This window comes from Chelonia mydas, chromosome 6 (assembly GCF_015237465.2).
Source record: "Chelonia mydas isolate rCheMyd1 chromosome 6, rCheMyd1.pri.v2, whole genome shotgun sequence".
NCBI lineage: Eukaryota > Metazoa > Chordata > Testudines > Cheloniidae > Chelonia > Chelonia mydas.
This window is the reverse complement of record NC_051246.2, coordinates 27592117-27662440: the sequence shown is the minus strand read 5'-3', so window position 1 is coordinate 27662440 and position 70324 is coordinate 27592117. Positions and strand designations below refer to the sequence as shown.

Sequence of the window (70324 nt, the reverse complement as noted above, 5' to 3'; positions counted from 1 at the left end):
TTACGAGGAGAGGCTGAGGGAACTGGGGTTATTTAGTCTGCAGAAGAGAAGAGTGAGGGGGGATTTGATAACAGCCTTCAACTACCTGAAGGGGGGTTCCAAAGAGGATGGAGCTCGGCTGTTCTCAGTGGTGGCTGCAGATGACAGAACAAGAAGCAGTGGTCTCAAGTTGCAGTGGGGGAGGTCTAGGTTGGATATTAGGAAACACTATTTCACTAGGTGGGTGGTGAAGCACTGGAATGGGTTACTGAGGGAGGTGGTAGAATCTCCATCCTTATGGGTTTTTAAGGCGTGGCTTGACAAAGCCCTGGCTGGGATGATTTAGTCAGTGTTGGTCCTGCTTTGAGCAAGGGGTTGGACTAGATGACCTCCTGAGGTCTCTTCCAACCCTGATATTCTATGATACTGAAGTTCCTTGGAAATCTAAAAAAAAATGCCCACAAGCCAGCTCTGAAGCACTGCACTCCTGGATCTTGGGAAAGCCTCCATTTGCTCCTGGGATCAGACAATAGGCATCAGACATATTAGTTTTTCTTTTTTGACATAGGCTCTGTCTACACTAGCACTTTTGTCAGTGAAACTTATGTCGATCTAGGGTGGGACAGCGGCCGGAGACACTCTCCTGCCAACATAGATACTGCCGCATGTTGGGGATGCATCGAGCGGCTACCTGGGAGGCCTTGCAGCAGTACAGCTGTGCCACTGTAAGGTCTGTAGTGTAGGCAGAGCCTAAAGCCACGATTTTTTATTGTGCATAAGAGTGACAGCTTTGAGTTCCACAACTAGCTCGCAGCAGTTGATCCAGGTCCTCCTATGCCATCACATTCTCCACCTTGATTACCATCTTTTTCTTTTCCGCTTTCTCCTCCCTTCTTCTTGCTGTGCGTGGTTTGGGGTTTTTGGGGGTGATTATTATTTTTGTTTTTCAGAGATTACTCATTCATCCTGGTTCCTTTGTTTTGTATACGAGGGATTCAGCATCCCTCCCTTGTCCAAATGTCTCCTGTACTGTGTTTGATTTGTCATGTTGTTTGCATCTTTATATTTGGTTTGCTTTTCAATACTTTATTTAACAATGCAAAGACCCTCTATCAAACAGAGTTCTAGGCCACATTTGGGAAGCCAGCTCCATAATTTCTAGGCACTGTGATAGGTTTGCAATGAGCCTGAAATGCAGCGCTCTGTTGGCACAGGAACTGCCATACCAAATCAGACCCATGGTCCCTCTAGTCTAGTATCCTGACTAACGGTGGCCAGTCCCAGATGCTTCAGTGGAAGGTGGGGAAAAAAAATAAAACCCCTGTGTGATATTTTGAGAATCACGCAGACCAGTGAGGGGTTCTATCACTGCCTGACCTGTCACCTTGGGGGTCTTCGTGCTGTGCAGCTATGATTCAGATCCCTAATGCCAGTAGCCAGCCCATAAGCATAAGGTCTCACCCTGGCTCCCACCAGCCCCGTTACTCTTTGCATTGTGATACCAACAGCCCTTCAAGTCCTGAGTCTCCCCAAAAAATCCTCCTGAGTTCTTAACCCCAGACACTCGCACCATTCCTCTGTGGTTCATCACCCCCAAAGGTGACCTCAGTCCCCCAGTTATCAGCTCCCTCTGGCATACACACTCCACACGGCTTGCACACCAGAGACCTGCCTGGGATAAAAAGAAGTATTTAATAGAAAAATCAAAGTAAGGGAAAGCAAATATATGCCAGTTACATAGAAAATACAAATGACGACACAACCTCAGGCTTTACACTTTCATATTAGATAAAATCCCTTTTCCAATAAAAGTTACTGATTTCCCTATGTCCATTTCCCAGCACACCCCTAGCTAGAGGAGGGATCTAGGATTTACAGACAGCCTTGAGACTCTCCCCCATTTAAAAAAAACACCTCACTTCCAAGCCTGCTTTTAAAAGACTTTTTCCTTTTAGACTCACGGTTAGTCAGAGCAGGATGTTCGAGAGCTGGGATGTTCTTCACAACTTGGAGTTGTCTCAGTGTCTTTCAGTTAACTCTAAAGGTCTATCATGGTCTTTTCCTAGGCTGGCCAATGGATAGTTACTTGATGCCAGTTTCATGTTCGGGACGTGCCTTTCCCTGCTTGACTGCTCACCGCTCTGCTGTGAGGTGCAGCTGAAGTTGCACCCCAGATTGTGAGCACTGTTTTCTATGTACACAAATACATAATTCATAACCAGTGTGTATACATATTTCATAATGACCATCAAATTCAGAACATTACAAGTGTTCATAAAAGGCCTTACTCAATATATTTTTATAGTACAATAATACAGTATGCAATCAGTTGGTTTCCCTGCTTATTTTTGGCAGTTCTCCCCATGGGGTCTCCCCTTGGGGTGTCTGGACCCTGATTGTCACATCCTGTTATGGACTGGTCTGCTGTCACAGTGGGTTGATCCCTTTAAGGGGAGTCAGGGCCCGGTCTACCTGTGACAGACTTCTTTAAAGAGAAGAGGCCCATCTTCACCCACCTGTAAGTAATTAACTGCCTAGGTGGCTGGTTGGCAGCTAAATGGCTAATGAGTATTTGAACCTGATAAAGGACTACCACAGCACAGTTAGAGAGAGGTGCTTCTAGACAGAGATGTTCCCAAGGGCTAGAGCAGGATAACTTTCAAGGAAATGGACCTCCCAGATCTCTGCTGCAGGACCTCTTCTTCAAGGAGCTCCATGCTGCCTGGAGAAGAGCTGCAGTCTGTGGGAAGGCCCTGGCTCCAGGAAAGAAGTGCCTTGGGGGCCATTTTGGGCAATGTGTTGTGGGTCAAGGGCCTGGTTGTGAGACTGATAACTTCAGGTGGAGTCTGCCTAAGTGAAGGTCTGCCTTGTATTTCTGTTGAGCTTTCTATTAATAAGTGAAGAGGGGTGCTGTCTAATACATGAACGTCTGGCTGATCTTACTGATGACCCAATTGGGGAGACTAAGACAGGGAGGATGGGGTGGGGATAACATGTGCCTTTTACACTTGCCCACAGAGACTGTTTTCTCTTAAACCCTTAGATGTTGAAGAGTGATAGTTGATATCCGTTCCAGTGCCCACCCCCCAATGATCCTGCTGGGTTTTGCTGAGTCAGTAGTGCCTGTGGCCTGTTCCACTGCCTGGATAGAAGGGTACGAGGCTGTAGCCTTTGGGCACAGAGTTAAGGTGTGAGCTAGATGGTAAGAGGTAAAATAAGGTACAGTTTACTACCCTCGTGGGGGTGATGGCTTTGGATGGGGCCTTGCATAGGTTTACTTTGGAAGTCCCTTTTTGTTTATAAAGCAGATTTCTAACTGTTCTTGGAGCAGTCTCTCTAGAGATCCTAACTGGTCTCCCTCTATTCATCTCAAATTAGACCAATCCATTAATTTAATCTAAAATGAGTCAATCAGCACTTAAACTCCAGGGGTTGCAGTCTTCCTCTGTCTCTGTCTGTTTCCTAGGGACAGCCTGGCATGGGGCTATTGCCCATCCACTATCCCAGGCCTTCCTGCCTCCCCATCGCATTCTGTTACCCTTCCTTTATACCTGGGCTTGTTTCCTTAGTGGCCCAGCTATGAGTGCATGCCTCCATGATTGGCAGTTGTGCTAGGCTGGGGTGAGCCCGGTTGCCTTAAATGGGGAAGACTCTCTGCCCATTACAGAGGTTGACTTTATTTAGACTCAGAGTGTAGTTTTGTTTGGGCGGGGGTAAGGATGCTGCCCGCCTCCCTCTATGCAGCGGACCCATGCGGCTCTGCTGGGACTGAGAGGATGAGTGAGCAGGATTTGCCCTGACTTAGACTTTTTCAGACTGTCTCTGCAAAAGAGACACAAGGGGGAAATTAAGGTGCTAATGGACCAGCAGGGAGGAGAGCAGCAGCAAGCTCAAACGGCAGCTCTTTGGTACCATCAGGAGACCCTTCTCCAGTCCAGGAAGGGAAACTGGAGGCAACAATGTGTGAACCTGGGGCCGTGCCCAGGCTGCCTGGAAGTCCCAGCCCATCTGTAGCCACAAGTGGGCAGGAAGATAATCCCAGGGGCATATCTGGTTATGTCTGTATGGGTGGCTACTGCAGCTCAATGGGAGGAGGAGTCCTGGCCAATCCAGTTATCTCTGTGCCTAATGAAGGAGAGACAAGCAACGTATCACCTCCTGGGTGAGGAGGCAGCCCAAATGAGCTATGAAAGCTGCCATCCCCCCTGGGCTGGGACTCTCAGAAAAGGAGCACTGATGACTGTTCAGGGGGACATTACTGTGCACACTGGTTTGACATCAGACTGGGTGGCTCAAGCTGCAGAGAGTGTTGAGGGGAGCGAACAGAGCTGCTGCCTGCAGAGCAGTATTGAGACCATCTACTTGGGAAGGTCCAGGCTTTGGTGCACTAACTCCTACAGTCTGTGCTGGCTGAGGCAGCACTGGTAATGGAGAAGGATCTGCAGGCAGAGCAACTGGCGAGAGACACTAGTGCCTGATGCAGAAGAGCTATCCAGGAAACAGAAGGGCTTGGTGAGCTCAAAGTTGCAGCAAAATCAGATGAGGCTGCTTACCTATCCCAGTGGTTCTCAACCCGGGGTATGCATGCCCCTGGGGGTACACAGAGGTCTTCCAGAGGGTACATCAACTCATCCAGATGTTTACCTGGTTTTACAACAGGCTACATAAAAAGCACTAGAGAAGTCAGTACAAACTAAAATTTCATACAGACAATGACTTGTTTATGCTGCTCTATATACTATACACTGAAATGTAAGTACAATATTTATATTCCAGTTGATTTATCTGATAATTATATGGTATAAATGAGAGTCAGCAATTTGTCACGAATAATGTGCTGTGACACTTCTGTAATTTTTAGTCTGATTTTGTAAGTAGCTTTTAAGTGAGATGAAACTTGGGGTACACAAGACAAATCAGACCGAAGGGGTACAGTCATCTGGAAAGGTTGATAACCACAGGCGGGAGCCCCAAGCACCTCTGATTGTATGTTCCTGCTGTAGCACTCTCAGTTCTGCCCCTAGACTGAGGTTAACTTTGAGGCAACTGACCAATATGAGAGTCTGGGGTCTTTGGTGATGTCACTGTGCCCATGCAGGTGGATGGAGAAAGAGTAAATAGCCTGCTGGACTTGGGGTGCAACTACACACTGAGGTGGGAGGAAGTGGTTGCCATGAGCTCCTTCAGCTTGAGGAGCCTGTTGCATCCTGGGAGTCCGCCTCTCATACCCTTTGGCTGTAATTCCCGATGGCTGTACGGACAAGGGACCTGAGTCTGATTCAGAAGGGGTGGCCCCCTTGTTACCCTTTGCTGTTATTGTGGGATGTCATCTGAAAACCTTTTTCATACATCCTGAGGGTCAGGGGATGAACTGACGGCCTTGAACTGAGTAGTGTCCGTGGTGGAAGGGTGGCCAGGTCCTTTGGCAATTCCAGGGGTCACTGAGGGGTGCTTGCATCTGATCACTGCAGAGAGGAAACTAAGGAGGATGGCCTGGGCTTTGCTCAAGCAGGGAGGAATGTAACAGGCTGGCACTGTTTGCCTGAGACGCCCCAAGCTGTTAGCAGGTCTTCAGCCTTCTGGGGAAGTTTTAAGTGGGTTTTGCTGAATTGCTACAGCAGACAAGGGACGTGGGGAATAGAGAGAGCACCAAGGTGTAGGGCAGTTACATGCTGAGGGTTTTGCTGAGTCACTGGTAGAGCAGGCACATGACACATTCAGGCATACAAGGGAGGTAGGCGTTGCTCTCTCAGGCAGTGGGTGAACTGGGGTTTGGCAGACTTCCACCCTGAGGAAAGGAATGCTAAGGGCATTGAGGTGGGGGAGAAGCCTGAGGCTGAAGGACCTCGCCAGCCAGCCAAGATGGGAGTTTCATGTAGAACTAGTTTGGCAGCCACTCTTTGTTAATCGGTCAGACCTCAGAGGGGTGACTCCTGACTATACACCGGTGCAGTTCTGTGCTGGCTGGGGTTGGGAAGCCACTTACTTCCGGGCATGTAAACCAGCAGCAAGACCTTCAGAGGGGCTGAGCCCTTCTGCTCCTGTTAATGTCCGAGAGCAGCTGGGGCTGAATATCTGTTAAAATCAGCAAAGTTCTAGTCTGGGGGCTCAGTGTGGGTTGAGAACCAAGATTCCTCCCCCCCGCCCCCTAAAAGTGACTAATGATTTTTTGGGTGTCCAGCCTGAAACACTTGCCAAGGGCCTACATTTGCAGGCAGTGCTGAGCACTCGCCCGGCACTGGGCAAAAGGTTTTAGGCAAATAGTTTATTCACTGACAAATGCAGTTTTAGTTGATCTGAAACTATTTGCAAACTGGCTGAATAGGTTTGGCCAGAAAGAACTTTGGGGGCTAGATTCACAAAACATTTAGGGGAAGAGGTGTCTCCCTGATAACTTTTAGCCTAATGGTTCAGGTACCCACCTGGGATGGGGAAGACTGAGGCTGGAATCCCCACACAAATATTTGAAACCATGTCTCCCCTAGTCCAGTGTGATGCCCAAAGCACTGGGCTGTATATTCTGGGTTAGGTAGCTTGCAATCTCTCCTGTGCAATCTGTTACACTTTCTATAAAATACTTGAGCAGTTGTTGGGGCAGAGGGCGAGAATGACTCCACACCTAGTGGCAAAGGCACACACCTGCTCCAGGGTGGGGATTCAAACCTGGGTCTCCAGATTCAGGTTGACTTAAACTGTGAATTCAGCTTGATTTTTTGGCCAATACTTCTGGTCGTCCCCCCCAAAAAAATGCTGAAATGGTTCATTTCAGCATTTCTGAAATTAAATGCTTCTGAAAGTTGTTGGTTTTTTTGTTTGTTTTGGAATGTGCTTAAATTTTATTTTTTAAGTAAACTTTGAAAAACATCATAAAATATTTTCTTTAACCCTAATTGCATTTTTCATTAATTTTGCTTAGAAATTCAAAAAAATATATCTTAAATAGCCAATTTCTAATGGGAAAAAAATTAATTTGCCCAGTGTCACAGTTCTGGGCACCTGCACTTTTCTATTTCCTCTCAGTGGCCCAGCAAAGGCTCCCTAACTATTCCTTTTCTTAGATGGAGACCAACTTCTCTCCTCCCCCTCCTGACTGGGTTATTTCCAGGCTCAAGAGTTCCCTGCCTTCCCTCTGTTACTCCCAGCAAAAGACAGACTCTCTAAGCAGTCCTGCTTCTCTTTCCTCAGAGGCAGTACACCATGTAATTGCTACAGTTGTAAGCTAGAACACAGCTCTTTCTAAGCAAGCCTATTTTATTCTTAAGGCAAAAGCACTATAGAGGAAACATTAAAAACAATAAACAAACCTACATGCATGCTAATAAGCTTACCCAAGATCATCCCCTGCTTCCAACAGGGGCTCTGGCAAGAGCAGTCCTTCAAAACTCACTTAGGGATTCTCCTGTGGTTTCAAGTTCATCATACCCTTTGCTCAGCACAAGAGCAGTCTTATGGGAACTCAGTAGGCTAGAGTCCTTCCAACTCTTCCCTAAGGACTGGGACCTTCAGTCGACCAGAGGTCCTGTCCATTTGCTGGATCAGAAAACAGGCCCTGAGTCTGTTTATCACCAGGTGATTTATCCCAACATCCTTTCTTTGTGGGCTGGAATCTAGAGAATCCAGTTTGAACTTTTGAAGAGTGTGACTAGGTAATGAGCCAGACAATAGGTCCCCTTCCCAGGACAAAGTTTCAAAGGGCTGATAACTCGAGGGATGACATTAGCATGCCCCTGCCTCCCAGTGAAGTTACACACAATCTCCAGGCAGGTCTACCCTTAAACTGCTGCATCAGCGCATAGATGCAGCTGCACCGTGTAGTGCTTTAATGAAGACCCTCTACGCCAATGGAAGAGAGCTCTCCCGGTAGCGTAATTAATCCACCTCTGTGAGAGGCAGTAGCTATGTCAACAGGAGAAGCTCTTCCACGGCCTTAGTGCTGTCTACAGCAGAGGTTAGGTGGGTATAATTACATTGCACAGGGGTGTGGATTTTTCACACCTGAGAGAGACAGTTATATCCATGTAAGTGTGTAGAGTAGACCAGATCTCACAATAACACACAAACAATTGCATTTTTAATACAGTGGCCCCCAATAGTATTAAACCTAATTCAAGAGGGTTTATCCAGAATATTACATATCTGTCATGCTTGGCTCTAATCCCAAGGTGAGCACCCATCATTAGTCACTTCTGAAAATCTTGGCTTATCTGCTTTATTAATCTTTATAGAACTGTTCTTTCCCCCAGCATTTTACAAACACGCAGGAGCCATGTTTTCTCCCCTGAAAAGATTACAATGGACAAGGGGACCCCAGGCAAAAGATGGTATAAAAGTTCATACAGGGGAGGGTGTGCAGAGATTGTACAGAGAGCGAGGCAGGACAAATTCTTTGAAGCAGCAGGGCTGAAGGTGGAGGAAGGACACTTGGCTGACTCTCTGAAACTTGGTGGGGGAGTACAAAGAAGGATGTGACGCTGAGAGTGGGAGAAAGGGCAAAGGAAGGAGAGCGAACTGGGAGGAACACAGGAGAGTAGGAAGAAATGACAGCGGAGGTGGGGGTGAGATTCTGTAGGGCCTTCCGGGATGAGGTGTTTGAATCTGATGGAGGCTGATAAAGGGATTCAGGGAATGGAGTATCTATAACACCAAGCACACCACCCCAATTGCTATTAATGGAGATCCCTGTTGGCAGCCTCAGTGGAGGCCAGAAACTGAACGGGCTTGGAAACTCCGCTCCCTTTTCTCCCATAAGTTTGGAGAAGCCCCTGTTCTACCTGTGCTGTAGATTTTTTTTTAAAAGGGCCATGGCTGTCTGTCTGGCACCACTAGCCATCCTTTAAATTCACAGACAATCTCCTTAGCAGAAGTATCCTCCCAGCTGTTAGACCTCTGCCCCTTCCTCCCTGAAAGCCCCCTTGTGAAGTTGGTGCTGCTCAAAGCCGCATCTCCTGCCAAGCCTTTATTCCTGCTGGGAGTCCTGCTTTTCTCACTGACCGCAAAGTAACTCTCCAAATGCAACTGTGCAGGGAAAAAAGAATCCTTACAATGGCTTCTCCTCTACTACTCTAAGAAAAATATAATAATAGCAAGGTGGGGGTGTGGGAAAGGAGCCATGCTTCCAGGGGGTGCTTCAGGCTGTGAAAATCCCAGTCCCTAATTATATTTGATGTTTTTCTTACTCCTCTATGCTAGCTGCTAAGCAATCAAGAGGATGAAAACGGACCCCAGGATCAATGTAATGTAGGGGAGCATCCTGCCTACACTCCTTTTCCTCCAGCCCCCCCACTGGCCAAGGTAGGTAAGGGGAGTGGCATAGGAGTCTCTATGTGGACAGGGCTGGAGGTTCTCCCCTCCCTGCACTCAGATGATTCTCTAGTAGGGCTTCGCAGATGGGCTTAGAGCCCAATTCTCTCAGCAGCAGGAGGCCTGCAGCTAGCCATTATAAAGCACATCCCATCCTGATGGATCCCTTTACAGTCTATGCAGCCAAGGTTTGTTTTACTATCTTTAGATTGGAGGGCAGCAGCCACAACCCCTTCTTCCCCCCATGCCCCCTAACTACAGAGTGGTTAAAATTTTGGTCAAAGGCCCCTTTCTTCCTAAAAAGTGCTCTAAGACCTTTAACATCCAGGCAAACCAGACTACACCTGGCTTTTCAGGGTCTTCTCTAAAAGAGCCAGGGAATCTGGTTTATCTGCCTTGAAATGGGGCAGCTGCCCAACAAAACTCAAACCTACAGGACCAGGGAGTCTAGGTACTGCAATTTTGCTAAGGTCCTAAGCAGGGATCCCAAATTGTGGTCCATACACTATGGGTGTCCCACAAAGCCCTTGCTAGTGGTCTGCAGGGAGCTAGCAGCTCTCGTGCTGCTGTCCCCTCCTCCTCGTTTCTAGCTCCTAATTTGCACTAACAATCTTTAGTTCGAAGTGCAGGGATGCTTAGAACGTCAGTCCTTACCCTCTGCTATTCAGCTGCAGAGTGCATGCTCCTGTCTGGTGTCGCTTGTCTCACACGAGGCTGCTCGATGTAGAGCTTAACAAAGCTATGCATATTCTGGGGACTTTTTGTGCAACTCCATTGCCATGGCTGCCAATACTTAGCAACATTGCACCACCCCATATTCGCCGTGAAGGGGCCTACATCATGCTCCTGGCCAAGAGCTGTGAGAACAGCAACTTGCCTCAGTACTCTGACCTCTTCAACCACCTGCCAATTTGCCAATCTTCTAGGCACCCTTTGTGGTCATTTGGGCCACCACAAGACATGGTGGAATCTGCTTGGCGTAACGAGAGGTCTGTGACGACGACCGTCATTAATAATCACTCTCTTGCCATCTGCCCACCATGTTTTGACCTGCCAAGACACTTGGGGTCATCCCTGAACCGATTTCGAACAGGACAGGGCCATTGGGCAGCCAGTCTCTTCCAAGGGGGTTCCTCTAACGACCCACCACCAGGTAGATGCAGTTAACTTCGAGCTATGTGGCATATCCTCGATGAGTACCCCCTGACTTATTTCCACGGTAAGCTACGGGCTCCTCACCTGCCTGATAACGAGGCTATGAAATGGCTGGGCACACTGCATACGCTGGGAGAGACTAACAGGCAGGTACAAATACATTAAATACTTCCCTGATCTCATTTTTCCATGCCAGCAGCTGCCCTGATTGCCACAGGAAGGTTATATGATTGTGAGTGGGAGGTAGACATGGCACAATCTCTCCACCAGTGTTGCAAATTCTTGCAATCGCAGTGCAAGTCTTGTCACGTTTGGTGTTTTTCGTAAACAGTGTGAGTCCACCAGCATCTCACTCTTCACTTCTTTTTCTTAAGTTCTGAGCTTTCCTGACTGCAGAGAAAAGCCTGAAACCTGTGACCAAGGTCCAAATTACAAGCCAGACAGCAAAGCAATCCAAGGCAGCCTCGTGATATTTTGTGGCGGGGGGAAGGAGGAGCTGACTCATGGTGTTTGCAGGCTTGGGTTAGCGACACTGCTGCCGGAAAGTCTGGCCGCAGGCAGCCCTCAGCTACCTCCCTCCGCCTGACTGTGGCGTTTGCAGGGTTAAATCCCTTCCCCAGCTGCCGCCTCCCCCGTGATCACGTGACACGGAGTGGCACTTTTAGCCCGTCAGCTGATCCCAAAGTCACAGGGTTCCATGCTCAGTCATCCCCTGCCCTGGATAACGCACGGATCGGCTTGCCGCACAGGTCACGCCGGGAGCCCGCTCCGCAGCAGCCATGGGGCTCCGCGCCTTTCTCCTACTCCTGGCCCTTGTGCTCCCGTGCTCGGCGCTGATCAGGTGAGGGAAGGGCTGCCGCTGGGCACGGCTGGACAGCAGGCGCTAGGGGCTCCCAGGGTGGGGTCCTTGTAAACAAAGGTGCTGGCTGGGAGCCCGATGGCTACAGCAGCCGCTCACCCCTTCCGCCAAAGAGCTGCTGGGGGTGTATGTGTTAGCAGCCCTCCTGCTTGGGCTTGCCCATTGCCCGGCTGCCTGCGGTAACTGGGGAGGGTTGCAGGAAAGCAGGGTCTTTGTTACTTAGGAATGTGCGTGTGTCTCTCGCTCCTGGGAGGTTGCGATTTCTCTCTGCCATCATGAGCTCATGGGGGATTAGGACTTGACGTGAGGAATGAGCTGCAGACTCGGGTAAACTCCTACCAAACCAAAGAGCCGGCCTCCCTGAATCCTGGCAGCGGTTGGAAATGGGAGAATTAAGCAAAGAAGTAAAAATATATATATATATATATATATATATATGACCTAGCGTGAGCTCAAATTTGGTCCTGGGCTAGACCCGGACTTTTTCTATGGGCTTCCCCCCTGGGAGATGCACCTGCCTCTCCAAGGGCACACTTCGCCTCATGAAGAGGCATGAGGCGCGTTTTATAGTGTCTTCCTACTGCTAAGCAGAAGTTAGGTGCATGTAGTGTGCCATCCTGGATGTGTTGCAGCTGTTTCCCCAGTCACCTTTCCCCAGGGCCAAATCCAGCAAACGGGCTGAGCACTCTCAACTCCCCATTGAAACTGGTTAGAGTTGAGGGTGCACAGCGTCGAGCAGGATGTGGTCCTCAGGAAACAAACCTGTCGGGCTCAGGTCGCTCACCCAAATTCATTCTTGCATAGTTCCAAGGTAAATGTATATTGGGGGGGGGGGGCTTGTTTTGAGTTAACTTTCACTTGTTTTTGAAACTGACAGTCAATAGATAAGAGGAGAAAATTCCTGACCACTAAGTAAAACCTCAAGTCTTGATGATTTCTCAGAAGTTCTGTTGACCTTTACAGGAGCAAAACTTTCCAAGCCCTGATTGTTCAGAAGGTCTGGGCACCTGCAGCTGCTATTGATTTCAGCTGGAATTGTGGGTGTTCAGCCCTTCTGAAAATCAGGGCTTGGAAGGTTTGGCTCCTGTGAGGGCCAATGGAACGTCTGAGAGATCATCAAGATTTGAGGAGTTATTTAGTGGTCAGGAATATTCTTCTCTTGTTGCTGAAACTGGCAATCAATGTTAACTTCAAACAAAATGTTCCACAAAATATACATTTACTCTGGAACTAGGTAGCAGTGAATTTGCGGGATTTGTTGGCAGCAAGCAGCTCTTGACCAGGGGATTTGTGTTGTGGAAACAATGTGCCCTCTTGTTGAAGTCTGTTGCTTTGATCTGTGATACAGAAGTGGGAGTTTCCGGACACATTAGGAGCCTGATCATTGTGGGCCTGCACTTTGCACAGTCAGTTTCACCAGCGCAAAGTGTGTGTAAAATGCTTTGCAATCAGAATAGTAGTGTGTACACACACACACACACACACAACCCCCAACTGGTAAAAATAACTATTCTAGGTGCTGGACAGCAGTGAATGAGGCCCTGTGAGTCAGGAGTCTGATCTAGGGAGTGCCAAGCTGGGATAGTTGTCTAATCAAGTTGAACCTCAGTGGAGTCTTTACAAAGTTCTAAATCATAAGCAAAATAGCTGTAAATTGTCTTCCTTTATTTAATTTTCTGTGAGCTGTGGTCCGCTTTCTGTCAATATACTAACTTTCTTTATCTGCACTGGATCATAACCAACAAAGGAAGTGCCTTTACATAAGTATTGACTTTACCACTCTTCGATCCAAGGGAAACAGCCTGATACTGGAGCTATCGTTTGGTGCATAGAGCCCCTCCTGTGCTTCCCTTGTTTCTGGACTCTGAGCAGTTTTCAACAACTGTTTCAACAAAATTATACTCTTGTTGCTGGCCATCAGCAACCAGTACAGCCATGGTACCTGACCGCTGGCAAGAACACGGTCAGTTTCCCAGCGTGGACAGGGCCTGAAATACAGAAACTCCAGAAAAGTTGGCAGAGTCCTTACACGCAGCAGCATCCAGATGCATGGCCTCCCTGGGAGAGGAGAATGGATGGTTTTGAGCAGGCTGACTGCCACACTTTAAGGGGCAACTTTCTTGAGCAAAGCCACTGGCTCCAGAAGATCATTAGTAGCACAGGGGCCTTGAGCATTAAAGTGCTTTCCCTGTTTGAGTGAAATCGCTGAGGCGTCGCCTATGGTGGGATCCAGAGGCTGGATCAGTAACTATCGTTAGCATGGTTCCCTTATTCAAGTGAACAGGGAATCCTTTTCCCAAACTAAACAGCGCTGTACACCACTTCTGCCGCCTCCCCAAACATGGGGAGAATGGTCTGTTTTCTATATTCATCCAGCACCCTGCTAATGGGAGGCCTGGTGTAAAGCCCACTGAAGTCAATGGAAAGACTCTCATTGACATCAGTGGGCTTTGGATCAGGCCTTTGTCATGAAAACGATGTCCTGTTCTATGTGTTGGAACATAGCTAGAGCTAGCGTGATTCTGCTTCTGGGCCTTAAAGAACAAGGGGAGTTCCCCAAAGAGGCAAGGAAGGAGGAGAAGGGAATAACGGTGATACCCAAACGTCCTGATACTTTATTTTTCTTCCGGTGCTGGTAGCCCACCTCCCCTCCACGCACAGACAAACTCACGTGGGTCACTGAAGTTGAGGTGAGGCTTCCAACTCTTAGAAGCAGCGCATGCTAGAAATGCTGGATTGTGACACACCTTAAGTTTGGCTCATTCAGGAATGTCTACACTAGGAGCTGGAGCTGCCGTTCCAAGCTCGAGGACGCACACTTCCCCAGCTGGAAGTGTAGTAGACATGCCCTGGATGGAAAGCAGTGAGTGCTTCTCTTCATGTACAGGCCTTGGGAATTGAGAGAGACAGACAGCATGGCTCTCTGGATAGGGCACTGGGCTTCAATGGGAGACCTGGGTGCTCTTCCTGGCTCTGCCACGTACATGCTGTGTGACCTTGGGCAAGTCAGTCTCTGTACCTCAGTTACCTCAATTTCCCCATCTGTGGGGATAATTGCCGTTTCCTCCTTTGTAAAGCACTTTGAGATCTACACATGAAAAGCACCAAGAGCTAGGTATTCTTATTAAGGCTCCAGAAAGAAGACCCGACAGTGGGCTTCAGAAAAATATAAACTTTGTCGAAGCTTGCCCAGGCTGGGAGTTGCACTGTAAACATTGCTGACATTAGGAGCCAGATTCTCTGCTGATGTAAACTGGCAGATCCGTTAATTCCCATGGAACTGTGCCATTTTGCACCGGCAGAAGATGTGTTCCTGGAACCCTATAGGCCTTGGTGTACATTTATTTGTATGCACAGATCAACAAAAACAGGTGCTGTCACCCTGGGGAGAGGGGAGGAGGAGGGAAAATTCTGTCCCTCAGAACATTAAACAGCAGCATGTTCTGGATTTTTGTAAGACTGCTACTGAACCTCTGAGCGCTCCTTGCATACCAGACGATCACTTGCTTTGCATGGGGCCCAGCCCTGCCTGTAGGGGAGGTGGATGCTGTTGTGTGGCATTGGCAGGGTTACTTGCTTTAACTGGCAATGTGCTTTTCTTTCGTTCCCAAACAGAATCCCGCTGACTAAGTTCCCCTCGGTGCGCCGCATCCTAAATGAAGCCGGAAGCGAAATCCCTGATCTGAATGCCATGGGCGAATTCCTGAAATACAAGTTGGGTGTGCCAGGCACAGGGGATCCCACCCCAGAGACCCTCAAGAACTACATGGATGTAAGTACAGCAGCTGATTCTGCAGAGTCACTGCTCTATTTGGCAGCATGGTATTGCAGGGAGTTCCCTGTCTCAATGCATAGGGTCTACCATTAACCTGGAAACTTGTTGTCATCTGCACCTCTTTGCAGCCTGCAAGGACAGGAAAAAGAGGCTGTTGCTTGCCCACAGTGATAGCTGACTCATCCTGCTGCAAATGCTTCTCAAGTGCCTGACTCTTTGCTGTGAATATTGAATCGCACTCAGGCCTTATCCCTTTGACAGCCCCTGCACATGGGCAGTATTTGTTTGCAGACACATTCTCTCATCCAGTGCTGTGGAAATCCACTCCCAAGGAAACTCACCCTGCCAAAGTCAGGGCCTCAGTTCTGCAGCAAGCTCCTTACTCTACCTCAGTTTACCCACATGTAAAACAGTGATAATACCTCCTTTACAGAGCTGTTGCAGGGATTGCCTAACTCTCTTTGAAGATTTGATCCTTTAGACTCCAGTCCTGCTTCCACAGACATCAATGGCAATGCCTCATTTGGCTTCAGGGGGAGGAGAAGGCCTTTAAGCATAGCACTACATAAGTACACAGATGCGGTGCAGACTCCCAGGGAATGGAGGAGCCAACAGTTTGAAGGGCGAGCTCCTCTTATTTACAGCTATTTGCAGTTTTAATAAACCTGCTGCCACACCCAAGAGAGCTTTAAAACAGTCTTCACAGCTTCAGTAACCTATTTCTTTTCCCCTCATTGCTAAATACCCAAACTTTATGACTGTCAGTAGAAGCTTTCTCCTTTATAATCAGACCTTTCAACTTCTTGCCTGATTGGTGGTGCCACAATCCACTGTCTGTGATGCAAGGGCATAACAAATTGTAGTTTTCACTGAATGCATCAAGCAGGAGGGAGAGGTAGCTGTTAGTATTACTAGTCCTTGTGGCCAGGGCACTAGGCTGGACTCTGTAAGAGCCAAGAATAGAGCCCAGCTCTATCACTGAGCTGCTGGGGAAATGAAGGTGGGAAGTGATTTGCCCATCCGTAGAACGGAGATAACGACATTGATCTCCTTTGTAAAGTGCTGTGCTATCTATGGATGAAAAGAACAATTACTGCTGTTTGTTTGAGGCCCAGATCCAGCAAAACATTACTGCTTTACTTTAAGCTGTTGAGTAGTCCCATTAGAGTTAAGCATGTGCTTTAAATCGTTTGCTGGATCAGAGCCTAAGCCCATAGGAATCACAATGGGAGCTGCTGGGCGCTGAGTTGTTTTGAAAGTCTGGCCCCAGGTGGGGGTGCTGAGCATCTGTCAAAATGGCCATGAGCTCTTTGGAAAGTCTGGCTTGTCGAGTGCACTTGAGATTGGGCACTCAAGAAAACAACAAGGCAGATGTTACACACCCATACACTGGCAGCAGCACTGATGAGGGTCAAGTGAAAAGGGAATCCAGAAACAGAATGTATGTGCCATTTTGCTTTAGTAGAACACTGCATATATTTTGAGAGTGCAGGGTTCCTTTCATCAAAGCTCACTACCTGGGTTTGCATTGGACACACACAGACACTTTTTGTAGTTCATTAATGGAGCAAATTACATGTTGGATATTCAGGAAGCTGCCTATCCTCAGCCTCACTAGGGACTTTATGTAACTTGAATGCTGGAGGGAGGTTCAGAACCCACTTCAAAAGGAAATGTCCCCTTGTGGATTAAGGGGAACCTGCATTAGCTTTTAGCAGTATAGGATCCATGAAACATGGTTATAGCCCTCTTCCATCCAGTAGGGGGCATTGGCACACATGCTCATTATAATATTAACCCCTTGATACCAGTGGTGCTGACACTAGCGTGAGGGAAAAACCCCAAGCATTCAAGGCAGCAATTGTTTACTGAAGTCTCCTCTTGGCACATGACCGGAAACAGATTACAAAAGGGAGATGTGAGCTTGGGTCATCTGATGGGGAATCAGCAACGTGATTAGGGCTGTTGTGTGACACTGTCAGCCAGGATCTAGGCAAGTGTTTTCCCTGCAGATGGAAAAGAAAATGCCTTGCAAACGTCGGGGGGGGCAATGGGTGCCTGAATGATAGGGGAGGATAGGAGAGGCAACCCTCCGCCGGGATAGAGGTCATTTCCCACCTCCGCAGCTTGGATCCTGCTGAATCACCCTTGCCAGCATTATCCCTGGTTCTTAAAAATGTAGGCCTCCCATTGACTTCAATGGGCTTTGGATCAGGTGTTTTCAAACAGGGCCTCATTGTGAGAGACCCTCATTCGAGGGTTTTATCCACCCTCAGTAAATGACTCAGCTCTCATACTGCAGGCAGAACCTTCCAGAAGGGCCCACCTTTGAAGCAGGTTCTTTCTCCTACGTAGTAGCCATGCTGCTGTCCTCTAGAAAGTTACCTATTAGCTGCTTCACGTAACCAGAACAGGGCTCAGCGCAGCTGCGGTGATCTGCCCAGCTCTGGCCCTGCCCATGTTTCTGCCCTTGATTCGTATCGCATCGCACCTCTTCCACCACAGCTGTGCTAGCCTCACCCCTGCCTAGTTCCTTCTCTCACTCACTTCGTCAGACCTTCCGGACACGCTGCTCCCCAGACAGGAGGTTTAGACTGTTTAGTTATGCCAAACTTTTCTAACTAGGGTGCTGAAAATTAAACACCCAACCTGAATGTGAATAAGTGGCCTCATCTTTTTTCCTTCTGAGTTGCTAAGCATCTGCAGCTCCTGTTGACTTCAATTGAATATGTGGGTGCTCAGCACTTCTGAAAATTCACCTCCGGTTGGGCACCCAAAACATGAGACCTCTAAATTTTAGTGGCCATTCAGCCTTGGTTCCTACAGGACAGGTGGAATTTTAAAGCTCCCAGACCTGAAGGCATCAGACTTATGAACAACCATACATGCCACATCCTGCATATGTGGAGTGCTCTCCTGGGAACGGGAATATCTTGGCAGCTTTTCACTTGCACTCCCCAGCCCCCTGGGCTCTTGTCAGATTTCCAATTTCTGCCTCCCTCAACTTCCTTGGGATCAGCAAGGAGGGACCGCAATTGGTTAATCAGCAATGTCGAAACAGAGGGAGGTGGGGATTACACAACAGTGGGGCTGCGATTCTGAAACATTTCTGGCTTCTTCTTCTAAAGACCTTTTTCCTCATTTTCAGCTCTTGCCTGTTGGGAGCTGACACTTAAGTCACTTCTCAGGTGCTGTTTTTTTCCATCTTCAAATCTTGTTGCTAGAAATGATTTCAACACCCGTTTGGTTTATTTTCAAGTCACAAGAAAGTCAGAGGGATTTGGTTGTGCTGCTCTTGTGACATCAGGCTAGAACACTGGACCCCAGGAGCTGTGGCAGGGCAGATTTATTATTTGTCTTACTGTAGCGCCTTGCGGCCCAAGTCATGGACCAGGACCCCAGTGTGCTAGGCACTGTACAAACACAGCAAAACCAGTCCCTGCCCCCAAAGAGCTTACAATCTAACAAAAAGGCCAGAGACAACAGGTGGAAACAGATGAACGTGGGGTGGTTAAAGGAAATAATGAGACCATACTAGTCAGTGTGATGGGCAGTGATGTAGCTCAGACCACACTCTCCTTCCATCTGAAAGAGCATGTAGCATGGGCCCAACCACTGGGTGGGAGAGGATTCACAGAAGGGATCACTGTAGTTCTTGTGCATGATATCAGCTGTGTCTTTCTTAGCCCACCCCCACCCTTTTTTTTTTTTTTTTTTTTTTTCCTTTCAGGCAATGCCCCCTCTCCTTCCCACCAAGCTCTGCATGCCCTATGACTGAAGAGCTTAAAAATAACAAGGTTTCACCCCTTCCCCTGAAATATACCCTCCTTCTACCACTCATCGCTGCTTGTCACCCCAATCTGGACCAGTGTCCCCTGGTTAGATGGGCAGAAGATCCTGCCCAAGTCTCCCCAAGAGGCCCCTCTCAGAGTTTTGGTCACCGCTGACCAGGATGCCGGTGACACATTGCGTTCCCCTCCCCCCAGAGCTTGTGGCCCACAGATGGCACAGAATGGTACCCAGTATTGACTCATAAGGGGATACCCTGCGTCTGTTCCTGTTAATGGACAACTCATGCCTTAAAGTCAGCTTTGTATTGTTTCCAATGGCTTGTTTTGGTTTTTCCCTTTCTGGTGCAAGAAAGTGGGGAATGGGGGGGGCAGTTGTACCTTTGCCTTCAGGTAGGGAGACCCTGACAGTGTGCCAGAACCCCACCCAAAGTGCTAGGAGACTGGGGGAGCCTCTAAACCTCCTCAGCAGAAGTAGCCATTTGGGCATGATGCACAATGGAGACTGCACACCCTGCATTGCAATACCATTGAGATGTGGGTCATGTCATGAGAGTGACATGACAGGTGGTATCTCCATGGCTTTCTTAACTATATTGACCTAGTTCTCCTGCATCCCTACACCTAGGATGCCCTCCCTGGCCGAGGGAAGCAGTATCTCTCTGCATTCAGGTCTTCAAGCACCTCTTCCGTGAAGCTCATCAGTATTAAAGCACATAACACTTCCTCTGGGTTTCCCAGAATCTATTTGGTTCTAGTGTATACATTTAGCTGTCTGGTTCCTTGAGCAGCGACTATTGGCCAGATCATGGCTTACATGGAGAATGCTTTGCTTTGCGCTGTTAGACTGGTGCAATCTTATAGCCGGCTTAACCGGCTACCTTACGAATTTCCCCTTAGGAATCTCCAGATGGCATAGAACTGGCCTGGCAGCTGTGGGCCGCCCATCCCACTTCCAACATAGGGGTGTGACGTACAGAAGGGGTGTGTGGCTAATGTACAGCTGCATTCCTGTCTCAGGTCCCAGAACAGCCCAGTGGGGCTCCATGGCAGCCGGCAGAACTTAAAGAAACCCTGAGTCTAAGTTCTGTGGCCCTGTCATAGGGTGAGCTGGGCCTGTCAAAGATTCAAGCCCCCAATTCTAGCCTACACTTTGATCAGGTGACAGTCGTGTGACTGAAGGCATAGGTCCATATAGGCTCAGCTAATCCTGTGATGGAGACTGACCCAGCGAAGCACTTAAGTATCTGTCAATTTTTAAGTACTTTGTACTGGCTTTGCTGCAAATTCAGTACAAAGTCAGCCTTGTAGGATTGGCATGTGGTTTTTTTTTTTTGTTTGTTTTGTTTTAAGATCAGCTCCGTTCCCAAAGTTCAAGCTCCCTTTGGAGGTCAGGGAGTCTGCAAAGCTTTTCTTGTCTGTCCTCTTACTATTTGCGACGGTGTTGTAGCCATGTTGGTCCCAGGATATTAGCGAGACAAGGAGTGTGAGGGGATATCTTCTGTTGGTGGAAGAGCTCTGTGTAGCTCAAAAGCTTCTCTCTCTCACCAACAGAAGCTGGTCCAATAAAAAATACGACCTCCTCCACCTTGTTGCCTTGCTAACAGATTAGGCTTTTACAGTGCTTTGGCTGGCAATGTGCAAGAATTTAAATAGCCCATTACATGGAGGGGATTTGACCATGACTGTCAGTGACAAGGTGGAAATCTGTCACTCTTAGTGGAGGGGTATTTGCAGGGTTACAGAAGGATGCTTCAAAAGATCAAATAAAGGAGAAAGGACCGGGAGATTTTTCTCTTCAGATTGTGACCACTTCTATTTTTTAACCCAGTCAAGTACCTGTTACAACACTTTGGTCACCTGACTCAATTACTACATGGTTACGTGTTGGTTACATCAACGAGTATCTGTGTTTGTAATCTGGTCACGGGGCAAGATTGTAATTGGGTCCCCTCACTTGGTTCTAGTTAAGGTGTAGATGAGGTCTTTGCATCGACCCAGGGTCATTCTCTTCTAGTATTAAGGAAGTGCTTTAACGTAAGCTGGTCTTTGGGTCACTGTCTAGTGGCTCCTTTTCCCTACTGGAAGAATGCAGAGAAGTGAAAATCCTCAGCACTGCTGTTGGGTGACCTTTGAGGCGTGCTGGGTTTGGACAAACTTTGGTGACCATGCAAAATAAAAAACGTAGAAAACACCACAGGAAAAGTGCTGAATCATTGGCCCATCTACGCTGCCTTCCCTTGTGACTGCAAGTCAGCGTATTGCTGGCAACCCGGTGGAAAGCTGGTCCAGGGCTATTCTGATCAGATGAGTTCTTGTGTGTGAAACCCCTTCAGTTAAGGCAATTTAAAAAACAAAAAGCCAACATCGCTCCATCTGCATTTCATTTTATTCATCCTGCCCTGCTGCACTCTGGCTACGCTTCCATTCAGCCCACTGCCGTGCTGCTAGTAATGGGCTTTCCTGGTCCGTCTCCCAGAACTGCTGGTCAGGGGAAGACTGATCCTGTGCTACCTTGCTCCTTATGTGGCTATGCCTTACAAACCCTACTCCACTGTAAGCTAGTGGGATGTTTATTGGCTAGCACTTGGGGACAGTATAAATGAGCACAGCAGGGGCAAGGCAGTAGAGAAGCATGCTCAGGATTCCATAAACTGATGTAGTCAGGCATGTGTCCCGTGCTAATCCCTCCTTGCCTGCAATAAGGGGTTAATTTTTCCGAGTTCTAGCAATAATCGGAAAGCATCACTGCCTCCCCATTACAGTTTATTATAATGGATCGCTAACTCCTTAGTGATCCGAGCTGCCTTACAAAACTGCTAAATACTTAGGACCCTGCCTCACTGCAGCTGGCTATACAATGCAGTGTCCTTTTTAATCAGGACCCTGAGGGTTTGGGGTGTTTTAGCGCAAAAATTGACCTCCCTTCCTCATAGCTTTCCCTCTAAGGTCCTGATTGTCCGTGGATCAAGGCCTGAGATTTTTATTTTAGTTGCCCAGCCTTCCCTTATTACTAAGCACCCATCAAGCCTGGGGCTCCCACTGTGCAAGGCACTGTACAAACACAGAGTAGCAGATGGTCCCTGCCCCAACAAGTTTACAGTCCAAATTGACCAGACCGGTGCAGCGTGGGAGAAGGGTAAATTCAGAGGAAAGAAAAGTGAGGGGGCAGGACAGAGAACAAAAGGCTAAGAGGGGCAGGTGTAGAGTGAACTGGGGTGAAGAGATTGATCCGACCCTATCGCACTGCCCAATCAGCAGAGGAAGTTCTTGGTATGTCTGGTCCCTACTTTGGCTGCCTCAGTGCCTGCTCCTACCAGCTAGACTTGAGCCTCCGGCTGATTTTCTCACTGCAGTTTTTCCCCAAGACCATATGGGGGAGGAAGGGCCAGGGGAAGTCACCATCTGCGTCCTAGTGCCCCCGGAGTGTGTGTTTTGGGGTCAGGCGCTTCCTTGCATAGTTCTGGGTCCAGGAAGGTGCTAGAGGGAAGAGCAGCTCCAGCTGGACCCCATTTTACCCTCTCCACACAGTGCAACAGTCCATGGTGTGTGGCTTTCCTTTGCCCCCAATCCTGATAGTTCCCAACACCAGAAATAAACTTTAGGAAGGCGGGGAGATGTCCTCCATCATGTGAGAGTCCCAGTAAGCAAACCCAGAGCATCTGTGTGCCTCACACCCAAGGGTTGCCCCAGCTCTCAACTTCCTTCTGCCATAAACTGGAGGGGGACTGCCCTTCCCTCCCTGCAATCGCTCCTATAACAATAAGCAAAATTTTGCTGCTGCTAGGGTATGCCATCTATGCTGCATGAACAGGAGCGCCAGCCCTGCCTAACTGGTGTACTTTGTACCGCCATCTCTGTGTTCAGCATGCTGCAGTCCAGGGCATCCAGCCACCCGCACATGTAGCTGGCTGATAAACTAGACTCCAAGGTTGCTTCTAAACTGCTGGTCCAGCTCTTTCCCCACAACACTGACAACACCTCTCCCACCCCCCTTCCTTAAACAACTCCAGGCACAACTAGTGCGATCTCTTGCTACCCCCTGGCTCAGGGGAGCTGTGTTCTCCTACGCTTGCCGCTTGAAAAGTTTCTGATCCCTACTAGCCTGCCAGCCAGGGTGGGAAATACTTGTGCTGCCACTCCTACCTCTTGCAATTTGCGGGAATAAGACTCTTGTGCACTGTAATTGTCACAATGCTAGTTGGCTTTCTAATTTTTTTTTCACCTTACTCCCTTTTTACATTTTGTAATAGTTGTTTCCTTCCTGGCTTCACTGCACCTTTTTGTTTCTTTCCTGTAGTAGATCGAGGTGTGTCTTCAGCATTTGCCTAGGATCTTCCTTTTCTCTCCAGCCACCATTTCTCTGCCTTCTCCCCTCTATTTTTTATCTTTGCTTTCTTTCTCCCTCCCCCTCACCTCCCTGCAATAAACAAATTATCCTGTCTCTGTGAGTTTCCTAACTTATCTTTTCCCGTCCACTCACTCACAAATAGGGGTTGAAAATCTTTCCAGACTTCTGTGTACCATTGGACTAAAACTACTAGCCACCAGAAGTTGGTCCAATAAAAGAGATTACCTCTCCCATCTTGTCTAGCCAAAGCCTGATAAGAACCAAGCGAAGGCATTACCCATGTGAGAAGCCAGCCCCATGTCTAGCTCCTTGGAGTCCTACTTGGAATCTCTGACTTTGATCCCCGCTCAAGGGCTTCTTTCATACCAATCCCTGGCTTGCAGGTCTAGTAGGTGATCATTGTGTACTCCCTATTATACCTATCCCCTCCCTGCTGGAAGGGAAACTGAGCATTTCTCTCACTCTCACACCTACCTTTTTTTTTTTTTTTTTTTTTTTAAAGCTGCAAGGGTGCTTGGAAAGTTCCCTGCTACTCTACCTCTATCTCAGCCTGTTTACGAGTCCTGACTCCTCTCCACTGCCCAGTGACTAGCTCCATGTACGCTGCTGCTACTTACAACTTTCCCCAGTGTCAGCAGGGCTGAAACTAACCTGATTCTTGGAATGGCAACAATGCAAATTGGCAAACCTGTGGTCCAGTTTCACTCTGCTGCAGCTTGGCAGAGTGAAGATCAGCTGCAGAGGCACATGGCTGTCTACAGACTCAGACTGCACTGCATCAGTACACACTTGGTTCACAGCTGCAGGGTTCTCTTCACTGTCCTAAGGATTAGAAACTTCTTATTTTAATGAAAACTTCAAATGAGCAGAAGCTAATGGCCCTAACCTGGGAAATCTACCTACCCAGCACACAGGAGCAAGCAAGTGTAATCTAGCCCTACTTACAGTTGCATATTGGAGTTGGAACAAAAGCTCAGGGAGGTGGATGCCCAAGGTACTGTCTGCAGGCAGCCAACTTTTTGTGGCTGATGCTTTGTTTTACATTTTAAAAAATAATTTTTTTTTTTTTTTAAATGAGTGGGAGTGAGCTGGTAAGAAACTAGAGGGATGTCAAGCTTGTTTAGGCAGGATAAAACCACCACAGAGGTGCACATCCATCTGCCAAAGGAACTGATCTATGTACAGTTTTGTTATGCTTGGGAGGAGCTGGGAGGCGACGGCCCCATATCCATGCTGAGGCACCTGGAAGAGCATAGAACACAGGGGTTTCACGTACTGATTTAGAAGGACCTGTTCTGTTTCGCACTGGATTTTCCTGGCTGACGTTAGTTACTACCTGCTAAGAACTGGCAGCAGGTGGGGTACTTGGGAGATGACAGAGTCACTTTACTTCCAGTTGTAATATTTCTTTATTAGTCTCATTCCGTGTCTAAGTGTAGTAACTTCCAGGTATTCTCTGAGGAATTTCCCGCTGTTGTCTCTGTTATGGTAGCACCTAGAGGCCTTGACCCTATTGTGCTAGGTGCTGTACAAATACCTGGTGAGAAACAAACTCTTTTACATTCTAAATGAACAAGACAGGTGAAGGGAATATTATTACCGCCATTTTTTTTCAGAAGGAGAACGGCGGCACCAGGAGATCAAGTGATTTGGCCAAGGTCACCCAGGAAGTCTGTAGCAGAGCTGGGAACAGAACCCAGATCTTATGACTTGTACTGTAGGGCTTTCATCACAAGTCCATCTCTCCATTCAGCACTTTGTAACTGTGTGGCTTGGGTGGAGGAGAGAGAGGGAGACTCCTACCCAACCTGCAAACGCTGTAACCTATACCGATGCTCCTGTATCTCTTGGATTCCCTGCTATTCCTTTCAGTGATTCTTGCTGTGTGAGGCTCAGACTGCTGTAGGACTGAAATCAATGGGAGTTAGGCTCCTAGTTACCTTTGAGGATCTGGGTTTGTGAGCTTACCGCAGCCCATGTTCCTACACTAATTCATCCTGAGAGAGGCTGGGATTGGAGCAGCTGGGAGCTCACCACTACTATGCCCTTTGCTATAAGTGATTCGTGCCGGAAGAGGCTGGTACTGGAGTGATTATGAGCTCGCTACCGCCAGCACTTGTCTACACCATTCCCTACTCCTGCTGGGGGAAGTAGGGATTGCAATTGCAGTCTTATACCACTAAGTTATTTATGCCTAAATCCCAGAGGATTATCCGGTTCAATTCAATTTTGAGCGAGAATACCCTCCTTGTCTCCAGAAACTTTCATCTGTATTAACACTCCTCTCTGCGCTCCTCTTCACCCCCAGGCTCAGTACTATGGCGAGATTGGCATTGGGACACCACCGCAAAAGTTCACCGTGGTCTTTGACACTGGATCGTCCAACCTCTGGGTGCCCTCTGTCCATTGCAACCTCCTGGACATCGCCTGCTGTAAGTAGCTTTTGTGCTGTATAGCTGCCTGTCTTCTTGACCTTTAACAGTCTCCTGTTCCTTGCATATCCAGTACAGGCACCAAAGAGCCACGCTGCAAACCAGGGACGGAAGGTCAGACCGCTCAAGGGAGAAACCCAGAAGGCAACCGGCATCCTCCAAACAAGTCTGTCCTGCAGACTTCTCGGCCCTGAGTGGGCCAGCTGGAGCAGTCAGGGAGAATAACCCAAGTGAAGCACTGAATGCTTTAGGGCTCTCTGTGTTCTCCTTTGCACGCCAGTCCCCAGAATGGCTTCCCCAGCTTAGGCAGCTGCAGCATGGCTAAGCTAGACACAGCACTGGGAATACACCGAAACGGTCCCTGTCTTTGGCGCCTGCAGCCACTAGGTCTTCAAAATAAGAATCCCCTTTCTCTTTCCCCTTAAGTTTGTCCAATCCCAGGGGTTTGGAGGATGTAGTCTTTTTTTATATTTTGCACTTTTCAGGCTCACCAGAGCAAGTCCTTTTCTTGCCCTGTGATGATAGTTTCACTGCATTATTGGAGCACGGTGCTGATATCTGGGCATTGGCGCCCTTGGTCCCTTTGACTGAAGGAGCAAGGGACAAGGAAAGTCTATGCTGATGGTTTTTCAATGGCCCACCTAAAATGGGGGAGTGGCGTTGGCGGTGGGGGGTGAGTGAAATAGAAAACACCAATAATGTTCCAACTCATACAGCAGTTTTCCTCTGTAGAGCTCAAACCCTTTACAAAGGAGATGTCAATATCGTTATCCCCATTTTACAGATGGGACACACAAGGTGAAGCAACATGCCCAAGGTCACAAGCATAGCCAGGAATAGTACCTGTGTGTCCTGAGTCCCAGTCCCGTGAGCTATCAAGTTAATGGCCCTTCCTTCTCCCATCTCTCCTCCTGTTCTGTCTTTTTTCCCCGCCCCCGTCTCTCACACACACTCACATTAATTTCTTTTCGGAATGACCTTGATTGGGTAATGAGCCATTCCATGTGTCGCTCTGCTTCTCCCCAAATTATAGCTGTGTTGTCCTATTGCTCAATGCTGTCAAAAAAGCCTATCTTGCTAGATCTGATACCAACTGTCCTAGTTTCTAGTTTATTACTGCCCAGACTATGCATGCACATGTTTATGGATCTATAATTAATAATAACTATGTTTTTAAAAATGTTGTGGCTAGAACCAAAGGCTTACAAATTACAAGGTTTTCGCCCTGTGATGTTACAGTATAATAAATCTCCAAAGAAGAAGATGTCAAACCCAACTGTAGTAAAATGCCTTTTAAAAGCCACCAAATGTGTTACTTAAGCAGAATGGAGAAAGTGGAGCCAACAAATACACAAACATGAAAGGTGACCTGCAAAGCCGGGGTGGGGAGGTGAATATTGGACTTGTGCCCTTTGTGATTCATAGTGGTTTGGCAGTTGGATGGATATTTTTATATATTTTTATATAAAATATTTGTATAATATACATATAAAATATTTTTTTATTTATTTTTTTTTTTTTAGTGGGTTTGTTTCCCATTTGTTTTTATATATTGGAGATTTGGGTCCTGTCTAGGCTGGAGACTCTCCGATTCAGGACTGGTCTATCTTGGAGATTCTGTACAACTAGAGAGCTAGGGAAAGGTTGACAACCCAAGAGCCAGGAGTAAGATAGCTGCGCATTTGAGAGGGGAAGAGATTTTTAGCTGGTCTGTTCACAGCTCTGTGGTCCTGATTCTCAACTTGCACCTTGCATCGCTCATTTCACTCTAGTGCAAAGCAAATGTAAAATGCTCCCAAACTGGAATTGAGTTTGCACAGATGTGATTATGCACAAGGTGCCAGGCAGTGATGTATCAGGTTCCATCTTTTTGGCTTGTTTGTCTTTTGACCTATTTAATTCCAGGGATGAAAAAACATTTGGGAGCAAGGATGTCATTGCTAATGACTTCTTGTCTCCAGCCTTATAATTAAAAACAATCAATGTCTGCTGAGACATCCATTTAGACCCTTGAGCAAAACTGGGGAAGAAATAAATAAAATTCCTGAACTTTCTAAGGTATAAAACCAATAGGCGTGGCGGATAGGGTGACCAGATGTCCCAATTTTACAGGGACAGTCCCAATATTTGGGGCTTTTTCTTGTAATAGGCGCCTATTACCCCCACCTCCCCCTACTCCCTGTCCTGACTTTTCACATCTGCTATCTGGTCACTCTAATGGGGGAAGACATCCTTCTTCCCTCTTCTCCCTCCCTCTCCCCCCCCTCCATTTTTTTAAAATTTTTTTTAAACTAAAACCTTCCAGGCCATCTTTATAAAGAAGGGCAGAAAACCTATATTTTAAAAAATCTTTTCCAGGTCACCTTTAAGAAAGAAATGCTATGTGATCTAAATGAGTGAATACAAAAATTAATGTTTTAATACCTGTATATACTTAAATTCACCCAAACTCTCCGGAGCACAAAGCATCTTCCTCTTGGGGCCGTTATGGTGACTTGAGCATCACTCTCTTTGTTTCTAATGTCCCCTGACATATCAGCCATGTGTAGTCTAGTCTCCAAATCCGGTAGCCAAATCCTATTCAACTGCTAAATTGGATCTCATCATTGAATTGCTTGCATGTTAGAAATGCTTTATAAGGCATTCTGGAATTGGCATACGTAAGAATGAGGGTTCTGCTTACCCTCTCCTTCAACATGCATTTACTTCTAAGAGCAGGGGAAGCAGCATGATCTGGAGCTATGAGGGTGGGATTAGGAGTCTGGTAATCCTGAGTTTCTTGATATATGTTCCACCATTGACTTCAGTGTGACCTTCACTTCTCTGCTTCTCCCCCCCGCCCCCCCCCCCCATTTGTAAAAGGGGGATCCTCTATCACATCTCTCAGGCGGGTTGTGACATTAATTTCTAGGAGTTCCTGACAGCTTTTTTTTTTTTTTTTTTTTTTTTTTTGACCCACTCAGTTAATTAGCTAATGCCTGACCAGTGCTTCAGACAGGCAACGCACTGTGTAAACTGCTGAGCAGCATTCATATTGTGTGTACCTCCTGTGTTCCTATTCCTCGCTGCAGTGATCCATCACAAATACGACTCCTCCAAATCCAGTACATACCAGAAGAACGGCACAGCTTTCGCCATCCATTATGGAACCGGGAGCCTGTCTGGATACCTCAGCCAGGATGTTGTGGGGGTTAGTATTGACTGTACTTCACTTCTGCAACCCATGTAGGCCCTCGTTGAGCCAAGATTTCAGGCATGTGCCTTTGATTTCAATGGGACTTAGTAATACCTAGCACTGCTCATCAGATCTCAGAGCATTTTACACAGGTCGGTATTGTAGGGTGGGGAAACTGAGGCACAGAGAGGGGAATCAACTTGCCGATGGTCACCCAGCAGACCAGTAGTAGTTAGGAATAGACCCCAGGTCTTCCGACTCCCAGTCCAGTTCTCTAGTCACTAGGAAAGACTGTATCCCACTATTCCTTAAAGATAAGCACATGCTTAAGTGCTTTGCTGAGTCAGGGCCTTAGTTGGGGATCTCAGTCCACCTCCCCTAGGGACACATGTCCACGTTGCAATTGGCAGATCTCATTGGCAAGGCTAAGCATTGAGTGAGAATGGAGATTAAACTACGCTACCACCACTAGGGGTACTTCCATCATATCAGACTTGAGGCAGTCCGGGGTAAGCTTGCTCTGCTATTGCCTGTATTGCATTAGTTTTGCTTCTGTGTAGAAACTTGGGGCCTACACTTTCAAGTGACCTGTGATTTTTTGGGGGGGAGGGACTGCATCTTTTTTTTTTTTTTTTCCCCCCAGCACTCAACTTGAGACAACTTAAAGGGACCTGATTACTAGAAAGTGCGGAGCATCCACCCTCTGAAAATCAGGCTACTTCAGTGTGTCTCCAGTGAGGCACTCAGAAAATGAGATGCCCAAAATCACTCATCACTCTTGAAAACGTGGGCTCCGGGCCTTCTGAAGCACAGCTGTGACTTAGAGCTCAAGTCCTGTTGAAAGTCACTGGGGCTTGGGCTTCCAAATTACGTAGGCTGAGGTCCTCAAAGGTGTTGAAATCCATGCAAGTTAGAAGCCTATATACCTCTGAGGATCTGGGCCGTAGTTTTCAGTGCTGGCTTGAGAGCCCTAAACTTGCTTAGCAAAATAGATAATCTATAAACCTATTTTAGGTAGGCCCAGAAATCCACTGGCATTTTCTGTGCCTGTCCCAGTTGAAAAGTGTTGGTTAACAAAGTCTGCTGGTATCAAAAGAAGGGGATCTCTCTCTCCTCCTCCTCCCACCCCCACACACTGAGCAGAAGAACAGCCTGAATTGAATTTCCCATCTGGCTTGGACTAGACTCTAGCTCCCCTCTGCCAGAGTCTTTTCTAGACTAGTGCAGAAATACTTGACTTACAGCCAGAACGTCCCCTTGCAGGTGTTATCCCCGTAAGCAACAGGAGACTCTGGGACTGATTCAGAATGAATCCTCAATGGGCAGAGTCGCACAGATGACACCATGAGTGAGGTTTCCCCTTGCTAAGATTCACCGTCAGTATTGCCCGGATGAGTGAGAGGATTTGCCACCCCACAATAAGCAAGGATTGACCTTCAAAACCAGTAGATCTTTCCTCCCCCTATTCCCACCCTCAAGTACTGCACTGGTCTTGGGAGATCTGCAGAGCCCAATGCTATCCCTGTCCCTCCATTCTAGCTCTCTGTCCCTGCTCCCATGCCTAGATCCCTGGCATCACAACGTTCACCTCTAAGAGTTGTTCTAGACCCTAGTCATTCCATTTCAACCTTGCAGCTTCTAGGATTCACTAAAACCCCTTCCAAGGATTTTATGGCTGTTGCCCAATGAAGTCATTTTGCATTTAGCAATAAATGTTTCACTTCTGTTAGGTTTAAAAAAAAAAAAAGTCTAGCACCAATAGAGATGTCTGCTTTTGCCCTGTGCAGTCGGCTGCTGTTTGTGGGATTGGAGGATTGCAGGGAGAGAGCAGCGGGGGGAGCTGGGCGCAGGTGACGGGAGAGATGAAGAGGCAATTTGAAATGAGCTGCTCCAATGATGGAGTGGGGCGGTGATCCAAAGCAGCTGGCTTTATGGGATTGTGTTGGTAGGTTTCAGTGCTCTCCAGTTTAATGGAGGGAGTGAAATGAGTCAGAAGGAAAATTGCAGCTTTTTTTAATTATCATTGGAATGCCTTCTTTTTAATTCGTTTGTTCCTGAGCCTGCCTGGGTGGGGGGGCTCTCTGCAGCCATTGCAACTTGCAATATTCAGCTTCCCTGTGTGCGGAAGTGATCGAAGTCTGTCCTGTGATGAGCTGAGTTTACAATCCAGGGGAGCACTGCAGTGGGTTCCTGGCACTCTCAGAGGTGGGGCGCTAAATGCTGGGAACCTAAGTGGCTTCCCGTGCTGGGCCTGTTCCTGCTTTCATTGCACACCCCAAATTCCCACTGACTTCTGAGAGAGGCTTGGGATGCACAAGAGATGTGAAATGGGGGCCACTGTCAATGTCTGAGCCCAGACCTAAAATGCAGCCATCAAGCTGGGCCAGATCCTCAGCTGGTTGATATCAGCAAAGCTCCATCAAAGTCACTATTTGCCAGCTGTGGGTCTGCCTTGGCGGGTGTTTGGCAAGGACAGCTGACTAGCTGAGAGGGAATGGAGGACTGTGACTTTCCCTTCTCTGCTTTCCCCTTAAACCCCTGCCCCTAAACAGTAATTCTGGGCATCCTGAACCTTTATTGAACATCCTAGGGAAACACACCCCGTGAGAGGTAATAGAAACACAGAAATGTAGGGCTGGAAGGGACTTCAAGAGGTCCTCTAGTCCATCCCCACACAGTGAGGGAGGACCAACCAAGATCATCCTTGACAGGTGTTTGTCCAATCTGGTCTTAAAAACCTCCAGTGAAGAGGATTCCACAACCTTCCTTGGAAGCCTATTCCCATGATTCACTAGCCTTGTAGAAAACTTTCTGACTTCCTGATGGAGGTGGGAATCGTACTCCAAGTAACAAACGATGAATGCAGCTGTAACAGGGGAACCTCTGCCTCCCAGAGTGCTAGTGATCCCAAGTTCTGCCAAGGGGATTCTAGCTTCACAGGAAGCTTAGGGGGTGCTTTACAAGAACAGGACAGAAAACACAGACAGCTGAGTGCTAGGCTGATGGCCCTGCACAGTGAAGTCCTCATTTAGCCACGCAGCAGGAAGGGCAAGTTCAAGGCAAGATTCCTGGCTGGGGTAAATTGACCCCACTCCACTGAAGTCATTGAATCTACCCTGCCCTACACCTGCTGAGGATTTGGCCTTCAGCCTTCATGCCCCTTTCAGTTTTTGGTCTTTCTGCTGAGGCTGCTAACTATGGTGCCAATTGCAGGATGTGATGCGGGAGACTTCTCTGCAAGGAACTGGAGCGAGGCCACCAACCAAGCATCCACTAGTAATGATTTTTGATCATTATGTACCTGGATGGGAGCCAAACAAGTGACTTAAAGAGGGAAAGTTCTATAACCCAATGCCTTTGCTCTGCTAAAGATGCTCTTAGGCTTCAAGCCTGAAAGTGCGTGCACGCCTGGCTACCTTGGTGCATGTCAAAATGTTAGCAATTTTTGGTCAGCTTCCCAGCTGGCGTAAATCAGCATTGCTCCAGCTGGGGATCGGGCCCATCAAATATTTCATTGCTCTTGTTTAAGCACTGAAGTAGTGCTGTGGTGGTGCGTTTATAACTTCTGAAAACACCTCCCTCTTCTCAGTGCATTACCGGACGTGTCACTCGGGTCTTTTCTGTCCCACATCCTGCTCTGTGGGTTTTCTCTCTTGTGATGCAAATGACACTTTGAAACAAAGTGTCCTTAGTGCAGTTAAAATAAGAACTCTCTGCACGCATACCAGGCCTGCGCACACACCCTTACACACTGACACAGAGCAAGGCACTATCTAACCCTAGGGGAATTTTAGTCATTTACAAGGGATCGTTTTCTGATGTCAGGTCAGAGAGGCTGAGCTTTTCCTTTTCAGTACAGTTCATCTCACTGTAATGCCGTCAATAGGAGTTTCAGACCCAACCAGGGGGGACTGAGGAAAGATGGTTAGGACTCTGAAAGCATCCTGGTCCAATTGGTAAAATTGCCTGTGATCATTTTAAGCCATGAGATCTTGTGAATAGCTAGAGATAGAAACCAAAGGCCAGATCCCCATCTGGTGTAAATCATCATAGCTCCGTTGACTTCACTGGGGCCAAACTGATCTCCTAGTGCTTTACACCATGTCAGTCCTTCTAGCCATGAGTCTGGCAAGATTGCTGACCTTAAATTCACATCGGTCTGATTACCACTTTGCCCCTCCTACCACCCCAACACAGCCCTTCAGTGCCCACCTCAATTTCATAACCTGCTTTCCTGAGAAATGTGGGAGCCAGCATCTGTGGTGTCTGCTCTCTGAATGTTTGGGGTCTCCTAATTCAAAGGGCATAAGTAGGGCCGTAAATGTAGATGGGGAAACTTTCCCTACACTGAGGGACGTGCCATCCAAATCCCACTAGACAGACAAACATGTGGCTCAGAGCAACAGCTCATGAGGGGAGGCTGCAGATTCTAGCTAGGAAAATAAGGTAGGTTGGGTTTTGAAGGAGGAAAGAGAGCGGTGGGGAGGGGAGGTTGTTTCAGGAGTAGGGGGCAGCATGGTGGCCTCTGAGAGCGGAAGGAAGGGAAAGGTGAGGAGGCACGTTGGGAATGCAAGGGGAAGTTGTGGCTGGGGACAGGATTCTGTAGGGCCTCAAGGGTAAGGAACAGGAACTCGAATACAAGGCAGTAAGTGACCAGAAACCGGTGGAGGGACTGAAAGAGCAGAAGTGATGTGGTCAGAATGGAAGCTCCCATTAGCAGTGGTTGCTTCAGACATGCCTTTGATGGGGGAGAGCAGTGAGGCAGTCAAGCCAGACAGGAGACGGTTGTCGGGGGGTGGGTTGCAGGGGATGACCTCAATAAGGGGATAGCAAGGAAAGGGCAGGTAGAAGCTACAGGACTCAGCAACTGGCCAGATGTGTGTGGGGACAGGAAGGATAACGGCACTGCCAGTGGCTGGGGGGGACCTGAGAGCCAGTCTGAACTGGAGTCGGACACGCTAGTGCAGAGCTTAGGGAGGAGGGCAGTAGGGGTGGTGGTCACTGTGGTAGGTGAGGGAATGGGTGGGAGAGGTACTCCCTCTCTTTAGGGGATGCCAAAGCAGGGACAGAATACAGAATCGTGTGGGGCAGAGAGGAGGCCAAGAAGTTACTAAAAAACCACTCTGAGGACATGAGGAGAATCGGGAAAGCGCAGGCCCAGGGAAGCCATGAGGTGAAAGCCCAGGAGAGAATGGGATTTATTATTGTTACTGTTATGTGTCTTACCACAGCACCTAGCAGCCCCAGTCCTGGACCAGAACCCCCTTGTGCTGGGCACTGTACAAACACTGAACAAAAAGACACTCCCTGCCCCAAGGAGCTAAGCTATCGGTGACCTGCAATTGGGCTGTTTCAGTTCAGTGGAGGGGGCACAGATCGAGCCGAGGGGCTCAAGGAAGGCGAGCCAAGAGAAATAAGAGAGCAGCTAGAGGAGTAAGTCTGATCCAGGGAAGGGAGCATAAGCATTTCCTGTCATGCCATTCACAGGGAGCTAAGAGGGTCCAATGTCGGTCTGCCTGCAGTAGATGTGAGTTGTATCTCCAGTGGCCTGTACTTGTAGCATAGCGTTCTGACCTGAGATCCACCCATGATTTCTCTGTGAGGCGCGCATTAAGGGGCAAGATCTCTCTAGCCAATGCTAGACCAGAGAACAGCTCTCGCACGTTGACTCCATCCTGTTTCTAGGAAAGTGCTTTCTCCCACCCAGGTACTCTGAGACTGTCTGTCTCTTTTTAACCATCTTGGTTTTTGGTGGACTCTTCTCCCCCCCCCCCCCCCCCCCCGCGCAGATTGGTGACTTAGTTGTCAAGGACCAGATCTTTGGTGAAGCAACCAAGCAGCCTGGCATAACCTTCATCGCTGCCAAGTTCGATGGCATTCTGGGTATGGCCTTCCCGAAGATCTCTGTGGACAAAGTCACACCCTTCTTCGATAACGTCATTCAGCAGAAGCTGGTGGAGAAGAACATCTTTTCCTTCTACCTCAACAGGTGACGCTGTGGGGGGCACGGAGCTCATTCTTGAGACATCGGGTCTGGCTGTCTCCAACCTGTGGGCCACCTCCTGTCCTCCCACCCTCATTCCAAGGGCCAGATCCTCAGCTGATTGGGGCGCAGCTGTATTGAAATTGGCATCCCTTTACACCCGAGGAGGGCCTGGCCCCAGAATCCTGTTCCTGCAATAGGGTCCCTTACTCCTTCAGGGAGAGTGAGCATTCATCTCTCGCTGTAGCTACTTCCCACAGGTTGCTTGGCATCGGGCAACTGATTGAGGAGCTCCGGACATAGCTGCTTTGTTGTTTTTAAAAAAAAAAAAAAAAAAAAAAAACCTGATTCTTTCAGTTCTCTGGAGCTCCGCTGATTTACATCATCTGCAAAGCTTTCCCTTTCCTGAATGCCTACAGCGTGTTTGTCACCGGGCAAAGTCCGTGCACGTCCTGCCCCGAGGCGCTAGCACTCGAATGGCCCGATCCTTTGAGGAGATGAGCATCCCCAAAAAGACTTGAGGATGCTTAGCAGCTTCCTTTGTCCAGCCCTAAGTTTCTTCCCTGTCTGGCCCCTTAGGCAGTCACTTCCACCTGTGTAAAGTGGGTGTGTTAATGCCATCTGATCAAAATGGCAAGCATCGGGGGGTAGCCGTGTTAGTCTGTATCCATGCAAATAACAAGGAGTCCAGTGGCACCTTAAAGACTCGAACAGATTTATTTGAGCATAAGCTTTCGTGGGTAAAAACCTCACTTCTTCAGATGCCACCGGACTCCTTGTTGTTTCTGATCAAAATGGTAGCCTTTCACACCCACTTTGCACAGGTGCCGTTAACAGTGTCATAGCCAAGTAGGCCTGGGAAGGGACCTCCAGAGATCATCTAGTCCACCCCCCTGCACTGAGGCAGGACCAAGTATACCCGGATGCCTACCTAGGGGGTAGAGGAATGGGGTCTCAGTGCATAACTCTACCTGCTGCTTATATGTTGGCAGAAAGTCGAATTCTGGACTGGGAAGGAGTCGTGGATTCCTTCTGGGTTGGTTCACATTAGCCCTATGCATGTTGTGGTGGGAATCACTGGTGGGCCTTGCTGAAGGAGTTTAGGCCTGATTCTCCTCTCCCTTGCACCAGTGACAGCTGGGAGTACCTCCACAGAGCTACATTGGTATGAAACCAGTGTGAGGGAGGGGAGATTCAGGGGCTTTGTTCCTAAGAGGAGGGGTTGAATGTGGTGCTGTGGTGGACCAGGAGAGGCTGTGAGTTTCAAGGGGAGTGGGAGAAGACCATACGGAGGGAGGACTGGGATCATGGCAGCGGGAGGCCCTGACACCATGGTGTTGGCTGGTTTTGTCATACCCATCACCACCCCTACAGACTTGAGCATGGTTTTCCATTTACCTGGGAGAGACAAGACTCCTTGGGCTGAAAACTGTCTTTATTGGGGGCGGGTTTCTGGTTCAGTTAAGGCTAAAAATCCCCCATAGCAATGCTTCCTCACACCTATTCAGCTGCAATCTGTGTGTTGAAATAACCTGGAGAATTTGGTTCTCTGGGCCAAGAGTCAGGCAATAACAACGGATCATTTGATCAGCTGCATCCCTGCCCACATAAACACATGTTGTTGGCTGGATGCAGGGTATTGTACTAGTGCATGGGGTGACAGAGCTTATTCTGCCCCTGCCCTAGCCCCAAGTGCAAGGGAGATAAAGAAATTGTCTGTGTCTGTCTCTTTAGTCCTGGAGCTAGTGGTAAAAAAAGTTGGCCAGTCTAGGCTGTCAGTGAGCAATGATCCTTCTTCCATTGCGCTTTCCTTGCATACAGTGAGTTTCTCCAGGTCTCAACACAACATCCATAGCTGTTACAGGATGGCTCCACCCTCAGCTAGCCTAAGACATCCCCTTATATCCCCTCTCTCCTCACAGCCTAAGCCACAATGTTGGTGGTTTAATATTTTTATACCTTTCATATGTGGGTGCCCTGTGTGCTCGCTCTTTCTTCTTCCCACCCCCTGGCATGAGTGCACAGGGATCCCTTGTGGAATGAGCGTGCTTGGAGAAGCAGTGTCTTCCTCCCCCCTGCTTTACTTGAATTGATTTTCTGTCTCTACTCTTTCAGGGACCCATCAGCTCAGCCCGGAGGGGAGCTGCTGCTGGGGGGGACTGACCCCAAGTATTATAGCGGAGACTTCAACTGGGTGAATGTCACACGCAAGGCATACTGGCAGGTCCACATGGATCAGTGAGTTCCACCTCCTTTTCTGCGTTCTCTCTCTCTCTGTCACTCACACACACGTCTGGACTGTACCCTTCAAAATCCCATAGCACACCTAGCCAATTAGTCCCTGGGAAGTAGAGAGAGGCGGAAGACAATGGGATAAATTCTGCCCTTGAATACATGGGTGTAAGTCCCATTGTTTTCTTTCAGGCCTGCTCTGTGCTGGGCACAAGCCACCAGTGCAAACACTTATAAGCTGCAGCTTATGCCAACTTCAAGCAGGAGTAAACCCACCAAATCACGGCTTTTGGCATCTTTACCTGTCTCCCCCGGGGCCTCGCTACACCGATTGCTATCGTTCCCAGAGGGGACGAAGCCCCAGAGTTGCTTGTATGTAAGGTCTGAATGGGGCTCCAAGAATTCAGCACTTGATGGAAGGGACCCTCTTCTTACAGGCATGCAGTAGTAATCACTCTGCATTGCTCAGGGAAGTGAGAGAGAGACTGAGCCTGGTTGCGTGGTCCAAGCAAAGGGCTGTTAGCCAGGAAGCCCTGACTTCTATTCCAAGCTCTAGACCAGGTCTACACTACAAAGTTTTGTTGGCGTAGCTTTGTCAGTCAGGGGTGTGGAAAGAGCCACAGCTGACACAGCTCTGACTGTAAACCCCCTCCCAGTGTAGCTGCAGTGATAGTGACCGAAGAGGGCATCTTTCAGCATAGCTAATGTCATTAGGGGAAGTGTTGTCACTATGCCAACAGAAAAACTCCTGTGGGCATATGCTGTGTCTACACTAGGGGCCTCTGCTGGTATAGCTTCACCGGCAAAGCTTTTGTAGTGTAGATAGGATCTAAGGATCTCCAAGTGCCTCCCACCCTTCCCTGGCACATGGGTTAAGTATCATTATCCCCAAGTTATTTCATGTTTGCAAAGTGCATTGAGATCCTTGACAGGAAGGTTTTATAACAGTGCAGAGTATTGTGATACTTAACATCTGCAAAGGCCAAACCAGTCCCCACCTCACCGGCCTAATACACTTCCTTTGAAGTAGGAAATGTTACACAACCCTTTTAACCCTTTGCCATCCACAGTGGTACATACTGCTGCATAAACCACCGTGGAAACGGATTCAGATTTCTGCAGGGGAAGTGCCAGAGTACATACTGGTTTATGTGTCGTCATCCTGGTTAACTCACCATGGTAACAGGTTTAGCATGTCAGCTAGCTATGGGATACCAGGCAGAAATTAAAGATGTCTGGGCAAATGTAGCTCTGGCCGTGCTCCAGCAAAGTACGTATAACTTCAATCACATGAGTGATCTCATTGAAGTTGATGGGACTATTCACTTAAAGTGAGGTATTTGCTCAAGTGTTTTGCTGGATTAAGGCCTAGGTTTTTCCATACTTCGTCATATTCTGGGAGTTTTAACTCTTAATTCCCCTACACAAGTTTGCTAGTATTTTTATACTGTCCTATTAAGGGTTTTTTTCCCCTGTTTAACTGATTCATTTTTGCAACCTGGGCTCCAACTTACAAAGGGCTTTTATTATCTGGGAATCTTCTTCTTCACACAGACTGGATGTTGCCAACAGCCTGACCCTGTGCAAAGGGGGCTGTGAAGCCATTGTAGACACCGGAACCTCGCTCATTACAGGGCCAACGAAGGAGGTGAAGGCGCTGCAGGCTGCCATCGGGGCTAAGCCACTCATCAAAGGACAGGTAAACCCTGGCAGAGAAACTGGGTGGTGCATTGGAAACTCGGGGAGGGCAGAGTATTCCAAAATACTGGGGCCCCCACTCCTTGGAATCTCTACACTGGCTTCCCCTCTTCAGACAGGTTAACATCAAGCTTCTCCTTACTTTGTAGATCTCTTATTTCTGTCCCTCCCTGCATCTCTACCTGTCTTTCCTCCTACAGCCCCTTCCCACTCTCTGTGCTCTGCTGAAGCCCCTCTTGGGCGGGATTCCTTTTCTCCTTTTTCTACTCCTGAAAAGCCTCCTGATTAATATGACCCAAATCCCCTCCCTCTCCCTGCCCATAGCTCCTGAAACCCAATGGTAGTGTTCCATCAGCACTTAAGTCTTTCTGTCCTGCGTCACGCCTCTAGACTGCAAGCTCCTTGGGGCAGGGACCTGCCGTTCCTTTGGCACGGCGAGCCAGGTGCTGTACACTTTACAGCCCCATACAGAGAATTAAGGGCAGCAGCCTGGGAGAGGGAGAGACACACGCTGCTCCTCCCTGTCTTGAACCGCAGCTAATGAGCTTGGATTCTCTCTCCTGCTTTGGAAACTGACCTGCTTGTTTGGGAGGAGCAAGTTGCCATGGAGAAATCGCAGCCCCCCTGAACCGTGATCACGCCAGTTCTGGATAAACTAAGACCGAAGCAGCCAGTGAGGAAACGGACTGGAGTTTAATAGTCTCCCACGCTGTTTCTTGGCCAGCTGGGACAAGAATTAAGGCCTGATCCCATTGACTTCAGTAGGCTTTGGTTCAGACCCTGTATCCCCTCCCTGTAGCAATGGGGGAAGGGGCGGAGGTAAATTCACATTTGAGAGCACTTGCACAAAAGTCCTACAGGATTTAATATACAATGAGAATCTTCCCAGGGGCTTTTTTCCCATCCTATAGAACCTAGTAGAGAATCAAGTCCCCAGTATAGGATTCTGTAGGGTGGTTAATAAAGGTCTAGGAAGGATCTCCTTCTCTACTAAGTTCTGTAGGGTTTTAGAACAATGTGTATAGAGCATTATTAACTTATTATCAGCCTTATTAACTTCTGCAGGGATAAGGGTGCCTGTAATTTAGTGACATTCGTTCTGGACCTGGCTCCCTCCAGGCCCCATCAACAGCACGCAGAGAATTTATGTATAATTAGATGGATTGCACCTATCCATAGTCTCTAGGGGTTTTTGTTTAACACCATCTATTCCTATTGCAGTAGCAGCTAGAAGGGCCTAACCCTACTATGCTAGATGCTGTACAAATGCCTAATGAAGAGACACCCCCTGCTCCAAAGCATTTACAATCCAAGTAATAGGACATGCCAAAAAGGGGTTGAAAGAGTCTCCCTCCAAGGGCTTCCACAGTGCTAGAACAGAGCCACCCCCCAGCTGTCCCAGGCAGGATGTAAGAATATGGTGTTGCAAGCCCTTGAAAAATCTCCCCAGACATACAATGAAACAAATACTCGTCCATTACATACCCCAGCATAGCCCCTAACAAGCCCCATTGACAAAACTGGGTCTGTGGAGAGCAACTTGGGGCCCGGCTGGCCAAGGGATTGAGGTACTCGAACCCCTGTATTTGTGCCCCTGCTCCTGCTTTGCTCATTCAGTGTTTTGTGCTTTATAGTTCAGCAGCTCCTAGGGGCCCCATTGTGCATAGGCGCCATGCGTGCGCTTAGTAAAGTGAAGAGCTCTGAGGGTGGGGTTTTCAAAGGAGCCCAACTGCGTTCTAGTCCCATTTCCCATTGAATCGGCATAAGAGACACCGCAGACAAAGGGTGGGAGGAGAGCCAGGCAGAGGCATGGAGTGACTTGCCACAGGTCTCACCGCGGATCCGTGGCAGAGCTGGGAGTGGAACCAAGGTCTTCTGACTCTCGCTCCGGTGTGCTACCCCCAGGACCACACGGCCTCTTGATCTAGTCTTCCCACTGGCTGTCTGAAACTCTGCACGCTGAACTGCGCTGAGCGCTGCTGATCATAAGGGGCCCATGCCTCAGCAAGGAACCCATTCGGATTTGATTTAAGGCGGTGCTAATTACCATAGGCTGCCTCCTTTCCTTTTTTTTTTTCCTCTTAACCCGCAGAAGGCTGTTGTCTGAGCACAGAAGGAGAGGCCTGACCATCTCCCCTAGTGACCCCCCTTTTCCTTAAGCCTGCCAGCCAGCTGCCTTTCTGTGCCCATGGGGTCTTATGCTTCAGTGTACTGCTGCTGTTTCCTTTTCAGTACGTGATCCCCTGCGATAAAGTGCCGTCCCTTCCCGTCGTCACTCTCATGCTAGGAGGAAAGCCCTATGGGCTCACAGGAGAACAGTACACCTTCAAGGTGAGTCCAGAGCAGCTTCTACCCAGCTCCCTTTCCTACGCTAGCTGTTCTTACCTAGATGTAGGAGGCTGGGCTTTCATGGTGAAATCCTGGCCCCTCTGAAGTCAGTGGTCGTCTTATCACTTCAGTGGAGCAGGGGTTTCCCCCAGTGACCACGTGAGTCCTGCCAGGATAGTGCCTGTTCACTGCTGCAAGGTTAGCGGTTTGCCAGTCCTATCTCTGAGTCCGCATCATAACCTGCTCTCTTGAAGAGAGCAGGCAAGACTCCAAAGCATGATCCGTGGAGCAGGATCAGCCCAGAGCTTCAATCACAGAGTCTGACACTCACCTTGCTCACTCTGGTCTAAATCAGGAGTAACTCTACAGAGAGTGAGACCACTGTGTGTGTGGTCAGAATTGGTTCCATGCACAACGGTTCCAGCTGGGACCCCTGCATGCCAGACTTCAGGAGAAGCATGAGTCTGAAGAATCAGGATGTTGTCATGCTGCTGGGTCTGTAGAGAGCAATGGAGACCTCCACTGGTTTGTTGCAGTTGTAGGACACGACTGAGTAAAGCCATCAGCCCCTGCAGTGGGTGAAACTAGGGAGGCAGAGTGAGCAATAATGGACAGGACATCATGTGACTCCTACTATTGTAGTCCGTCTGCCACTGGGTTTGGAGAGCTCAGGGCCAGTCCTTGTCGTGATAGATCATGATGATGATCACGGTTAATACCTCACCCCACGTAGAGTCAGTTCCACCAATCAGTGCCCTAGAGCGGAGCGTGTGGGAGGGCAGGGGAAGGGATGAAAGACTCGTCCTCCTACTGACCTTCTTACTCTTTCCTGTAGATTTCTGTACAGGGAGAGACCATCTGCCTGAGTGGATTTTCAGCCCTGGACGTCCCACCTCCCGGGGGCCCGCTGTGGATCCTGGGAGACGTATTCATTGGCCCCTACTACACAGTGTTTGACCGTGATAATGACTCTGTTGGCTTTGCCAAATGTGTCTGAGTACCTGCCCCACCACCCCTGCCACACGCATACACTGTAGAGAGTGAGTACCAGGATTAGGAAGCAAATGAGGAAATAAAAGAAATGGAAATAGATTTAAAATTAAAAAGGAAACAATATTCGTGCCCTTTTAATGACCCTTTGCCGTCTCTTGAATAAGTGATAATCAGAACTGTAGCGGATCACTCAATCTAGAGCAGCCCCTGCCTTGTTAGATCTTCCAGCTCCATTTTAAATATTCGCTATTGAAGCTGCACAATGCCCTCTCATGACTCCAAGCACCGGTCTCGCAAATAGGAGAGCCAGCTTATGAGATCCATGCGATGATTCCACTCCTCCTGCAGAGAACCCACATTGGTAACGGTCACTGGATTCCATGTACATGCAGAAAACTTTCTCCTTATTCCTCTTCTCTAAGCAATGACGGTGCGGGAGCTCAGTTCATCTTAGGGCTGCTCCGAGTCACATGAGGAAGAAAAGCAATAGTCTGGTGGCTCTCAATGAGCTTGTGCTGCTTTAATGTGCTTTCTTGTGGAGCTGAGGAGGGTGGTCAAGTGATGGCTGCATGAGCCATCCCTTAAAACGCACAAGGGACAGTTTAGGATCAAAATACATTAGCCGAGTTTCTTGTGCGGCAGCACAATGGGAGCACTTGAAGTGGTGTGACCATCCCTGTTGAAGTGTCTCACCTGGCAGGGATGACAATAGGGGCTCCAGCTGGTAGAACCCTCACGGAGCGGGAAGGGTACCATGGTAGGATTTGATAATGGTCTTTGAGTTCATGTCTGCAACGGCCTATCTTTATGCTTAAGGCTGAGCAAACCAGATCAGATAAATAAGAGATGACCCAAACTTTTCTTAGGTTTGAAATAGTTTGGTTGGTTGGGGTTTTTTCTTAAAGTCCTACGGTTTGGGAAAATTTGTCCAGAGCTATTGATCTGGGAGGTAACATTTTTTTGAAAGCGTTTAAGTTACCTAGAAGCCTTAGGTCCTACTGACAGTCAATGGGGCTTAGGTGCTTTCAAGTCACTTAGATGCTTTTTTCAGAGTAGCTTTTGAATGCTTTTTCTTTAGATGCTTTTGAAAATTTTACTCATGGCGTGTTTGATCTGATCAAACCAGCCTATTAGCAGTCAGACGAGAGACTTGCAAGACTTCCAGATCAAAGAGGTTTGGGGAAGCATCTCAAGTTCCAGGTGCTTCTCTTTACCAAGCCTCTGAACCTCTGGAAGCCAATTCATTTCTACTCTACACTCCCTGTTCTGAACCCTGGCTTACTTTTCTTATTAAAAACCACGTAAACGTACACTGTGCTATACAAATATAGAGTGAGGCACATTGCCCGCTCCAGAGAGCTTACAGTCATGCGCACAGACCCACACTCGTCCAGTTAAGAGCCACCAGCTATGTATACAAATCTGTTCACCCAGCTGGGCCCTTAGAAAAGACAAACATGGGGCAGTAGTCCAGGGGAGGGACTGCAAGGAGCAAGTGGTGGATGGAAGGAGGATAAAGTGGATTTTAAGTAGGGTTTTGAGGAAGTGGGAGAGAGTGAGCTTGGTAGAGTTATTCAAGGCTTTGATCCAAAGCCCACTGAAGTGAACAGGGAGACTCTCATTGACTTCAGTGGGCTGTATAATGCAGCATGAGCACAACACAGAGGGTGAAAAAGAAAAGCAAAGACCCAGATCGTGCCCTGGTGTGAGCCAGTGTAACACCAATGTTAGCAGTAAGGTGAGAGGATTGGGAGTAATGTAGGGAGTGAAATCCTGACCACCCTGAAGGCAATGGGAGTTTGGCCCCTGACTTTAATGGAGCCAGGATTTCCCCCAGGGAGCAGCAGGCAGTGAGAGCAGTAATGTGCCTGGGGGCATATAGGAGGCTAGTCACACTAGGGAGCATACACTTTTCCCCAGGACCAAGCCAACATTGAGCCTGCCATCTGGGGAGAGAAAAGGGCTGCCACTTAATTAGGATGTTCAGAGATAATGGGGTGGAGATGATCTAAAATGATTCCCATCACATCAGCTTGCTGAGCGCCACCCTTTTCCAGTCCATTGCACCCCTTGTGATGAGTTTGCTAACGTTGACTCAGGCTTTAATAACAACCTCTGCTGCTCAGACTGGGAGGGGTTTCGTTGGTGCATACTTAATGCTCACAATCATTACTGTTACTCAGACACCTGGAAGGGGCTGCCTGAGGCAGCTGTGACTGGTGCGAATGTAGTAACGCTAATATATGTGTCGGTCTGCACAGCCCCAGGAGTGATAAATACGCTGTTCCCACCATGGCCTGCCGTCTGTGCATGCTCTTTGGCTGCAGCCTCCGATTAGAAGCTGAAGGCATCTGTTAAAGCCTAAAGACCTAGCTAGGGAACAACAGTGTGTTCCCCAAAACCATCAAACACAAATCCTCAGCTGCCCTCCAGAGAGTCCCACTGGCAAACTGATCAAGTGCCCAGAGCTCTTTAAAGTTTAAAGTTAAATCCTTTCTCAGCTGAAGAATTTATCCCATACAGTGACTTAAACGTAGAACTTTTTTTAGATGTCCGTTAATTAGATTTGGTGGAAGGTAAAATCTCTAGCAGGGAATTGACTGCAAGTTTAGATTGTATTAAGAATCTATTTTTAACCCCTTCCAAAACAGGCAGAGTGCATTATATGAAGGAGCCATTGTACATTAGTTGCTGTTAAATATATAATGCCCTAGGACGTTTATACCTGAGGGAAGAATTTGGTCCATAGTGTTGCCCTAAAAGACACATCTTAAGACAGGCTGGGGGGAGTGGTTTATTTGATGTAACACATTTGCAATGCAAAGATCGTGGCGCTTCTGAAATCAGTCTCTTTCCCTTGTTGTTTTACTTGTGTTTTTCAACCGGAGCTTGAAATGCTTTTTGACTTTATTTTTGGGGCAATCTGACATGCTGTCAGAATTCCTGTCTCTAGATTTATTATAGAAAATTGAAATGAAAATGTCTTTTCTCCCCTTTACCGTGTTGCTGTTTTCTTTCAAGTGGTTTGGAATTGCCAAGGTGTAGTGAACATTTCACTTAGGTCAACAAAAACCCACTCTCCTGTTGATAATAGCTTTAGATAAGCTATTACCAACAGGAGAGTGGGTTGGGGGGCGGGGGGAGAGAAAACCTGGATTTGTGCTGGAAATGGCCCACCTTGATTATCATACACATTGTAAGGAGAGTGATCACTTTAGATAAGCTATTACCAGCAGGAGAGTGGGATGGGGGGAGAGAAAACCTTTTGTAGTGATAAACACCCATTTTTTCATGGTCTGTGTGTATGAAAACATCTTCTGTATTTTCCACAGTATGCATCCGATGAAGTGAGCTGTAGCTCACAAAAGCTTATGCTCAAATAAATTGGTTAGTCTCTAAGGTGCCCCAAGTACTCCTTTTCTTTTTGCGAGTACATTGTGTGTATGTTCAAAATATGTTCAGGTGGGCTTCTCCGGCTAGGCTCCCCATGCTGGGGGTTGAATGTCCCACTGGGGTCTTCAGGCGTGGCTGCCCTTTAAAGGTGCTCAGAGGCCCGCCTGGGCTTTGCTCTTCCCCTCTGACCTTCTAGTTCCACAGGTCAGACTGGGAGTGAGGAGTGGGGCAGAGGAAGCTGTGATAACTCCACTTGTGGCACTGCTATGAAATGTCAATCCGAGCAGATTGGGCAGAGCATCGTAATGAGCTCCTTACTCACTTTCCTTACGTGAGTTCAAGCAGGAGTGAAATATTTAACACTGCTGACATTTATATTATCTTCACTGGGAATCTGAGGTAACACGCCTTTGAGATGCAGGGGCCAGTGCACATCTCAGACCTGTTGGTTCAGGCTCTCTGCAAACAGAGGCAGGCAGAACGGTGTCACTTACAGAAGGTTTACCTCTCAGCCATTAGGGATAGAACCATACTGTCCTGAATTTTTAAATTATTAAAATGTTAGGTTGAGATTCTGTAGAACAATATGCTAACCTATTGCTGACCCAATACAACCTAGCCCAGGGGTGGCCGAACTACGGCCACGGGGCCTCATCCGGCCCTTCAGATGTTTTAATCTGGCCCTTGAGAGCTCCAGCTGGGGAGCGGGGTTGGGAGCTTGTCCCGCTCTGCGCGTGCCGTGACTCCATGCAGCTCCCAGAAGCAGTGGCATATTCACCCTCCGGCTCCTACATGTAGTGGCAGCCAGGGGGCGCCACATGCTGCCTCTGCAGCTCCCACTGGCCGTGAACCATGGCCAATGGGAGCTGTAGGGGCGGTGCCTGCAGATGGGGCAGCGTGTAGAGCTGCCTGGCCATGCCTCTGCGTAGGAGTCAAGGCGGGACGATATGCTGCTGCTTCCGGGAGCTGCTTGAGGTAAGCACCATCCAGAGCCTGCACCCCTGACCCCCTCCCACTCTCTGAACCCCTCGGTCCCAGCCCAGAGAACCCTCCTGTACCCCAAACCCCTCCTCCCCAGCCCCATCCCAGAGTCAGAACCCCCACACACACACCCCAACCCCCTGCCCCAGCCCAGAGCCCCCTCCTGCACCCTGAACGCCTCATTTCTGGCCCAACCCCAGAGCCCTCACCCCCTCCCACACCCCAACCCCCAAATTCATGAGCATTCATGGCCCGCCACACAATTTCCATACCCAGATGTGGCCCTCAAGCCAAAAATTTTGCCCACCCCGACCTAGCCAAGTTGGAGCTCTGAAACCACCACAGTAGGCACCGTTCTGCTTGACATAATGCCTGCTTTAATTTACATCCGCTCCCCCTGACCATTATAACACTAACACCTAGCTCTTAGCAGCAGTAGATCTCACAGTGCTTTGCAAAGGATGGCAGTGTGGTTATGTCCATTTTACAGATTGGGAAACTGAGGTGCAGAGTGGCGATGGGCCTTGCCAAGGTCACCCACCAGGCGAGTAGTAGAGCTGGGAACAGAACTGCCATAATCCATTTCTTGAGCCTCTCGGTCACATAACAGTCAAGAGGAAGGGAATGCCCAGGCACCCCGACTGTGTGGTCCTCAGGAAGAGGGGCAGTACAGCAAATATTACACAGGCAGTACACAATGAAGGAGCCACCTACCATAAGATAATCCTCTCGTGACCAGCTGTACCAGCGTTAGGACCTAATTGTGCTGGAGATATGTCATAAAGCAGACCCACACAGACACACACACCCCCAATGGCCACAGATCAGAGCCCAAGTTTATAATCCTGGCTCTATCAATGAAGCACTGTGTGCCTATAGATAAGTCACACACCAACGTCTTTGTGACTCAGTTGAACGATGTATGAAATGGGGATGACACTAAAGGATTCAGATCTAGGAAGAGCACTATTCATTTTTTCAGCTTTATAAAAAATCCAACCTATGATCTAAGCCTCTTGCCCATATTATTACTTTTTGTATTATGGTGGTGCCTAGACACCCCAACGAAAAATGAAGCTCCTCTGTGCTTGGTGCTGTACAAACAAAATAAGAGTCAATCTCTGCCCTGAAGAGTTTATTATTTAAACAGCCATGACAGACAAAGGGAAGTATTATCCCCATTTTACAGATAAGGAATTGAGGTACAAAGAGGTTAAGTGACTTGGCGAAGGTCACACAGGAAGGCTGTGTGCCTTAACCACAAAATCAACTTTTTCCCTAAATTAGCATCTATAGTATGAAAGGAGTCCCCATAAATACCTATCAAACACGCAATGCTCAGCCCAGGAAAAAAGATGTACTCAATTGCCAAATGTTTATTAATATAAATATGAGGGCAAGGTACCTGCCTCAAAGACCTTTTAAAGCCCTAAGCCTAAAAAGAGCTCCTCAGGTGAACTAATGCAGAACTGGGGCCAAAGCAGTTACATTTTGAAGGAAAGATGGAAGCAAGTGACGGAAGTGATCTTAACATGCCTTATTGGGTCCATGGTTTCGTTTTGATCGTTCTCCTACTGGTCACCCTCTACTTAGTTAACATTAAGGGGAGAGCTAGGATTGCTAGGCCTTGCTGAAGAAAATAACTCACCTAAAAAGGGACTGTCTGGCACGTACTTTAAGAATAGGCCCAAAATTTAGATTGAAAAAAAAAAAGGGGAAACAAAACCTAACGTGACTAGAAATGGTTTCCTGATCTTTTTAGCCTTTGATGAGAGCTAAATTACAAAACTAGCTATAAGCAAGGTTGGAACCGATCCGTTGGGGATTAGTACAGGCACCAGAGCCTGCTTGCATGGATCTAGCTGCAGAATCTGGGCCTAAACTCATTTCAGAGTCTACATGGCGAGAAATGGAAAAAATTAAACACACAGTAAACGAAATGGGGAATTAGATTTATTTTATTTTTATGGGGGTTGGTTGATTGGTTCTTGTTTTGGTTGGGTGGTTGGTTTTAATTATTTCTGGTGTAATTAGTGACAAAGGGAATGATTGACTTTTGAAATGGGATTGTCAAGCTGGTGGAGCCCTTTGCTACAAAAGAGATTGTAAACGCTTTGAGGTAGGGACTGTCTGTTTGTACGGCGCTGAGCCCAATGCGGTCGTGGTCCTGGTCCTGGGATTCCAACGTAGTCCCACAATACAAATAAATAACAATAACTGATAAAAAGGATGAGCCAGTGAAAAACAACCTAGCCAAGCAGCACAGCTCCTCCTTTTCCCTTTTTTCTGCCCGGCTCATCTTTACCCCTAGATGCCAGAGTGTATATGAGCTAACAGGCTCCATTTGGTGGCCACTGGGTTTTTGCAGCTGTCCTCTGATCAGGCTGTTTATTCCAGGCAGCTAGGCCTGAAAACACAGGTTTTCCCCACAGCAATTTGCTCATCGTGCCACTAGGAGATGCTGTTTTCACTGCGGTAGCCTCCAAAGGCTGGCAGTAATTACTGGTTGTACTGCTCTGAGTGCTTTCTCCATCCTCAGCAGCTAGTGGGATTTCAGCTTCCTTCAGGGAAGTGGGAAAGGGCAGAGAAGGAAGGGGAAGAGAAACTCAAGACAGGAAAGGACGAGGGGGGCCACAGCTGGCTGAGGGAGAAAGGAAGGGGAGTCACAACAATGGCCTGATTTTCAAAGGTGCTCAGCTCCCACTGCGATCCCATTTTCAGCCCCTCTGAAAATCAGGCCATTAAAGTGACAGGATGGGGAGAGCAGAGGGGAGGGCTCACAAAGCTATAGGAGAGGAGAACAGGCCTGGCCTCGGATCACCTTGGAAGGGGCCAGAGGGCCGCTGCCTGTCTCACGCCTGCACGCCAGCCTGCCTTCCGGAGACAAGAGGTAAGAAGGAGATGGGGCCCGTTGCGGGAGGAGATGGGAAAGTTGTGCAGCCTGGTGCCCCCCCAGCAGAGGTTTTTGGATGTTTCCTCACCCCACTGGGGTGCTCCCAGGTGTAGTGTTGTGCCAGTGGCATGCTGAGCTCATGCTTTAAAACATGTGTGCAACTTGCATTGGGCCACAGCACCAAGGCAGCGGAGGAGGGTGGGGTTAGTGCAGTTTTGGTCTTGTAGAGGAGCCAGCCTTTAACAATCACTGCAGCCCATCACTGGGAGGCCCTGATCATTCCCGTATTCATATCAAAACACCCTGAAATTCACCAGAATGCCCACACGATGTCTGATTCTCCAGTACTCTGCACCTCATTTACACCTGGGGCAAGGTTCTCTACCCCTGCTGGCCAGGTGGCTCAGTGCCCACCACCACTCTCAACCTGTGTCCTGCACTGCAACATTATTTCACTAATTTCTGCAATGCAATTTTAACATTAACAACCTGCTTCATTTGCCCTTCCCCTGCCACCTCCCTCCACTTACTGCATTGTCTCTCCACAACTAAATTCATTTGACTTAGTTGATAACTTCATCTGTATTAAAATTTTCCACTTAACACAGAGGAGATAAACAGTACACACAACATGTACAGAACAGCAAATATGATACTCTAGCTCCAAGAGTCCAATTCTCCTCTTGCTGACCCTGCTGCAAAGCAGTGAATTACTTAATACTAAGCAACGAATCAGCTGAAGTCAATGCAATTACACCAGTGTAGAGCTCATGTAAATGAATGGAAGATCTGGCCCCATGGTCATGGAGGCAACACTCTTAGACACTCAGGCAGTATCTAGAAGACAATCTCTTACTTTTAGAAACTCTTTTTACTAAAAACAAATGATGAAGCACTTTTGTCTTGGGGTTAGTTGTTTTCTTTTTCCTCTGATTTTTTTTTTTATTTTATTTTTAGGTTCCTTTGGGAGGGGAAGAGAAGTGGAATGCAGCTTAAAAGCTAGAGGACAGGAGAGAGAAAGCATGGGGGAGGAGGCCTCACCCTTCCAAACGTCAAACAATATTATTGTTCAGCTTGCTTAGCATTCAATAGGGAGAATTTCAAAGAGTGGGGCTAGGAAAGGGGCGCCATAGGATTGCTGCTGTTTCCTCCCCTGAAAAGTTGAGCAGTTCAGTCCTACATAACTCTCTTGGGCAGAGTTATGAAGGACTGAACTGGTCAAGTTTTCAGGGGAGGAAACACAGCAATGGCTTCAGTGGGCTTTGGCTCAGGCCTTGTATACAGGACACACAGCATCGTTGAAAAGCTGCCACCTCTGGCATGGGATGGTGGCAGCCAGCTGGTGCTAGTGTACTATACAGCAGTGACTAGGATTTTTTTGGCCAGGAATCTAGAGCCAATGAGCAGACGTATGTGGTGCTGTGGTACCTAGGCAGAGCAGACAGGACCTTGGTTTTTAAAGTCTCATCTGAAAGAGCCACATGTATGTAGTAAACTCCATTGGACCCCATTCTTAGGTGCACACTGGCAGCATAAAGGGACCTTACAGGGGATGGAAAGAGCTCTCTGAGAATACCCACTGTGCCGTGGGGGGGGGCCTGGCATCAGAGTTTTGCTGCTGTCCCACTCCCAGCTCTTAGTGTGGAGGGCAGGGAAGGGGAATGGCCAAGGTGCACTACCCTCTCCGGCTATTCTCTGCTTCTCAAACACCACAGAAGGCCCTGGGAAGCAGCGGTGTAAGTCAAGCAACCCTGAGGCTGCTCTGACTTACGCTGGTGGCCAGGTAGGCCCCAGAATAACCCTAGAGGACCGAGTGTGTGAATACAGCATAAAGCCGCCCATGCCCCTTCTCCTGCAGCCCTGCCTTAAGCACAGGGACAGGGTAACTGAGAATCAGGCCTATGGAGTCTATAGGAGGCATGAGTTGATGCTGCTGGCAATTGAACCTGTGGTTCCGGAGAGCCTATAGAGTTTTATGCGTCTTCTGGCACAATGGCACATTAGGGACTCTTGTAAAATGTAAACGTTCAGTTCCATAGCAATAAGCAATAGATTGTTAAAGGAAACCTAACTCTCTGAGGGAAACACGCAGGCCTTTATATTAGTGAAAGGAGGAAATGAGAGCTGCAGCAGTGACAGAAGAGGAGATTGCAGCTCAGGGGCTCCCATGACTCAAACTCTGCTCCCATAGTTTGTGATGGCATCCACACCTGCTTCAGAATGGAAATACGGCCTGATATTCCATGGCTGCTGTTCGCTGCTTTCTCCTTGTGTGGCTTTCCACATAAATCTCAGAGCATAGGTCAGCTGTCAACTTTACACAAAAGAAAACCAGGGAGGTGGATAGCAAAGGAATGGAGTCAGATCTGGACAGGCGGTGTCACCCCACTCCTCTGCACACCTTCCCAGCCACACCCAGGTAAACGTTCTCTCTTGCTGTTGTCGTAAACAGTCGTGCCATAATGATCCCCTAAGCAGGCTTTCCCAGGCCATGGGACTGAGTCCCCCTGGTGGGGCCTGAATTTCTTGCCTTACTTTTTTGTTAGAATCTGGAAAATAAGAAAATGCAAATGGCTACCTGAGGAATATTTTTTGTCAGATACGAACATACGTATGTATGTACGTACGTGTGTGTCTCTGTGTGTGTGTGTTCCAGCTGCAGCTGGTTTCTCGTACACCCAGTTAGGGCTGCAGGGATCAGGGATTCCCTGGCAGTCACTCCTCCCTGCTAGTGGGGACTGGCCCTGAGGGCAGGGAGACTCTCTCCTCATCTGCCCACAATGCTTCTCCCACAGGTGCCCACCCAGCCACCAGGGGCAGGCAAAAACAATAGTCTCCAAGCCTTGCCCGCAGGCAGCACTGTGGTGAGGAGCTCAAGGGGGAATGGAGGCTATCTCCTTGAGCCTCTTCCTCCCCTGCCACAGCCTGTACCCACCTGAGCCCCAGGGAGATTGACAGGTCACTGTCCAATTATAGTCTGGCTCAGTCCAGTCTGGATAATCTCTGCAACCACAAACAAGCTCCAGCGTCCCTCTGGAGTGCGCCAGGGTAACGCTGAGCTGCTGTAGCTACGTGCACTTCAGAATTCTCCTTCCTCATCAACAGCTGCTCTGTATGAACGTTGTCTCCAGCGCACGGGAACACTGGGCCTAAACTCCTTTGCTGTGATCACACCTGATAGTGCAACACCTGAGAAGCCCTGCCTGGAGGGGCACTAACTCATTGCCTGCCAGGCAGCATAAGGGTTCAGGCTGTCTGATGAAGGGGTGGTAGCTGTGGTTGTGGAGCGTGGGCGGCTCGCACCCCTGTCTTGCAGACCTCAGCCCTTTCTCTGTCTAGGCTTTTCACAGAAATAAACCGGTTTCCCTGATTTACTTTCAACGTCACATCAGACTCGCTTCTTTGGGGGAACCAGCCTCGGCTTCCAACAGTATCCAGCTACTGAGCCAGAATATTGGATAAAGCAAACAGACCATGATATTTAGACAGGAGATCCTGTCCTGTCTCCCTAGCTGTGCTATTTCCTCTTCTTTCCTTTTATTCTTCCTATTCATTAGGTTTTCTTCTCCATCTCAGGTTTTAATTCAGTAGTTCTCAGTGCCCGTATTTCCGTTAGTTGATTATTTTTGATTAAAGGCCCATCTTTCTCTCCCTCGCTTTCTAACATGTTTGGATCTGGCCTCTCTTCCCCAGTCCATTTTTCACCTTCTGTGTTTTTTTCTTTCCGCCTATTCTCCTTTCTCGGTACCAGCCTCTTCCCCTCTCCCTCAGCCCCCCAACTTTTGAGTCTCTCCTCTCAACTTCTAAAGCAGTCTTGTTGGTCCTGTCTCTGCACCAGTCCCCTCTCCACAGCACTATCATTTCTCTCCAGTTTTCTTGCCTCACCTACTTACTTGTTCCTCAGAACAAGTTCCAGGTTTCACAGGATGAATGGGTGATGGAGTAATTTTTTGGTGTGTTGCACTCCAAATGCAGGTGAACTGATGGCCCTGTCTGTATAGAAACATAAGGACTACATCACCAGATCAGAGCAGTGTTTCATCTAGTCTAGCATCCTGCCTCCAACAACTGCAAGTACCAGCTGCTTCAGAGCAAGGTGCAAATAATGCTATAAAGGACAATTATGAAACGGGAAGTTTCTTTTTAACCCTTGCCAATTTATATCCCGTATAATTTTTCCCCATCTAATGTGTCTGTAGATGTTCTCATTAGTCATATAAATGTCTAATCCTTTTATGAATCCTGCCTCAATAACATCTTGTGGCAGTGAGTTCCACAGTTTAATTGTACATAATATGAAAAAGTATTTCCTTTGATCAATTTATTCTGTATACTTTTAAACTATCCTAGTCTTTCCAATATTTTCTCCTACTGAAGTCTCCCCATATGTCAAATAATTTTCCTTGCCTGTATTTCATCCCCTTCTATTTATACTTTTTGAGATGGATTGACCAGAATTGAGCACAGTATTCAAAATGAGGACATCCCACTCATGTATATAATGGCATTATAATATTGTTGCCCTTGGCCCAGTATTTGGGACTTTGCAGGTGGTTTTCTATTAGGGGGAGAAATTGACGATAGGACTCGGGTATCAATGGAGCAATCCTGTTTATTTACAAAGAGTGTGCACAAAAGTCCTGTTCCCCTGCATACAGAAGGAGCAACCCCCAATTCACATGGCTTAGCTCTGACCTGCCTAGTGCCTTGGGTGATTCCACCCCTAATAGTCTGCAGTAGTTTTTAGTACATAAAGCGGCTTGATTGCTCCTTCTGTTGAGAGTACTTGGCACACCCATTGGCTTTAATGAGGTCTGTGATTGCCTTTGGATCTAAGGCTATGGCTATACTAGAGAGCTTACTGAGCTGCAGCTGTACCTCTGCAGTTCTGCCACTATAAGGTCTCCCGTGTAGCCACTCTATGCCGATGGGAGAGAGTTCTCCTGCCAGCATAATTAAACCACCCCCAACAAGCAGCAGTAGCTATGTCGGTGGGAGAGCGTCTCCTGTTGATGTGGTACTGTCTACACCAGTGCTTTTGTTGGTGAAACTTATGTCGGTCAGGGGAGTGTTTTTTCCACACACACCCCCGATCGGCAAGAGTTTGGCCGATAAAAGTGTTGGTGTAGACAGAGCCTGAGACTCACGTGGTGGCAGCCATTAGCACCTTTCAACATAACAGTAGTTTGAATATTATTTTTCACTCCTTTCCTTATACATCACAACATTTTGTTTCCATTCTACGTTGAGCAAAGGTTTTGATTCAACTGTCCAGTTACCCACAGGTATTTTTCCAGGTGTCAAGTTAATTTAGAACCCAGCAATGTGTATGAGTACTTCAGAGTATCTCTTTCTATGTACAGAGTTTCCCTTTCTATGTACATTACGTTGCATTGAGAGACAAGGTGGGTGAGGGAATATTTGACCAACTTCTGTCAGCGAAAGAGAAGCTTTTGAGCTTACACGGAGCACTTCTTCAGACCTGAAAAATCATTGGACCAACATAGTTACAACATCGCAAAGTACATTACATTGGTCAATAGTGGTAATCATCTGCCCATTCACCTCGCTTTCTAGGTCTCAAGTACCTTCTCTCGTCTTGACGTACCTAAATAATTGCGTGTCACTGCAATATTTTCCCACCTTATTGTTCATTCCCTTTCCCAGATCGTAAATGATAATATTAAAAGCACAAATCCTTACATGGAAAATTGTGGCTCCCTGCTGTTAATTTTTCACCATCTTGAAAATAGATTATTCTTTCTCTTTGTTTTCTCTCTGTTAGCCGTTATGTTATCCTCAGGAGAACTTTACCTCAGAAGCCGTGCTGGTGAACCACTCTCATAACCTATGACAGGTTTCAGAGTAGCAGCCGCGTTAGTCTGTATCCGCAAAAAGAAAAGGAGGACTTGTGGCACCTTAGAGACTAACAAATTTATTTGAGCATAAGCTTTTGTGAGCTACAGCTCATTTATATACACAGAGAACATGAAACAATGGGTGTTACCATACACACTGTTTCATGTTCTCTATGTATATAAATCTCCCCATTGTATTTTCCACTGAATGCATCCGATGAAGTGAGCTGTAGCTCACGAAAGCTTATGCTCAAATAAATTTGTTAGTCTGTAAGGTGCCACAAGTCCTCCTTTTCTTTTCTCATAACCTAGCCACTCATGTGTCTTACAGTCCTTTCTTTAATTATCATTTCAACACAAGCATCCCCTCGTTTTTACTGCTTTCCCTACCCTACCCAGTGCCACAAATTGGAGCCACCAGCCTTCCAGCCAAAGAGGACCGGATGCAATCTGTCTTCATCATGATCCACCACTGCAGGAGGCCGTTAGTGGCCTTGTTGGGCACCACCTTTAGGTTTGTCCCCTCTGGGACAATCTGAAAATTGTTTCCTTGCTGCATTGGCCACCCCACAAAGTGAGGTCGTTAGGTTGTGAGGTTGGGTGAGCTGGGTTGTTTCAATGTAGCTTTTGGGATAGGTAGAAAGCAGAGATGGGAACCGTTTAATTGAACCCCTGCCAACAACAGGGATGCGCAGAAAACCGGACCCAGATCCCAACCCTTCCTGGCTTTTCCCACCCTTAATGATGTCCATCCATCTCATCCTCTCTGCAGCTGAGCGCACTGTTTCCTGTGTGCTTCCAGCTGCTGTTGGCCTGGGGGTGCTTCTCTCTTGTTTTGATTGTGTGTGCATGTGTCTCTCCCTGCATGCAGAATCTCTCCATTCCCCGTGACTGGAGCGCAAAAGCCGCTGAACACCCTCCCCGCATTAGACTTGTGCTCCCAGCGTTTGGTTGACCAGACAGCCCTGTACGGCGTGTATATGTTTGGTCTAGGTTACCAAGGCCTCGGCAGCGACTCCATAGTTAAGGCTGCATCGAAATCTCTCCTTCAGTATCTCGATGGGGGTTGTGGATGGCATCTGTCTGAGGTGATCTTCCCAGCGAGCGCGGGAACCAATGCCCACGCCCTTGAGCCATGCACCTGGGAGATGTGCCTTCCTGGCAGGTAGGTGCAAGGAAACGTGAACCAGAAGGTCATGCTCCTGGGCCGGGAGGAAAAAGAGCATCGGTGACTGAGATTACGTGGTGCTCTCCTGCCCAAAGGCTGTAATGAGCATGTGCGCCTTGAACTGTTTGTTTCAGAGGGACGCTAGTTGACCTCTTTCCTCCCCAGCCCCCCCACTGTCCACCCCCCTGCTTCCCCTCCTTCACCAACTCCAGTTATTAAGAAAGAAGAGCCGGAGGCAGTCCTGAGCCAGAGATGCAGCAACTCCCTGCGTTCCTCCTTGTGAGTATCCCTCGCTCTCTCCTCTTGCGCCTTTCCCAAGGAGACGGATGGATGGACAGGCGGGTGGCTAGAGGCAGATGGTTCCTGCTAATTACACAGCTAATGGGGTGGGGAGCAGCAGACAGCCTCTTCCCAGCCCACCCTCTGTCCTCGCCCGTTCTTCCGCCTCTCGCCTCGGGGTTGGCCAAGCAGGAAAAACTGCTGACAGACTAAAGGAAATGGGAAATTCAGTTACATCAGGAATCCCAGGGAGATGAGGACTCAGCAAAAAAAAAGAAAGAGAGAGAAAAGCAGAGAGAGAAGCTCTGCTGCGGCTGAACGGCCGGCTGGATTGACAATCATTTAACCTCCCCCCAGCAACCAGCTTCGATCCTGGAATGGGACAGAGAGCAGCAGGGCCCGGATGGATGGATGGATGGATGGACAGGGCTGGGAGGGGGGGAAACGCTGGAACGGCATCTGTTTGGAAACTCTCTTCGGAACCTCCCCTCCCCTTTCTTCGGACGTGTTGTTCTTTCTTTCTTTCTGTTCTTTCTTATAAAGAGACGAAAGCAGCCACTGTCTCCCATTCCAGCTGATGGGGGGGAGTTGGGGGGCCAAGTGAGGCAAGAGCCACATACGTTATTGCTGGGGGTTTTGGCGGCGATAATGTAGGACAGTGGGAGCAGAGGAAGAGGGTGACAGATGTCAGAAGCTCCTCAACCTCTCCGGCTATTCTGCAAGGGGGGGGAGACGGAGCATGCTGCAGGAGCTGGGACACCCAGCTGCATGGAGAGCAGGGACTATTCCACTGCTGCATTCATTACAGACTGCTCAGTGTGCAGGAGAATGCTCCTTTGTGGTACACGAGTGTAAATACTACTCTCTGTCTCCTCCCCCTCCTCTACCCTGCTCTCCTCCCTCCCCTCCACCTACTCCCTCTCTCTTCTCCCCAATCTCTCCTCTATCCCTCTGTCTCTCCTCTCTCTCTCTTCTCCCTCTCCTCCATTTCGCCCCCTCTGTCTCCTCGGTCCCCCCCTGCTTTATTCCATCCCCGTCATTCACCGTCTCCCCTCCCCACCCCCAATCTTTCACAGGGGATTTCACTTTGCCAGGATACAATCTGGTAAATTTACAACAGCCACCACGGAGAGAACACAGGAACCCCCGTTGGGCCCGCCGTGTCCCTTTGACGGAGCATTCTGGATTCAGAGACCCCCCCAGCAGGGTTGCTTTGCTGGCATTCCCAAGCCCCCCGCCATCCCGCAAGCTTCACCTGCCCTATCTCCCTCTTCTGCTGTTTGCTTCATGGAGAACAAGAGCTGCAAAGGGGACAGCCTGCGGCCAGCTGTCCAGTGCAAACACTCTGTCGAGAAGAAGACAATGACTAACCCTACGACGGTGATTGAGATCTACCCAGACACCACCGAGGTGAATGATTACTATCTCTGGTCCATCTTCAACTTTGTATACCTCAACTTCTGCTGTCTCGGCTTCATCGCCTTGGCCTATTCTTTGAAAGTAAGTACTGATTGCAAGCCACCCTGTGGGGAACGCACTGAGCCAGAGCCACAGCTGGGGTAAATCGGTGTCATGGCTGTTGAAGTCAGCAGAGCAATGCCAGTTTACCCCTGCGGAGGATCGGGCCCGGTCATGTTAATACGCATTGTCAGGGGAGATCTTGGGAATGGAAATGTTGTTTTGTGCGTGGTGTGGGTATCCATGGCACTCAGATACCAAGGTAATGGGCACCACAGAAGAACTGAGATAGAGAGATGAGTGGAATCAGTGACAATGGCTCTGAATTGGCTTTTATTGTGACTGGAGATTGACAATTCTCACTCGTCTGGGGGTTGGTTATAGCGTAATTCTGAGAATTAGAAACAGTTGAATTTTCTAACAGGAGGACAAACAACTTCCTCCCCAGGTAGCCAGAATCCTTCAGCATCTGGAGACCTGCGTGGGGCAACCCCCATCGCCATAGGAGAGGGCTTCAACTGGTGCTGGGGAATCCTGAATGCATAGGCTACTGAGGGCTCCCAGGTGTATGATGATGATAAGCACTTTACATCCTCCCCGTACTTTACAAATCAAACTTAATTCAGCCTGGCAATGTTTCTGCGGGGGGGTAAGGGGGAGATAGTATTCTCCCCATCTTGCAGACAGGAACACTGTGGCGACTTGGTGATGGTCCCAGAAGAAGTCCATGTGAGAGCTTGGAATAGACTCCTGGAAATCCTGGCTGGCAGTCCTGTGTTTGGCGCACTAAAGCCTCTCACATCAGTCTGGTACCAGCATGCTGAGGCTCTACGTAAGGTGGTTTAGCTAAAGGCACTGGGCCAGATCCTCAAATGGTGTAAATCAGTGACTCCACTGACTGCGGTGGAACTCTGGTGACTTATGCTAAGTCAAAGATCTGGCCCAATACTGGAAAAGGAAGTCAGTTTTTTAAGAAGTCCTTAGGGGCCTGATTAAATCTGGACTCAGTGGGAGTCCTTCCGTTGATTTCAGCAGGCTTTGGATCAGGTCCTTAGTGAGTGCTTTCTGGAGTATGGGGATAGTGAGGGCTCCAAAGAGAAGGAGGGAAAAAGAGCAACTGTGCAAACTGGAGGACCTGAGAGACCGATGGGACTGGCTTTAAGCACAAACACACCAAGCAGCCACTTGTGCCCCAGCTCTTTTTGTGTCTCCCCCCATCCCATCCTCTATAAGTTCTGCCACTCAGAGCACGGCCCCACCTCCTCTTCTAGCAGTGGGACCAGAAAGTCATGAAACAACTTGTTTCCTTCCTTGGCTCTGGCTAAAGCAGCAGTGAGGAAAGCAGCTCATGGCCTGATTCTCCCCAGGGTCCCCTAAATCATAAGGCCAGCCTTGGAGACCTGCCAGGAATGTGAAAATAAGGTCTGCTAACTAAGGTGATGGAAGACCGTGGAGGGCTTCATAAGGGAGGAATGGAAATAGATGCATGAATGAACTGGGAGCCAGCATGTAGTGTGCAGCTCACGGAGAGTGGGACCTGTGTAGTTCAAGGGTGTCCAGCCTGTATCCTGCTCTCTGTTTTCTGGATCACCCTCGAAATGAAGTCAGTCTGATTCTAAGAGGCCAGTTGCCCCAGTCTGCTACTCTTCTCTGAGGGCTCCAGACCTCTGCGTGTCTGTAAGGTAACACTCTCATAAGGTAACGCTATCCTTTGAGTCCATGAAACCTTCCGTAATTATTCCCTGTAACTGCCGATCAGAACAGACCAGCTGGGCTGCAGGATTTCATTGCTGGTGAACTGAGCCAGCAAGCAGTATCCAATCATCTGTCAAGGAAGAGAGGGTCTGAGGGTTTGGAGGGTTTTTTTTGTTGTTGTTGTTTTTCATAAAAGCAATTAGATAATTATATATGTAAATGAGACCAAGCCCCAGGCTCCTGGGTGGCCCTGAATGTGTCATCGTTTGGGTTGCCTCAGGGACAGGAATCTAGTAGATGTGTTTTGGCAGGCAGCATTTACAGGAAGGCCAGTGTACAGAGGGATTTCATCACAGAAACAGATCAATTAACCCCATCTAACTCCAGTGACTGTGATTTCCACAAGAATACAAGGAGGCTGCTTCTGAACCAGCCAGGCCCTGGGGCTCTGTTATAGCAGAGGTAGTGTGGCCTAGACCACTGAGCACAGGGACTCTGATTGCCACTCACTGGGTGACCTTGGGAAGTCCCTTACCTTCTCTATGCCTCAGTTTCCCTATCCACAAAATGGGGATGAGAATGCTCACTCACCTTCCTTGCAGGGGTGTCAGGAGGCTTAACTCACTGCTGTTTGTGAAGTGCATTGAATGTAAAGGACTATGCAAATGCTGAGCATTACCATTGCCAGGGCTGTCCCAAGGACATTTAGGGCCACTGCCAACATCAACCAAGGATGGTATGGAAGGCTCGCTTACCACATAACACTCCGTGGGATGGGCACACCAGTATAGGGCAAGAAATAGGCTTTTCCCCTCTCCCCTGCCCCCCCCCATGTGTTCATTAGCTTAAATTTGCTTTAATAACATGGATGCTTCTCCCCAACAAGGGAAACATTGGTGGGGCGGGGAGGAATGACTAAGAGAATTAGGCTGAACTCAGGAAAAGGAAAATATAAGCTGAAGATCAGGAGACGGCACTCTCTATTGGAATCCATGGTCTATCAGTCTGTGGAACAGTCTCCTGCTGGAAGTGGGGTAATCCCCATCACTTGAGAAATATGCAACTAAACTGAACCAGACAGTGGTGAATTAGCTGTAGGGCACAGTCCTGCTCCGGCAGGGGATGGACTAGACCAGGGTTTCTCAACCTTTTTGATACCAAGAACCAGCTCGCTGCCTTCCTAAACTGTGTCAGGGAGATCTTGGAGACTGGCGCCAGTCCATGGACCAGTCATTGAGAAACACTGAACTAGATGACCCAACAGGTCTTTCCTATCTCTGCTATCTTCAGTTCTTTGGCAGAATAAAAACGGCAAACATAACGTTCCTCAGAGATACAGGACAGAGTCAAGGAATGGCAAGGAGAGAGTGACCACGATATTTCAGGCCATGATGGGGAGGACAGCATACGAGAGAAAATGGGGAATATCTGGATATAGCAAAAGAACTCCCCTAGGAAAGGCCTGTAGAATGGAAGAGAAAATGTGTTCATTTCTGTCGTCTTAACCATCCTATAGAATTTAATAGAGAATGATATCCCTGCTGTGGAATTATTTTGAGTGTGTGTGTGTGTGTGTATGCACGAGTGCGTAAAAGACCTACACTCTTTATTAGTTGCTGTAGGATGTTAGTCATTTCTACAGAGCCCTATTGGTTTCATCTCTATCTCTGTTACATTTTGTAGGGCTTTCCCATAAGGTAAGAAAAGACTGGAATGAGGAAAATATCTGGGAAAAATGTCCTGTTAGTTAGACCTTCTTCTTGTCCCCTGAAACAAAGTTTAGCAACGCAGATTTAGGCCCCAGTCCTTCAAGGAGCACCATGCTGAGTAGAGACCCAGTGGAGTCAATGAGGCTGCGGGATCAGGGCTGCTATTATGAATAAAACCAAGGTGTTTCTTCACTGGGAACCACAGCTGTGTGATTTCCTGGCTAGGGTGCAGCCAATGCACTAAAGGCTTTAGGGTCCCCAGATTTTGTTCTTTAAACTTACTTCAAATAGTGTAAACATTTTTAAAACCCTAAGAAACATTGTTTTAAATAACAAAAATGCAGCGTCCCATTGGCTTCATTAAGACTACTTGTCCTGAAAGCTAAGCCCATGTTTAAGTACCTTGATGAATCAGGGCCTTTAGTGTGCTTTAATATTGCCTTTAAAAATGTTTCGAAAATAATACACTCACTTCTGATCTTTCTTTGTCTTCATGCCTCCCAGGGTGCATGTGGAGAGAGAGCTCTATAGATCTCTCGCTGTGTGTAGATTGTTACACTGCAGTAGCACCAAAATGTGCATTGGTCCCTGCACCAAAGAGCTTACATTTTCAGTCAGAGAAACGTACCAAGTAGGGAGGGGCACGGGCTACAACATACAAGCCAAGTATTTGATATAAGCTTTGTATCTGCACACCTGGTCTTTACTTATACCCCCTCTTTCTAACCCATAGGGGGCCAGATCCTCAGCTGGTGTACATCGGTCTAGCTTTGTTGACCGCAGTGAAGCTGCACCAGTTTACACCAGCTGAGGATTTGGCCCCAGCACTCCTTGGTCTGTAGCATCAGCGAGATGGAAAGGGAAACCTGTGCCTCGCTGTGAATGGATGTGTGTATTTGGAGGAGGGCGGAGGGAATGATTAGACATGGGTGCAGAGAGATTTGAAAGCCCACGTCAGCACTGGCATTAGTACAAGCACAGCACTGATGCCAACACCACCTGATAAACTTGGCGAGGAAGACGAGTTTTGTTTTGTTTTTTCAAAAGCAAATTTTGTGGCCTTGACTTTTGCCCAGGATATTCAGCTTGCTTCCCCCTCTCTCGTATTTCCCAGCTCTAAGCACTAATAAATGATGCATCAGCACTTACTGTTAAGAGATCAATCACCAGCAGTTTTATCACAAGAGACCTTTGGGGAAAGCCAAATCCTTCAATGTACCAATTACACAAAAAGGCAGTAGATCAGGGAGGCCGGGATCACAGTCCATTTTTATTCTAGAAGTCTAATTTCAGGATGCATATATGGACATCAGGAAAATGAGGAACCTAGACTCCTTTCTGTGTCAACCCGTAGTTCCAGGGTTTTACTGATTTAAAAAAAAATCTTCCCATGTGTGTGTTCCATCAGGTGATCCTATGCTACCGCCAAAAGATGCATCACACCGAGCATGTGGGAGCTACAGGGCATCTGAGATCCTTGCATTTATATAGCCTGGTTTCCACTGTAAATGAACATAAGTTCTGCATATGAGTAATGTATGTGCTGGAGCCATATTGATTGTACCTTTTACTGCTCCAACTCTACTAATGGCAGTTTAAAGTGGAAAGGCAAATGAATAGAACAACAGTGGTGCAGCAACACCTGTGTCTGACAAAGAGCTTACTTTGTGGAGCCTCTTTCCTTCCCAGTGGAGATCAGGTCTTAGTGCACATCTATCCATAGGGAGGCAGTGAGGTGTAGTGAGTAGGTACAAGGCTGGGAATCAGGAAACCTAGGTCTTATTCCTGGCTCTGCCCCGGCGGGTGATTTGGGGCACTTCCTTTCTCTGTCTCCCCTCCCACATTTTGTCAGTCTTGTCTATTTAGAGCGAAGCAGCTGGGGATGCGGGTGTGGCTGTTGCGTCTTTGCATTTGAGGGAAAGGCATTAGAATGGCCGAAGAGGTCTAGCTCCGGGGATTCTGTGGAATGAGGGAGGTTGCAGCTCCTGAGTTCTCAGGCAGGTGTACGGAAGTAACGACTCCAGGAGAAAAGACATCAGCCTCTCTTATTCTCTTAGAACAGTGTTTCTCAACCTTTTTGACACCAGGGACCGGCTTGCTGCCTGCCTAAACAGTGTCAGGGAGATCTCAGGGACCAGTGCCTGCCAGTCCCGAAGATCTCAGGGATTGGTCGTTGAGAAAAACTGTCTTAGAAGACCAACAGCTTTCAGGAATTAAAATTAAATCCAGCTGCTTCCCAAGCAGTACCGTGACAGAGTGAGCCAATGAGACAAGATCCTAGTGTTAGTCCATGAGGAGAGTCTGTACCAGAAGTGCTCATGAGCTGGAGGTCTTACAACCAATTTGTAGAGCAATCCAAGACTCTCCCTCCTTTCCTACATGGGAAGTTATTTGTGTGCAGAGAAGCAGAAATTGGTGTACTATATGGAGGAGATGGGTCTACAGGCCCCCTCAGCCAGTGCACACAGTCTACATGCAACCAGCAGCAGGTTGGATAGCAAAGCCCAAGCAGCATTAGATACAGTCATATCAGAATTATTATTATTAAAATGCATGTATCTGCATGATATGCTAACACAGTACTTGACAGCCGTACAATGTGACTTGTCCCCTGCTCCTGAGGATCTGAGGGGGACGAGGCCTGGCCTAAAATCAGGGAAAGGAGTTTGTGGAGAGAGTGTTGCTGAGGAAACCAAGGCAGGAAAGATCCCTGGAAGAAAGGGAGTGTCAAAAGGAGAAGATAGTGAACACTAAGCAAAGAAGTAGACAAGAGACTTCCAAGTCCAGAACACATGAAGGTGCAAAGCCTGAGTGCAAGAAAGAGACAAGGGAGAGATGAGGAGAGAGGATTGGGAGGCACATAGGAGAAAGTTGGGCAGTAGGAGAAAATGAGATCAGAGATATTGGAGCTTGAAGCTGATGAACTATGAGACAGGAAGCCAGGAACAGGAGTGGAAGAGGACAGACGGTGATGTGGTCAGAACAGCAGAAGAGGAAAATGATTAGTGCTGGCATTCTAGATATGCTGAAGGGAGAGAGGTGAGCAGCTGCCTGGGAAGGCGGTGACAACTGTCCGGGGGGAAGTTGGCCAAGGCAGGTACAAGTTCCATTAGTGGAGCTGAAGAGGAGAACCTGGATCTGGTGAAGTTAAAGTGCAAGACTGGATTTAACAAAAGGCTGGCTATGGAGGTGTGGGGAGGAAGGAGAGAGAAACATAGGAATTGACATATTGGATCAGATCTAAGGCCCATCTAGTGCAGTATCCCATCTCTAACAGTGCTAGCCACCAGATGCTTCAAAGGAAGGAATAGGGACCTTGCAGCAGTCAGATGTGGGATAATCTGCCCCCCACATTAGGTCTTATCCGAATCTCCAATAATTAGAGGTTGGTTTAAGGCCTGTGGTAGAATCCCTTCTAGAATTGCTGTTATCATTCATAAAGTGACATGGAGAAAGGATGGACTTGTGATTAAGGAACTGGATGGGAACAAAAGAGCTCTGACTTTAATTCCTGTCTCTACCCCCAGCCTTCCTATGTGATCTTGGGCAAGTCACTTAGCATCTCTGTGCCTCCGAGATGCTGTTCTTCTGCCTTCCAGAGGGGTTGTGAGGATACAGGCTTTAATGTTTGTGGAGCACTGAAATATCATAGTAATGGTCATGTGAGTATTGAGAGAGACAGTGGTGAGGCTGGGATACAAGGAGGATGGGCAACTCCTTACTGGTGACAGAGAAGGGAAGGGGAGGAAATGTCCATCTACTCTTAGAGAGCTTGACTTTGATGTGCTGCCAGGGGCCATCGCCAAGTGGGCATTGGAGATGTGAGCCCAGACAGAAGAGGAGAGGCCAGGACAGAAAGCTGTAGGAAGCTTAATCAGACTATAAACAATTTGGGGCAGAGACTGTCTTTTTGTTATATGTGAATATTGTGCCCATCCCAGTGGGGCCCTGACTGTTGGTTGGAGCCTCTCGGCTTTACCACAATATAAATGATAATGAATAACAATGAATTGTTTGAATAGAGGTGCTAGCTGATGCCACAAGAGCATATGGGAAAAGAGGAGGGGACCAAGGACAGAACCCTGAAGGAGTCCAACAGACAGAGGGAGAGGGGAGGATGAGGTGCCAACAAAGGGGAGGCCAAAGCAGCCATCAAAGAAGTCAGAAGAGAACTTGGGAAGAAAGCGGAAGGCAAAAGAAAGCTCAGATATTTCGAAGGCGGTAGCGAGCTCAAGCAAAGTATGGCTAGAGAAGACTCCCTGTGAATTTGCTCGGAGAAGGTAGGTCATATTATGCCACCCCTCAAGACATTTTTGGTGGAGCAGAGAGGGCACAAGCCAGAGTGGAGAGGGCAAGATCATGGGGCACGCTGGCGGAGTTTTCAGGAGAAGGTGGACATTAGAGAAGCAGCTGGGACTGTAGAATCAATAGTACTCTGGGGGAAGGAGACAGAGGGGAGAGTGTGATAAGGGAGGGAATCAGAGACGTAACCAGGGTGAAGAGGACTAGATGGGGACAGGAGGACAGGCTGTGACCAAAGGCACACTGAGGGTTAGACATCAGAGTCAGAAACAAGGGTGAAGGAGGAGAGTGTGGGAGGGGTGGTGGAAGGGTTGGGGAAGGTGGCAGAAGAGCATCCTTGATGGATATTCTCACTCGGAACACATGTGCAAGCTGGTAAGATCGGGGGCTGAGGATGAAGTGGAGGAGGGAAGGTGCTGGGAAGAGGGGTCCAGGAGGGCGTTCCTGGTACAGAGGAGTGTGAGGAGAGGGGCTGGGAGCACAGAAATTGACAAGGGAGAAGAAGCAGATCTTGTGAGCTGGGAGGAGGGCAGAGGTGGAAGAAGAGCAGTAATCTGTGCAGTCATGGGACTCTCTGTGAAAGTGCTCAGCGGTGCAAGAACTGGAGCGGAAGGAGCGAAGGCAGGGAAGAGCCAAGAGTGGGGAAGAGAGGAAAGGGCAGCTCTGGGTGAGGGGGGAGATGGGAGCTGAATGAAGGAGAGAAGTTAGAAGGTGAGGCGGGGGGGAGGGAAGGGCAGGAAGAAAAGGAGGAAAGAAAAAATGGGGAAAGGGAGGGGAGGGAGAGGAGATTAGTGGGAAGCATCTGAATGGGGATAGGGGGGTGAAGAGGAACGAGAGAGAGGCCTGGAGAGAAATAGAGAAGAATGGTGAGGGGAGGCCAGTAGGAGGGAGGTGGAGGAGCAGAAGTGTCCCTGGAGGAGTTTGTCTCAAGCAATGAATACTTGTCCCCTCTCCCCTTCGGCCTCTCAGGAGTGTAGCTCTGCCTGGGACCTTCCTTGAATGATTTTCATTCCGGTGAGCGGGGCTGACCCCGTGGGATACTGCCCAGCTCCCTTCATAATGGGGAGATCCCTGCTGGCAGCTTTGCCAACAGATTAGGATTGTCTCCGTGGCGGGCTCTGGTGCTCACTACATGGTGTTTTGGGGCTTGATTCCCACAACTACTCCCTTCTGCCCAAGATAATGAAACCTGTATTCTTAACCTGCACAATCCTCCCTCCCCAGACCTCAGGTGTGCAGCGACTAGGGCTTGTCTGCCTTAAGCCCCACACCCTGATTTTGCATTGGGCCCTGCACTGAAAAGGAGGAGCTTTCTTGTGCTTACTGTGCTCTGCAGGGAGAGCAACAGGCCCCATGAGAGAGTGGCTCACTTCCCAGCTCTGGCTGCACCATTCTCCATCTGGCTGCTGCTGTTCTCAGTTGTTGCTGCTGGGTGTGGGCGACAGTCCGGTCGTGGCACTAGACGCTCTCCAGGTCTAGATGCACCATGGGGGGTGGGGGAGGAAGGTACAGATACTTACCATACATGTGCCACGTGTTTGACTGACCGCCGCGGTAGGTTCTCGCATGCACCCTTATGTCAGCGAAAGACTCCTTCCCAGAAGCCCGGGGGAAGCGTTATAAAAGCAGGGAGTGCGTTCACAAAGGACCCTCCCCTCCAGGGCAACAGAGTGGAAGAGTCCACATATTAGAATGCATGGGACGTTACTCCAAGGTCTGGAATGAGCTTCAGGCCTCCGTGAGCTGGAATCACACAGCAATTTGCTGGGACTGAGGAGGCCGTTACCGCCTTGTGTCCAGTGAGTCGTGTCAAGCTCCCAGGACAGCGTCGGGTTGTAAGTGCTGCAAGCGTTACAGAGCAAATCGCTGAAAAATGACTTAAATCAATCCTGGTATATTTTTGGAAAACTCTTGGTCGATAAAGGCATTAGATTCTTTCTAGGTAGGACTGTGGTGCAGGCTCAGGGGTTTATGTGGCTTGCCAGCGACATCTGGTGTTCAGACAGGAGCACCGTAACCGTGTTCACATTTCTGAGAGCAAATTTAGGGTCTGCCGGAAGCAGCAGGCACTGGAGGCTGAAATCCTCCATCCACGGAACAGGTGCAACAAGGACAGCGTTCCCATGCTGCCCCGCTCTGACCACCTCTGGGAGTGAAGAGGTAAATCTCCAGGCCCATTCTGTCCCTATCCTGTTTGCTGAGACTGCCGGCCAGGGTCTAATCAGTGTCAGTTGTGGTGGTGGTTTTGTGGTGCGGACACGCATCTGTTACAAACTGGACTGAGAGCACCAGCATATTATAAACTACTGACCAGCTGCTGGGCGATAACACCATTCGGTCACTATCAGCTTGGACTGTTGTCAAACTCAGGAGTGTACAAGGTCATTACCAATCTTCAGAGCCATCCTGTCCTCCCCCAACATGGACACATTTAAAGTCACGGCCTCTGAAATAGGGTGCACATCAGACCATGACATTACAGCTGAAAACTGCCAGTTGTAGCCTTGGTAGGTGTAAACTGCATAGGACCTGCCAAAGGAGAGTGTTAACCCAGCCATATTAATATGCTGTAGGATTGTGCATGGCTTTTAACTGCAGTGGGAGCCAATGCCAGATTTCACACTCCCAGCCTCTGAGTGCAGTAGAAAGCACATTCACAACGGAACAAGTGCCAGCGTTCCCACTCTAAAGGCAGTGGGACCCGAACCCCAGCACATCAGTGTTGGGATTCACACTCCCACCTTCGGAATACAATAGGAAGCATGCACTAGTGCTAGAATTCACCCTATAGTGCACCCAGGATCCATACCTGAATGCACGATAGTGCCAGGAATTACACTCAAACTCTGAATGCAGTAGAAACAGGTACAAAGTGTCCACATGCACTGACCCCTGTTTATATCACTTTTAAGCTGGTTAGTTTGCTTGTCTTTTTTTTATATATATATATGTCTCTCCAAATTCTTTTTGTCTCAGGTCCGGGATAAGAAACTCCTCAATGACCTGAACGGAGCTGTCGAAGATGCCAAGACAGCCCGGCTTTTTAACATCACCAGCTCGGCACTCGCCACTTTCTGCATCATCCTCGTCTTCATCTTCCTGCGCTACCCGCTCACTGACTATTAGAGCGAGGCCAGCAGCCGCTGCCGAAATGCCTCAGTGCCAGAAGTGTCCACCGAATTTCCTCCAGCAAGGATATGAAACAACAATCCATCTTGATTGCAAAAAAATAAATACAAAATAGACCCCACCAAGCAACCCCCACCCCTCCAACCCTGACTGGTATTTGAACTTCTGTAGAAAAAGAAATTACTTTTACATTTTTTACAGAAAAATATTTATTTTCATGATAAACAAAAGTATGTGATAACATGCAAAGCTTAGAACTAACCACAACATGAGCCAATAGCTGCGTAGCTAGACACGGCAATCATGGTGGCGGCCGAGGAGTCAGAGAGAACGTTGTGTCATCGACGAGCCGCTGATGAAAGTTACATAAGCAGCCCAAGCGCTGAGCTGTGTTTTAGATGGAAAACAGCAAATAGCCCTATTGGGAGAGGTGAACTGCAGATCTACCAGGAAGCATGTGCACTGATTTAGAGCTCAAGAGAGGGAGGAAAAATGCCTGCTTCTGCGAGATAAAACTGAGGAGTAATGCAGGGCAGATTCAGGACATATCAAATGTGTTCAGGCTGCTACCACGTCCTCTCTCTCTCTCTCTCTCTCTCTCCTCCCCTTCCCCTCACTCCCATGGATATTTTGTTCTTTTTCTCTTTTTATACATTTTTTTTCATTGAATTTCATTTGAAGGCCAGAATAGCTTACCATTCCCCGTCCCCAGAGAGCTTTATCCTTGGGAGTTCATAGTGGAGAATCCTGAAGCCTCCCGATAAACCCCAAAGATTTAAAACAAAACAAAACTCCTCCATGGAATCTCCTGCAAATGCTGAGAACGTAGGCAACCTTTGGAGAACTTGCATATATCCTGTATACCGACTCCTACCGTATTTCTGTAAACTTTCAATAAAGATGATAATATCTCTGCCCATCCGATGCCATTCTGGTTACTTTCACAGATTGCCACAGATTAGGGGGTTTTCCCCCTTCGGTCCCATATTAATCCAATGAGGGGCAGAGAAGAGAATTAAGACTCCTGCTGGACACTATAACTTGCCTCTACAGCCATAATCCCCTACCTTTGATGGCTACGTGGATGGGCCTGGAGTAATGGGCAGCCTCACTTAAAGTGAAAGAAAGTTAAATAACAGGCAGGGAGCAGCTCGACAGGCAGTGCAATAGGGGACTGATACACAAGCAGCAACCACAGTGGCAGGCATGGGAGGGGATGGTGCCGGTTAGAACCCAGTGGAGGTAAGAATTCCCACCTTGTGTATCAGCAAAATGTCGGGACTGGAGTTGGGAGAGGGGAGGAAAGAGGTGCCAGGAGCTAGGGGAAATCTGGGGGCTTCTAAATCCCCTGACCAGGCACATGTGAAGTTCATCGCCATCCTAGTGAGGACACGCCGCTCTGGAGTACATG

General features: G+C 48.3%; 2 protein-coding genes across 4 annotated transcripts; both read left to right on the top strand.

Moving 5' to 3' along the window:
- The first annotated feature begins 10926 nt into the window (after positions 1-10926).
- On the top strand, positions 10927-45046 carry CTSD (cathepsin D). Its single transcript, XM_007066612.4, has 9 exons — positions 10927-11275; positions 14909-15065; positions 25516-25639; positions 28711-28829; positions 34604-34803; positions 36913-37035; positions 38584-38728; positions 40960-41058; positions 41891-45046. Exons 1-9 carry the CDS (start codon positions 11214-11216, stop codon positions 42050-42052), a joined length of 1191 nt encoding a protein of 396 aa, XP_007066674.1. The 5' UTR covers positions 10927-11213; the 3' UTR covers positions 42053-45046.
- Positions 45047-48237: 3191 nt separating this feature from the next.
- IFITM10 (interferon induced transmembrane protein 10) lies at positions 48238-69830 on the top strand. 3 transcript variants are annotated; one of them, XM_043549398.1, is made up of 5 exons: positions 48238-49312; positions 50273-51734; positions 56167-56338; positions 57697-58120; positions 68761-69830. In XM_043549398.1, exons 2-5 carry the CDS (start codon positions 51536-51538, stop codon positions 68908-68910), a joined length of 945 nt encoding a protein of 314 aa, XP_043405333.1. In that variant the 5' UTR covers positions 48238-49312; positions 50273-51535; the 3' UTR covers positions 68911-69830. The 3 variants fall into 3 exon arrangements, with proteins under 3 accessions (XP_043405333.1, XP_043405332.1, XP_043405334.1); XM_043549397.1 differs by lacking the exon at positions 48238-49312 and adding an exon at positions 56507-56620 and having other exon boundaries at positions 51535-51734; positions 56045-56338; XM_043549399.1 differs by lacking the exons at positions 48238-49312; positions 50273-51734 and adding an exon at positions 56554-56620 and having other exon boundaries at positions 56151-56338.
- Positions 69831-70324: the final 494 nt, after the last annotated feature.

What these genes read in the sequence shown, in the direction of transcription:
- CTSD (XM_007066612.4), top strand. Translation starts at nt 11,214, where the DNA reads ATGGGGCTCCGCGCCTTTCTCCTACTCCTGGCCCTTGTGCTCCCGTGC. An exon ending in CCCTCAAGAACTACATGGAT is followed by an intron (nt 15,066 to 25,515) that starts GTAAGTACAGCA and finishes CTTCACCCCCAG; the next exon opens with GCTCAGTACTATGGCGAGAT. An exon ending in GAGAACAGTACACCTTCAAG is followed by an intron (nt 41,059 to 41,890) that starts GTGAGTCCAGAG and finishes TCTTTCCTGTAG; the next exon opens with ATTTCTGTACAGGGAGAGAC.
- IFITM10 (XM_043549397.1), top strand. Translation starts at nt 51,670, where the DNA reads ATGGAGTCAGATCTGGACAGGCGGTGTCACCCCACTCCTCTGCACACC. An exon ending in GAGATGTGCCTTCCTGGCAG is followed by an intron (nt 56,339 to 56,506) that starts GTAGGTGCAAGG and finishes TTTCCTCCCCAG; the next exon opens with CCCCCCCACTGTCCACCCCC. An exon ending in CCTTGGCCTATTCTTTGAAA is followed by an intron (nt 58,121 to 68,760) that starts GTAAGTACTGAT and finishes TTTTTGTCTCAG; the next exon opens with GTCCGGGATAAGAAACTCCT.